Source organism: Corythoichthys intestinalis, chromosome 21, assembly GCF_030265065.1.
Source record: "Corythoichthys intestinalis isolate RoL2023-P3 chromosome 21, ASM3026506v1, whole genome shotgun sequence".
NCBI classification, from domain to species: domain Eukaryota; kingdom Metazoa; phylum Chordata; class Actinopteri; order Syngnathiformes; family Syngnathidae; genus Corythoichthys; species Corythoichthys intestinalis.
In genome coordinates, this window is record NC_080415.1 from 35883207 (window position 1) to 35942299 (window position 59093).

Here is a 59093-nt window from a genome sequence, read left to right on the forward strand (position 1 = left end):
AATTCAAAACGATATGTTTGGCGTAAAAGCAACACAGCTCATCACCCTGAACACACCATCCCCACTGTCAAACATGGTGGTGGCAGCATCATGGTTTGGGCCTGCTTTTCTTCAGCAGGGACAGGGAAGATGGTTAAAATTGACGGGAAGATGGATGCAGCCATTCTGGAAGAAAACCTGTTGGTATCTGCACAAGACCTGAGACTGGGACGGAGATTTATCTACCAACAGGACAATGATCCAAAACAAAGCCAAATCTACAATGGAATGGTTCAAAAATAAAGGTATCCAGGTGTTAGAATGGCCAAGTCAAAGTCCAGACCTGAATCCAATCGATAATCTGTGGAAAGAGCTGAAGACTGCTGTTCACAAACACTCTCCATCCAACCTCACTGAGCTGGACCTGTTTTGCAAGGAAGAATGGGCAAGAATGTCAGTCTCTCGATGTGCAAAACTGATAGAAACATACCCCAAGCGACTTGCAGCTGTAATTGGAGCAAAAGGTGGCGCTACAAAGTATTAACGCAAGGGGGCCGAATAATATTGCACGCCCCACTTTTCAGTTTATTTGTTAAAAAAGTTTAAATTATCCAATAAATTTTGTTCCACTTCACGATTGTGTCCCACTTGTTGTTGATTCTTGACAAAAAATTAAAATTTTATATCTTTATGTTTGAAGCCTGAAATGTGGCGAAAGGTTGCAAGGTTCAAGGAGGCCGAATACTTTTGCAAGGCACTGTATATGCCCGCCCACTCAAAGCAATGGCATTTTTCTTTTGTTCAAAAAGGCACAAAAATGAATTCAACATATTTAATTTAAATATGTGATTAAAACAGTAAATTAAAGCCGACATTACGCCATATTTGCTGTTTTTAATGTTTAGTAGAACCGCTGCTGCGCACGCCTTCACCTTGTACAGACGCACTCTCTGAATGTGCGTCTTTAGTTGTATGGGGGACGGGAAACTGATAAGCATATGCTTCATCCCGTCCGCCTTTGTCTTCTTCTTCGGTTCCTTCGGGCAAATCATATCACATTTTGTAATTGTCAATGATTGTCAATGATACCGATGATGATGACAATAAAATTTCATTCATTCATTCATTCAATGTGAGGTGTACGAGTGCTGACGTTATCGGCGCGGTCTCGCGCCACGGGAGCTTTTGATATTCATGCGATGCAAGCCCCCTCAATCCCCCGCCATCGAATTCTTCAACTTTGGAGGCAGGATTCAGAATTTTTCTTCTTCGCCGACACCATATGCACGCAAGGCGATTCCGCTACTCAGTTACTGCGTCTTTGTGTCGCAGAGTCGCCATGTAAACTGCCCCTAAAGCTGGGAAGTAGATGACCTGTGTGAGGTTGGCCCCCTATCAGACGCAAATTTTGAGAAAAATGACATCATTCGTTTGTGCTTGTTTGTGCTGGAAAAAAAAATATTTGTGCTGCTGTTGTTTTTGACATATTAACAATTCTTTATAGGTCAATCTGAGGTCAACCACCCCCCATTTTGATGAAAAATGGTAAAGAATGGTGTCAGTGGTTTGTACTCGGTTGTGCTGGTTTGTGCTGTAAAAATGTTCATTTGTGCTGCTATCGTTTTGGAAATACTAAGATGTTAATTTCGAGTGATGACGTCACGCAGCCCCCCATTTATTGCAAAATGGACCCGAAATGGTGCCATTCGTTCATGCTACGTTTGTGCTGTAAAACATTTTGTTTGTGCTGCTATTGTTTTATACATATTGATATATTAATTTGACTTGATGTTGATTGCAGGATCTCTATCGCGGCTGACGAAGCGTAACAACTCTCCCAATAACAGAGGGGTGTCCCAAAAACTAGCGCAAACATAGCACAAACAAATGGCACCCCTTCGGGTCCATTTTGCGGTAAATGGGGGGCTACAAGTCACATCATCACTCAATATCTAAAGCCTTCCATTTACTTAACTGATCCCGAAGTTGTGCCAAATTTGGAAAAATTTACGGTTCCCCGGGAATTTGCCAAAAACTTCCCCATTCATTTTTAATGGGAAATATCCCATTCACTTTCAATGGGATTTCCAGTAGATTCTACATTGCATTGTTGCCATTGATGGCCATTTATGTCAAATCTATTGATGCTAATGGAGTTGAATTCTATCAACGCCTATGTAACTCAATGCCATTGACGGCAATGGACGTCCAAAATTTTTCCCATTCATTTTCGATGGGAAAAACAAAAAATTCCCCAAATCAACAGGAAATGACCAGATATCAATAGGATATGTCCCCCAAACTTCCCCGATTCCATTGACGCTTATGAAGGGTGCTGCCATTGACGGCCATAGACGTCCATATTTCCCATTTATTTCTAATGGGATTTACTGTGTTTATTGCCACTGACGGACGTTATTCCATTCTATTGGCCCCAATGTACTTGGATTCCAATGACGTCTATGTAAGTTGATGCCATTGACTGCCATGGACGTCCCAAAAATTTCCCATTTATTTTCAATGGCAAAAAAAAAAAAAAAAATGTCCCAAAATAAACAGAAAACGACAAGATATTAATCGGACGTCTCCCCCGAACTCCCTCGATTCTATTGACGCTTATGGAGGGTGTTGCCATTGACGGTCATGGACGTCCAAATTTCCCATTCATTCCAATGGCATTTACTTTGTTTAATGCCATTGACAGGCATGTTTGTCCATTCTAATGATAGCCCTGAGCGGGGCTACGATCTGTATCTCCACACGGCAAAGACCAGAAGTAATTTCTCCAGAAATTGCAGTTTCTAGTTAGTCATAGTATTTGTTAACACTTTATTTGACAGTAGTGTATAAGACTGTCATAAACCATCATAATTATGACATGACACTGCCATGAGCATTTATGAATGCTTATGAAATATGTCATTTTGTGTCATCCGGCAAATTATCTCAATTTTGAATGGATGTAAAGATCCGAGCCGGACACAAATAGAGGTAGTGACATAATTTGCCGGATGACTCTTAATAACGTCTGTCATAAGCATTCATTAATGCCCATGATCGTCTCTTCTTTGAAAATTTTGGACCGAAACCACAAAATCATTCAAATATTTTTGCTGTATACAAATGTGTGTCTGTGTAGATGTCAGCTTAAAAGTTTTTCTCCAGCTCGAGCTCTCTCTATCTGACCAGCCCTCACTCTCCCCTCCAATAACACACAGCAAGACTGATAGACAGATATATTTACACTGGTATCATGGGAGGAAGAAGTCATCAGCCAAACTCTGTCCAGCCTCCCGCTTCTACAAGCAGGACTATAGTGCAACCCCCAGGCCGACTAGCCCCTCCCCGAGCAGGGCATATCTCTGCGCACGCCGCCTGACTCAGAACTTAGAGCTCTCAGCTTAGATGGGACCAAAGCCACATCAAGACTCACACACTTCCACATCAACCCTTCGGGGGAAGAGAAGGGGAGCGCTCGGAGATCTGCTTGCTAGTGTAAACACTGGCGGTTAAGACTGACACAAGACTCTTATTTCCGTCCTGTTCTTTGAATTTCTGCAAGAGTTGTTGATTAAATTGGCAGTCTTCTCCAACTCATCTCAGTTTCGGGGTCCACAATCTACCAAGAAGGGCCCAGAAGTGTGCATGACTGTATGCTGCAGCTTTTGAACCCTGGAACTGTACTATAAAGCATTATGACTCTTCTGGGCTCTGAACACTCCATACTGATACGAAGCAAGTTTAGATCAGGTAAGGACTTGATGGTTTTACACATCTATTATATACTTTCAGACTCGAGACAGTTTTCTGAAATCATGCTTTTACAAGCAATTTGACAATAAACAATTGATATTTACAAGTAATAATGCAGTTACGCTCTTTGCCCGTCTTCAAGAACGAGATATGTTGAGACTTATCGGTTGCTCCTTAGCTCAGTGCTTAGCGACAGGTGCTTGTAATATAGCCAGAGCATGGAAGGATACAGCGACTCAAAAGGTCCTCAAGCTCCTGGTTGAGCTCCAAAACCTGCTCCTATGTAATTCTAACGTCATTGTTACAAACTGTGACATTCAAGAGTGATGTTTCAGATAGGTTGGCGCACTTGTTGCACGTCAACTGCTGAGAGAAGCCAGCGCCTTTGACACTCAGACTGATAAGGTGGATTAGACCGTTGCAAGGTTGGAGGTTATCTTAATAAGGTTGAACTGGAAGCTAATGGTGCATATATGTGTGCAAGTGTACCTGGTCTAATCAGAAAAACTGGAAGAGCAGATGTAAACGGCCGCTTAACCCATTGCAGCTTTTGCATCCTTCCATCTAATAACGTTACACGTCTTGCGCATTTGTAAATATTGAAAAAGTTATCATCCGCCACTGAAAACAATACAACAAAACTTAAAAACTAACTTCTGAATTGGCAAGTGAGCTCCTGAAATGGGACGTTCTCATTCCTGGGCACCAAAATTGTGGGTTTATAAAATTACGCAGCCTCGCAGAGAAGTGGAAATTGTGGTTTTTTTTGCCCCTTGTACATATTGTAATTTCAAATAATAGTGGGTAAGCAGTAAAGAAGATGAATGGATGGATCTAAGCATGTTTTTGTGCAGTAGATTTTGTATACAGAATGTGTGCGTGCAACACTGCCCCCTCCTTGAGGAAAATGCAATTGACGATGGGAGAGATTAAAACTCAAAGCGCTCCGTTCATAAATAAACAAACAAATAAAAAAGGCTTTAAGTTGAGAAATCAGCCATGCAATTTTCAGTTAGCCACAAACTAGCCACAACAAACGTTCTTGTTCCTATTACATTTCTCAAAAATGTAACTGCATTGCAGGAGTGGCAGACTAAATGAGGCTTTTCCTTTTGTGTTGTTTAGAGTAGATTGGCAGGGTGGGAAATGACCCACGATGCTCAAGGGAACACGGGTGGGTTCTAGACGAAATGCTGTGTGTTTCTCCCGAAACACTCAGAAGCTGCTTTAATTTGTCACAGATGTCGAGACTGTCTTCATTCGCATAAAAGTCAATTTACTCCTGATCAGATTGGAGGGATAGTCAAAATAGATTCATTTTGACGAGACAATTCATGAGTTTTAAATTGTACGTGACATAAAATGACTTGTAAATTTGATTGCTAGCGATTGCTGCATTCAGGTTTCGATTTATAAATGTTTTTGTTTAAAATGTAGATCACATTTTAAGAAGAACAACGATTTGTTGATCATTTTACAACCCACTTGGACATTATCAAAGCCATGTGAACTGTCGCCGCATGGTTGGATTTAAAAGAACAGATAAAGATCTTACTTAAGTGCTCCCCACGGACGAACCCATGTTTTGTGTGTAAGTGTGAGTGCGCTAACTGCCTGCATGGTTCTCATGTCGATTTGATTAGCAACTGAAACGTGGAGTGGCAAACGTGTCAGGAAAATCACTCTGATACAGGGTTTAGTTCTGTAGATTTTGTCGCCAAGACCCGCATCACCTGAGCTAGTACCCGAATTTTCGGACTATAAGTCGCATCTGACTATAAGCCGCCACTGATCAAATCTGACACGAAAACATTAATAGATAAGTTGCACTGGACTATAAATCGCAGCTGTCCTCACTGTATTATGGGATATTTATACGAAAAGATGTTAACTGGTCACACTTTATTTGACAGCAGCATCATACGACTGTCATAAGACCAAATTAACCACCATTAACCAATTGGCTGCAAAGCTTCATTGCTTCAAGAAGCTTCGGACAACCTCTGCTGCCACCTGCTGTCAACACTGTTGTCGTCCAACATGCCCCTAGCATGCATTGCAGCGCTACAGATGCAATTAATCAAAATTCATGTTCTGTGCTAATTACTTTTTCAGTTACTGTCCCAGTTGTTTCGTTAATTGCTAGTTATGGTATTTGGTAACACTTTATTTGACAGTCGGCCGTTTTACTGGATTTTGACTGATTTTGCATGGCCCACAGAAAATGTTGTTCCATTGCTATATAATAAAGATGTTCGGGTCCGATCACGTCACTTTCAAAGTATCGGAATCAGCAAAAAAAAATATCGGACATGCCTTTTTTTAATATATATATATTTTTCAATCAAAATGTTTTCTAATTGTATTTAACGTTACAGACGTAATATGTTACACTCATCCAGAGTCTTTAGTTTAGGCTTAAAGTAGGGTAATCAAATTTATCCCATTAACGGCGGTAATTTTTTAAAAAATGTATCACGTTAAAATATTTAACGCAATTAACGCATGCGCTGCACGACCCACTCACGCATTGTCGCGTTCAATCTGTAATGGCGCCGTTTTACCTATATAAAGAGCTAAAAGGCAGCGTAAAATGAGTAGAGTGAATTTTGGCAGCCTTTGGAGCTGTTTTTTAATTGGCTAGAGCCTTACAATCCCTCTCCCTACGATTAGAAATATCGTGGGAAGCAATGTGGGGAAGAGGGGTAGTAATTGATCTTTTTCTTAACACCCTATGTTATTTCCCAACACAGAGAAGATATATCAATTGGTACCACTACGCACAGTCATGGTTCCACTTCCCATCATGCATTTGGGCAGAACAGTTAAATGGCTACAGTATCATTTACTGAAAGCTCAACAAATACACTAGATGGCAATATTTAGTCACAATATACAAAGTCACATTTATCCTTTCAGAATTACAAGTCTTTCTATCTGTGGATCCCTCTCACAGAAAGAATGTTAATAATATAAATGCCATCTTGAGGATTTATTGTCATAATAAACAAATACAGTACTTATGTACTGTATGTTGAATGTATATATTCGTCCGAGTTGTATTCATTTTTTTCTTAATGCATTGCCAAAATGTATATGATCGGGAAAAATTATCGGGAATGATTGGAATTGAATCGGAAGCAAAAAAAAAGCAATCGGATCGGGAAATATCGGGATCGGCAGATACTCAAACTAAAACGATCGGGATCGGACCAGGAGCAAAAAAACATGATCGGAACAACCCTACTATATAAACATGGAACCCACCAAAAGAAAGATTAGACTCTCCTCCTTTAGCAGGATAAATGTTTTCCTTTTACAAAATAACAGAAACAACAAGACAAATAGAGCTTTTGATAGCAAAGTAACAATTTATTTACACATAACTAACTGAGAGATGACGCTGCTGTGGCTGCGACAGCCGGGTAAAGTTTTCCCTCATTGCCACCTGTCTCATAAAGATGGATTTTTTTAAGTCTCTGTGGGGTCTGCTCAGCGGCATTGTCCGCTGCACTGGTGGTCCCGGTCGTTCTGCTCGGTCGTCCAGCGCCTCGCATCCCGGGCGTCCTCTAGGTTGTTATGCTCGGTCGACCGCCGCCTGGCATCCTGGACGCCATCCGTTCGTTGCCGTTAAATCGGGTTGCAGGTCTTACCAAATGCGCTACTGCCCTCCAGAGGCCAGTTTTATTGCTTTAAAATGGATTTTCAGCTTTGTGCTTTGGAGCTAAATTGAATCAGAACCCAGAGATGTGTCTTGGGAAAAAAAAATGTAAAAAAAATTTTTAAACGTAAAACACGTATAAATAGGTCTTTGGGACACTGAAACAGTTAAAAGTAGAACGTATATATACGTTTTTGGGAGCCAATGAGTTAATTATCAATAATGAATAATTATGACATGACACTGTCATGAGCATGGATGAATTCTTTTAACGAATGTCATTTAGTGTTATCCGGAAAATTATCTCACTTTTGAATGGCTATAAAAGACCCGAGCTGAACATAAATGGCATCTGTCATATGCATTCACATAATGCCCATGAAAGTGTCATGTCATAATTATGATGTTCTTATGACAGTCTTATGATGCAGCTGTCAAATAAAGTGTTACCTATTAACCCAAATAAATCAACATATAAGCCGCACTGGACTATAAGGAAAAAAGTAGCGGCTTATAGTCTGAAAGTAATCAGGTTGTTAATACTGTATCTGTATGAAGCAGATTTGATCTGTATTTACCAGGGTTGTCCCAACCACAATTTTTTTGTACCCGAGATCAAGTCCAAATCACCTGAATTTGAAGATCTGTCGAATCCAAATCTAAAATATTCCCATATTGTAAACATTATCACTATTGTACAACGATATCATGTTAGCTTCTCACGACAGCTAGCAAAAATAATGCATTAGCTTATGCTAAATTTAGTTTTCGATTCATTCCGCACATTTCAAAGTTGCTCGCTCAATCCAACCGGCCGTCGCTCACTACCTCGACTCCCTCTCTTTAGGTGGCGCCTCGCTCGGCAATTTATTAAAAATGTTCACATTACGTCCGTCCTTTGTGACCACACAATGGCCTCTGGGATATGTAGTTTTTGGTTGTGCTTTCCGTTTTGAAAAACGACAATAAATGATGGAAATATGTACATTCAAACGCTGCAAGGACCAAGTGTTTATGTGTATTCATGAGTGCAATAAAACTATAAAACTCAAATGACATTAGTTCCAAATTGACTTCAAGTATGGGTTGGATTGCATGTATGGGTTTTATAGTACACTGTGACGAAATGGTGGGCCAAAAATATGGGCCCCTTTGCATTATTTTGCTTAGGGCCCCCAAATGGCCTGGGCCGGCCCTGCATGGACGTGTCGCCGCCGTCACGTTAGACCTCGTGATGTCCTCTGGTCAAAATGACCTGCCATTGTGTTTTGTTTTGGAGCGTATTTACACATATAGAGGCGAAGGATAAGATGTGGTTCAAGCAATATGAAGTTTGGTGTTTAAATTGCTTGCGGAGGACAAAGAATGTTCCGTAATTTTTGCACTATAGGGCTTACCTGACTATAAGCCGCCACCCACCAAATTTGGCACGAAAACGACATTTGGCTACAAGAAGCTTCATTTAGCCATCACTGCTCCCTTGGGGGAGACTGTCAACCTCTGCTGCTGACACAGTTGTTGTCCAACATGCCTGCTAGCATGCATTGCAGCGCTACAGATGTAGATAACAATCATGTTCTGTGCTAATTCTTTCTTCAGTTACTGTTCCATATGTTTCATTAAGACCCAGATAGTGTTATTCTGTTTTTTTTTTTTTTTTAAATGCGATTTCTTCGGCGCGCCGTACAGCCCGAACAGTTTGACCAATCGGCACCGTTAGAATATCGAAACGACCAGAATTTTCACGCCACGCAGGGATTTTTTTGAACAACCCCGAAAATTTAAAAAAAAAATTTTTTAAACAAATTTTAAAAATGTAGCTAGTCCTACAATTTTTGACCAAACCACATAAATTGGACAACAACAATTCCGGGACAGTGAGGCACATAAAAATCGTATGCAGAATTTGGAAAAAATTTACGGTTCCCCGTAATTTTTTTCCCAAAAACTTTCCCATTCATTTTTAATAGGATGCAACGTTGGTTCAAATTTCCCATTCACTTCCAATTGAATTTCCACTGGAATTTACATTGCATTGATGCCACTGACGACCATGTATGTCGAATCTACTGATACCAATATACTTGGATTCCATTGACGCTTATGGATGTCAATGCAATTGACAACCATGGACGTCCAAATTTCCCTTTCATTTTAATGGCATTTACTTTGTTTAATGCCATTGATGGCCATGTGTGTTGATTCTATTGATGCCAGTGTACTTGGATTCCATTGACGCAAATGTAAGTCGATACCATTGACTGCCATGGACGTCTAAATTTCCCTATTCATTTTCAATGGCAAAAAAACAAATGTCCTCAAACCAACAGGAAATGACCAGATATCAATAGGACGTGTCCCACATGTTCCCAAATGACCTAATTTGACTAGGACACGCCCTTCAAATGCTTCCAAATGACCTGATATGAGTAGGACACGCCCCCCAAAAGTCCCCAAATGACCTGATATGAGCAGTACAAGTCCCCCAAATGACCTAATATGACCAACACTCACCCCCCAAATGTCCCCAAATCAACAGGATTATATTGACCTCGAAATGTCCCCAAACATACCTGGGCGGGGCTAAGATCTGTATCTCCACAAAACAAAGACCCAGAGTAATTTCTCCAGAAATTGCAGTTTCTAGTTGCTAGTTATGGTATTTGGTAACACTTTATTTGACAGTGGCGCCATAAGACTGTCATTAGACAATTGTAATTATGACATGACACTGTTATGAGCATTAATCAATGCTTATAACAGATGTCATTTAGTGTTATCTGGCAAATTATCTCACTTTTGAATGGTTGTAAAAGATCCAAGCTGGACATAAATGGAGTTAGTAACATCATTTGCCGGATGACACTTAATGAAATCTGTCATAAGCATTCAGTAATGCCCATGATAGTGTCATGTCATAATTATGACGGTGTTATGATGCCGCTGTCAAATAAAGTGTTACCTATTAACCCAAATAAATCAACAAATAAGCCGTACTGGACTATAAACCACAGGATTTAAAATGAAGGGGAAAAAAGTAGCGACTTATACTCTAGTATACAGAAAATGAGGGCAACAGGAGGGTTAAGGGGTTAAATAATTTTTAGTTATAAAAAAAAAAAAACATTACCCACCTGATTGCGAGCCTCTAAAAATGACGTGACTAGGCCAGATTTAAGATCACACGATCATTTACATTTTACCACAAACTCTGTAAAATGAGCATTTTATATGCTTTACCACAACAAAACCTACATGCTGTTTACCAAGGTATATTATGACAATTAATGAAAGGACACTCAAAGTTTCTTGTTGCGTTTCTTCAAGTAGTAGCAGTTGTATTGTCAATTACATTGTGAAATGTATTCTTAAATTCCACACAAAATATAGCAGTAGTGCTGGTTCTGTGTTCCTTTATCAATATTAGAGCTGAAACGAATACTCGAGCAACTCGAGTTTAGAAACTGATCCGAGTAATTTTATTCACCTCGAGGAATCGTTTAATTTTGCCAGCTCTAAGCATCACGTTTTGCCCGGACTACTTTCAATGCGGGACAAAGCGCTGACGTCACGTGTGTAGAGGAAGAAGCAATAAAAAAAATTTAAAAAAAACATACTGCAGCCGACAGCCAACGTTGCTAAAAACTACGCCCGCATGATGCTAGTGCGGAAGCAGGCAGTGTCCGATGAGTCTCAGATATCGCATGCATTTAGGACTAGATGCGAAATGACAGACTCGGCCGCGTCTGGGCAGCGTTAGTAAACAGCCGCCATCTTTAAGCAGTAGACTTCTCATCGCTAATAAATATAACGTTACTGTCACTCGCTCACGTAGACGTAACATTAGCCCTTCGGAGGGCTAGGTTTCTATTGATTATGACCACTGTCGATGCGTGGCTAAAGTGTCTTACATACAGGCTTTAACATAACATAGCGTTGTGGAGTGATGAGGGTGTAAAATAAAACTTAATAATACTAACTATCAATTTCAGCTCAGTAGTCATTGCTGGATAAAACACCAAGTAGCACTGGTCCCTAATGTGCGCCAATACAGCAGGTATCATACATTTATTTTGAACACTGCAAAAACTCAAAATCCTATCAGTACTTACAGTTTAGACTAACTTAAAACTTAACTAGAACTTAAAAATAGCTTGACACAAATTGAAATTAAATTGAAACACGTGGGAAAAATGTAGCTTTCAAGTGATGTGAGTTATCAAGCGTAATTACATTTTTAGGTAAGAAATATGTTGTTTTTTTTTTTTTATAAGATCTAGAAGTTTTTTGAGTGAAAGCAGTGATTTTTTTTCTAGTCACATCTGAGATGCAATTGTTGGCTGTTTTCAACAATGTACATCGAAAAAAAAACATTGATTGACTGAAAATGGTTCAATATTGGATTAAATGTCTTTTTTCTCATGTATATTTTTAAATTAATCACGTTAAAATATCTGACGCAATTAACGCACAAATGCCCCGCTCAATCAGATTAAAATGACAGCACAGTGAAATGTGTAATTGTTGTGTTTTTCGGAGTTTTGTCGCCCTCTGCTGGCGCTTGGGTGCGACTGATTTTATAGGCGTCAGCCCCCATGAGCATTGTGTAAGTAATTATTGGTATCAACAATGGCGGGCTACTAGTTTATTTTTTGATTGAAAATTTTACAAATTTTATTAAAACGAAAACATTAAGAGGGGTTTTAATATAAAATTTCTATAACTCGTACTAACATTTATCTTTTAAGAACTACAAGTCTTTCTATCCATGGATCGCTTTAACAGAATGTTAATAATGGTAATGCCATCTTGTTGATTTATTGTTATAATAAAGAAATACAGTACTTATGTACCGTATGTTGAATGTATATATCCATCTTGTGTCTTATCTTTCCATTCCAACAATAATTTACAGAAAAATATGGCATATTTTATAGATGTTTTGAATTGCGATTAATTGCGATTAATTACGATTAACACCCCTAGTATATTTAGAATTGCTCTTTACCTTTAAAAAAAAAAAAAAAAAAAAACATTTATCCGATTACTCGATTACTAGAATATTCGATAGCTGCAGCCCTAATCAATATAAGATCCTGCTGTTGATTTTGCCAATAGATTAAATTCTAAAAGATTGACTTTTCAACATACTAACGAACCAAGGCTCACTTTTACAAATCTGTCAAGCTGCCCCTAATGCATCATGATAAGATTGGTGAGTATACATAAACGGAAATTCACTTTATGCAGAAGGTATTGGTTTAAAATAAACATTAACTCTCTATTTAGGAATACCTGTTTATCAGAAGTCATAGTTGTGCTCATACATCTTTCCTGAGCACATTTCTGTCAGAGCTCGAGGGGAATTTCAGGGAATTAATGCAAAAAATGCAGCCTGTCTCATTAGCAATTTAAAGGTTCCCCATAGTTATACTTAACCGCTTTCATTCTTTCACGGTGCCTTTCGTAAATCACAATATCACCAAAGTGCCATGTTTAATGATCGCCACTTTACCTGAGTCAACCAAGCGATGTGACAACGTATTTACCCAATAAGTCTGAAATGTTGTTAAAACGGCATCGCATTTGTGAAAACAAATGTCTTGAGAGAAGAAGGAATCCAACGGTTGAAAGTCCCTTCTCTATAACAATGAGGATATCATGGCAGCTGGCGGGCGTCTCGCGAAGAATTATGAACTTTGATAGTAAGAGTTAAAATCGTGGACGATGTGGAGGGTTTTCAGACAGAAAACACCTGTTTTGGTCCTTTGGCGAGCAGGACAAAAACCGGCCTATTTCCGTTACATGTACATTCCGCAAACTGCATCCTCTCTGCAATGATGTGACTAACAGGTCATGACCTCCATCACTGTAAACTAAAGCAGATGTCAGATGAAGGCAAAGCGCCTTGTGTTACATAACGGAGGTGCTTTATACCTGAAAACACAGACCGCATTACAAATTCTGAACGGCGCCGAATGTAAACCACCTGAAAGGCGGAAAAATTCATACTTGTGTAGTACGTCCAGGATGTCAGAAGACCTTCAGATAGCAGCTGGGAGGGAAAAGCAGAGTGAAAACAAGAAAAAGCAGGATAGCCACCGAAAAAAGTCGACCGACAGACACGGGGGAGTCTTGATGTTTATGACCCCGTACTCCCACGTAGACTTTTCTTCTGCAATTTGACGTACACACATCGAGCATGCTGGAGTGTGCGCGCACCCCAAGGACCACACACTGCTGTACAGATCTGTTTAAAGCCAGGAGCAGTGTTTATCACTGCCGACATCCTGCTCGCAAAAATATTTGTGAGCAAACCGCTTTGTTTTTTTTTGTCCTCGTTTTGAACAAGCATGCTTATACCGTATTTTTCGGATTATAAGTCGCACCTGAGTATAAGTCACACCAGCCAAAAAATGTGCAATGAAGAAGAAAAAATGCATATGGCGTAAAACACTAAGGTGACTTGAAGTTCCGCTCCGAGACCCCCAATTTAGCCAACTTTCAAAATTGTCCGATATGCATGTGTGATACATCATTGGAAAGCTTAAAATCTCAATTTTCTGGGGGAAGAAAAAATTTGAGCAGGAGGACATTTTTAAAAAGGAAATATTTTTAAACAGCAAATCCCTATCTGTAGGTGAGAGCACGCGAGAACAGAATTACAGACGCCATGACTTTAACGAGCTATTATCGCGTACCTACTTTGTTTCGATCCAAAAACTCCATGTAACATGTATCACCGAGTGTCAAGACACAGCTGTGAATGGCCACTGCCGGATTTGGGGGGAATTTTAAGGGTGAAACATGGTAATATAATAAGGGCCGCGATGCAGAAATCACAGACATCAAGGAGTGGTCGAGATTTTCTTTTTCATATATTTACCCTTTTAAACGTTTTTTTTTTTTTTCAATTTTTCTTTGTTTGGATCAATTATTTATCATCTAAATTATTGGGGAAAATGCGACAGTAATGAAAAAAATACAATTAAGAGATTGTTATGCGATAGATAGATATATATGACTTTTTTACAGACGCCAATTTTTTCATTGTGACATAATTTGTTTAAAAGATTAAAATATGCGAGTGAATAATTTAATTTTTTTTTTTTTTATTTTTTTATTTTTTTAACTAAATATTAGACATCAATGAACAATTCTAAGCTAAAAATGAAAGCCATTTCAATTAATAGATACCATTACTTCTTTTTATGGCTAGGTTGAAACCAAAACGGTTGCGCGACGTCTGTAAATGGGGGTTTTCAGGGTAAAACTGACAAATTAAAAATAGTTCAGGGGCTGATCGCGCCATGAATCTGCTATGCCAGCATATAGACACATTGTTCTATCAAACACAACAGTTGTTTTGGCTTAAAATACAGCAGTTTATTTTCAATAGAGGTGCAAGAGCAGAAACTGCTTTTTCAGCCTTGTCTGTGTTTTCCGCCATATATAAGTCGCACCAGAGTATACAGTGCTTTGCAGCTTGTAATCTGAAAAATACAAGTTTCTTTTCGGTGCCATTTTATTGAGCCCTTCTCTACGGTGGCCGAGAGGTGTCAGGCAAACTGCAAAGTCCAAACACTTTGCAAATAGAAAAAAGTACGAACCTCAAATGCAAACGCTATGCAAAAGAAAAAAATTGTGATGCACGATAATTAGAGATGTCCCGATCGATCGCGTCATTTTCAAAGTATCGAAATCGGCAAAAAAATATCGGCCATGCCTTTTTTTAATATATATATATTTTTTTTTTATTAAATCGTTTTCTAATTGTATTTAACGTTACAAACTTAATATGTTACACTCATCCAGAGTCTTTAGTTTAGGCTTAAGGTAGAGTTATCAAATTTATCCCGATAACGGCGGTAATTAATTTTTTAAAAAATGTATCACGTTAAAATTTTTAACGCAATTAATGCATGCGCACTAGCAGCAGCCTCGTATTCGTTCCAAAAATCTTTGTGATGCAGTTTTAAATGGCTGCTGGGTTAGTGGTGTTCAATGAGGACGCTTTCTTTACGCCTCGTGGAACTTCTGCAGTGCATTTTTTGTAGATGGCGAGAGCGTCATTTATTTCATTTCACATACGGGAAAATCAACGCACGCTAGTGAGAGCGCCTCAGCACTGATAACACCGCCTCCTCTATGACGCCGTACTCCTCAACCCCTCCTCCCACAGGCGCTGAAGCGCCTGTGGGAGGAGGGGTTGAGCAGACGGCGGTGGAGAAGTCGAGAAAACTGCTTGGTTGCGCACATTTGGAGGCTAAATCAAGTATATAATTATCGGATTGCATTAGCGGTTGATTTTTTTTTTTTAAATCTATATTATCTGTGTGACGTCATAATTGCCATTATCGGCCGATAATTATCAGTAACCGATATTATCGTGTATCTTTAGAAAAAAAGTAGAAATGCAAACTGCCACAACACGATCCCCAATTCCTAAGGCACGATTGTAAATTGGCAAAAGCACGAACCCCAGTTGCCACAACACGACAGCAAATAGCTCGCAGCACGAATGCAAAAGGCTCCCAAGACAATTGCAAAGACGATGACCCAGAAGTTAAAAAAAAAAAAAAAGAGACAGTTTGTATATTGCTACATGTGCTTTGTGACCATCTCTACGGTCCTCCGTAAAGTTGCCCCCCCATCAGACGCAAATTTATATAAAAATGATGTCAATCGTTTGTGCTGCAATGGTTTTGTAGATACAGTATTATGCTTTTATTGAGATATTCAAGTGGTAACGTCACTCATAGCTTTTTCCTAGCTTAGCTCCCGCAGCTAATGGAGTGTACAAACTCTCTCAATAACAGAGGTGTCCTTTACGGAAGTCCGTAGAGATGGTCACAAAGCACATGTAGCAATATACAAACTGTCTTTTTTTTTTTTTTTTTTTTTTAAACTTCTGGGTCATCGTCTTTGCAATTGTCTTGGGAGCCTTTTGCATTCGTGCTGCGAGCGTTTTGCTGTCTTGTTGTGGCAATTGGGATTCGTGCTTTTGCCAATTTGCAATCGCGCTTTAGGAATTGGGGATCATGTTGTGGCAGTTTACATTCGAGCTTTTTTTTCTTTTGTAAAGCGTTTGGACTTTGCAGTTCGCCTGACACCTCTCGGCCACCGTACTTCTCAGTTGTTTTTCTATGTCACCTCCAATGTTGAAACACAGGCCTTGAGCGCACTCTTGCGGTTTAGTGTGAAAATTACATCAGCAATATTTGATTCGAAGCTTTTTTCTAATCGAATTACTCGAGTTAATCGATTAATTGTTGCAGCACTGGTAATTATTCTATCTTGCCTGCTTTTTGTTTTTAACTGTCCCTTTCTGTCTACGTACGTCATTTATGCCTGTTCTATTGCTCTTTGCCGTTTGTCTGCCTGACTCTGTCACCATCCTTTTCCTCCCTCAACCTTCAGTGCTACAGTTAAGACTTCAACAGAGGAGGACACGAGAGCAGCCGGCAAACCAAGGCATCATGCCTCGTGAGTAACACCCTGCAACACAGCTGCAGACAGACACGCGCAAACATATTTTTGAAGGTATCCCATACACTATAGGCATTTTATTTGGGAACTGAATCTTTTAGGGCTCAGTTAAAGTCTTTAGACTGAATATTTTGTGAATATATAATCATAATATGATTCATATTATCATATTCATTCAAATAATATTATCATATTAACTCATATTATAGGTGGGGTTGAGGAAAGTGCTTAATTTGCTATTGACCCAAATTAGCATTGCTAAACCTTTGCGGAGACCTGTTCTCAAATATTTGTTTGGTACTGTCAACGTCAAGTAAGCTGGGCAATATGAAGCACCATGCTTTTAGATACCCTTGAGTCAGAAGACAAGCCTGTGACAGAGCGCATTGGAATGCTTTCATGTGGAAGACGCAGTCAATTTCAGTGTGATAGGCCACATTTACAAAGACGATACCTGTTTACAACACGACGTCTGAGTCGTGCAATACAGTACGAATGCAGAGGCAGCAGCGCGAAGCAAAAGATGCCGATCTATCGACTTAAATGTCACCTTGAACATAGTGATGAGGACATGTAGGCCTGACTGGATTGAAAGTGCACTTAAATCTTAGCCATCAACCAGATGAATGGTCTCTCCTGCTCTCCAGATCAGGGCTGCGCAGTAATACTTAAGCAAACTTGTTTAGTATTGACTGCCAACAAACGAAAGGCCCATCTATCCAATCTATTGGATTGTCAACACTTGATATTCATCATTTCTCCAGTTAACACTGATAGACTATATAATTATACACACTACAGGATGAGGAAAAAGTAAATACATATTTCTAACCACTCATTTTTACAAGATATGAACATAAGAAATAGGGTTGAAGCTATCGATTATCTAAGTAATCGATTAATCAATCCATCAGTTAGTTCGAATAATCGAGTAATCAGATTGCGAACATTTAATGCGTTGCGGAATACATTTTAAGATATGTAAAACAAACAAATGAGAGTTTTTGCAACAATATTTTGGCTTGCTAAAATTACACTTTCAAAAGAGCATTAAATGCAAACACAAGATAAAATGTGTTTTTTTCAAAGTATGCAGAATTGCACTTTCATTTAAAAATAAATTACCTGAACTTAGTCTCAAACGGTACAAAAAAATAAATGAGTATCGGAGTACAACAAAACAACAATCAGCAACTTGCATAGCAAAAATCTGCTAGACGCTAAAACGCTAAATATTTTTTCCAATGCTCTTAGCAAATCGTTCAAACACAAATTACTAGAGATGTCCCGATCGATCGGGATGCCGATCTATCGGGTCCCATCACGTCATTTTCAAAGTATCGGAATCGGCAAAAAATTATCGGACATGCCTTTTATATATATATATATATATATTTTTTTTTTATTAAATCGTTTTCTAATTTTATTTAACGTTACAGACAAAATGTCTTACACTCATCCAGAGTCTTTAGTTTAGGCTTAAGGTAGGGTGATCAAATTTATCCAGTAAACGGTGGTAATTAATTTTTTTTTTAAATTTAGCACATTAAAATATTTCACGCAATTAACGCATGCGCTGCACGACCCACTCACACATTGTCGCGTTCAATCTGTAATGGCGCCGTTTTACATATATATAGAGCTAAAAGGCGGCGTAAGATGAGTAGAGTGAATTTTGGCAGCCTTTGGAGCCTTTTTTTAATTGGCTAAAGCCTTACAATCCCTCTCCCTACGATTAGAAATATCGTGGGAAGCAATGTGGGGAAGAAAGGTAGTAATTGATCTTTTTCTTAACACCCTATGTTATTTCCCAACGCAGAGAAGATATATCAATTGGTACCACTACGCACAGTCATGGCTGCACTTCCCATCATGCATTTGGGCAGAACAGTTAAATGGCTACAGTATCATTTACTGAAAGCTCAACAAATACACTAGATGGCAATATTTAGTCACAATATACAAAGTCACATTTATCCTTTCAGAATTACAAGTCTTTCTATCCGTGGATCCCTCTCACAGAAAGAATGTTAATAATGTAAATGCCATCTTGAGGATTTATTGTCATAATAAAGAAATACAGTACTTATGTACTGTATGTTGAATGTATATATTCGTCCGAGTTTTATTCATTTTTTTCTTAATGCATTGCCAAAATGTGTATGATCGGGAAAAATTACCGGGAATGATTGGAATTGAATCGGGAGCAAAAAAAAAAAAAAAAAAGCAATCGGATCGGGAAATATCGGGATCGGCAGATACTCAAACTAAAACAATCGGGAACGGATCGGGAGCAAAAAAACATGATCGGAACAACCCTACAAATTACCGCAAAAAACTGCTAAATATACCTCTAATCTAAATTAAGAATGCATAAACAAACATATTAGCTCAAACAAAAACTTATCTTATGTTGGTCTTAACAGGACGCAATAATGTTGAGGTCAGGGAATTCTGCCGGCCATACGAGATGCTCAACTTCATTAGAATGTTCCTCATGCCATTCTTGAACAATTATGTTCAATTATTATGATGCCAAACTGTTAGGCATTTCCATTATTTTGTCCAACCCCTGTAAGTCACACCTGAGTTGTCGTTAGTCCAACGTTGGATCGCTGCATGTGTCGCTGTGACCGACTGCGAATAACTGAAGCGGATTGTGGGACAGTCCCCTACTTGAAAGAGTGGCGTGGTGAAGGTGGAATCTGACCCGTCAATATCATTATGAAGTCTATGCATATGTGCTGTATGTATTCTTTTGATAGCAGTTAGCTTAAAGCAGCCATTAGCAGTAGGGTTGTTCCGATCATGTTATTTTGCTCCCGATCCGATCCCGATCGTTTTAGTTTGAGTATTTGCCGATCCCGATATTTCCCGATCTGATTGCTTTTTTTTTTGCTCCCGATTCAATTCCAATCATTCCCGATAATTTTTCCCGATCATATACATTTTGGCAATGCATTAAGAAAAAAATGAATAAAACTCGGACGAATATATACATTCAACATACAGTACAAAAGTACTGTATTTGTTTATTATGACAATAAATCCTCAAGATGGCATTTGCATTATTAACATTCTTTCTGTGAGAGGGATCCACGGATAGAAAGACTTGTAATTCTGAAAGGATAAATGTGACTTTGTATATTGTGACTAAATATTGCCATCTAGTGTATTTGTTGAGCTTTCAATAAATGATACTGTAGCCATTTAACTGTTCTGCCCAAATGCATGATGGGAGGTGCACCCATGACTGTGCGTAGTGGTACCAATTGATATATCTTCTCTGCTTTGGGAAATAACATAGGGTGTTAAGAAAAAGATCAATTACTACCTTTCCTCCCAACATTGTTTCCCACGATATTTCTAATCATAGGGAGAGGGATTGTAAGGCTTTAGCCAATTAAAAAAATGCTTCAAAGGCTGCCAAAATTCACTCTACTCATTTTACGCTGCCTTTTAGCTCTATATATAGGTAAAATGGCACCAGCCAAAACTAAAGACTCTGGATGAGTGTAAGGCATTTTGTCTATAACATTAAATACAAATAGAAGACGATTTAATTAAAAAATAAATATATATTAAATAAAGACATGTCCGATATATATATATTAATATATATATATGTATATATATATTATTATTATAAAATGATGTGATCGGACCCGATCGATCGGGACATCTTTAATTAGCAGTGTTGTTAACAACAGCGTTAGTGTATAACAGTGTTACAAACTGTGTTATTTTTGTCAGTAGTGAGTAATCTAATTAATTACTTTACCCATCTTTGCAACGCCGTTACCGTTACTGACGATGTGAAGGTGCGCGTTACTACAATTTGGTTGAATGACAAGCAAGATGTCTGACACAGAGCGGGAGGGCGGATGAGGGTTGTGACGCCGTTGCAAATGCGATGCTTGGTGGCTCGGAGCGTTAGCATAGGATTTGCGTTCTCGCTCGCATTAGCATTTAGCGTGGCAAACGTTATGAACCCTCAGGCAATTTTTTTTTTTTTACATATAATTTGTGGGTACAGGTATTTGACAATAATGGACTGTTTTCCTGTTATGTATACATTATCATCACCAAGTGGGTGTTGTCCTTGTAGATGCTACAATATTACAATATATATTTTTTTTTCTTTTACTTTTCTTGAATGATGCATCCATAAACCTTGTCATTTTTTAATGTTTTTATTCATTTATTTTTTTAATCAAAAGAACTAAAGCAAATATAGGAGAGGGAAGAGATTCAGAGCCTCAATTGCATATTGTGTGTGTGACAGTACTAGGGCTGCAGCTATCGATTATTTCAGTAGTCAATTAATCGATAAACCATTTGTTCGAATAATCGAGTAATCGGATAGGGAACATGAAAAATTAAATTACCTGAGCTGAGCCTCAAACGGTATAAACAAATAAATAAATGAGGACCATGTACAACAAAAGAACAATTGGCTAACTTACATCGCAAAAGTCCGCTAGTTTAAAATGCTATTAAATGCAAACTTTTTTACAGTGCTCTTAAATGGTCCAACACATATTCCCACAAAAATAGGCTAAATATACCAATAAACTAAATTACGACTGCATTAAAAAAAACATTAGCTCAAACAAAATTTAGCTTAGGTTGCTCTTAACAGGGAGCACCTGGATTCAGCCATGTGAATTGAGGCAGACTAGAAGGCAGTGTATCCACCCAAATAAAAAAACAAACTAAATGCAAACACTTTCAAAATAAACCATTAAAACGACACTTTAATTAAATGAATACTCGAGGCAGCAAAATTTAATTCGAATATTTTTTTCTAATCAAATACTCGAGTTAATCGATTAATCGTTGCAGCACTAGACAGTACACACAAGTCACAATACCGTACGTACCTCGGTAAGGGGGTCACGGTTTGGTGCGGGTTCAGTACAACAGGAAAAACAAAAAGGCTTTTTTCTCGCAGCATTTGAAAGTTAACGGTTGTATACCATTACACTCTTATATAGGTGAAATTTTAAAAAATGTAAAAAGGGTGACCTGTTTTTTTTTTTTTTTTTTTTTTTTTTTGGTGGGGAGGGTGAAAAAGACACTGGCCATTAGTGAGTTTGTATTAGATTTGCCTGAGGAATCCTCATGAAGTGGGCTCGACCTTCAGGGAAATGATTTGTTAATGATATCTTTGGCACAGTTTTGGGTCCCCAGATAAACTGTTGGTAAGTGTGCAAGTGAACAGAATCCAGGAGTCTGGCGCTGTCCTATCAGGTCCTAGGAGTCTGTCAAAGATAAGGTAGCGAGCGGAAATGCATTTCGTTTCAACTGGCTGTTCAGACAAGTACAGTCAGGTGATTTTATTTTGTCATTGTGTACAAGTCTTGAAGTTAATCCGTTTTGATTTCGGATGCAAGTTTTGAGAGAAATGCATGCTTTCCTACTTCTTTCAACTTGATAGGCATGGCACAGGGTCTTTGTATATACGTAGTATGACCAAGGGAACATCTGAGGTTTCAAGTATTCATCTAAACCTGTCAGTTCTGAGTAGCATAGTATACAACCTAATATTTCCTGCTAAAAATAATAAGGGCATAGCTGCAGGTTTAGTGAGCAACTTCTTGCACGGTCCCCGTCATGTCTTTGTCCTGACCACCATCTTTAAGCCTCTGTAGATTGAATTATTCCTGCCTAATGCACCATATGTCCTACCTCTTAGTGTTGTGTTTACGTTGGACAAACATAGTCAAAAGGTATATGTATTACAATAGCTTTAAAGTGCGTCACGTGCTTTACCTCGACTGCCGAATGTTTGAAACGGCGTAAGCCGGCTTCAAACTCACTGGATCGTGTTACATTCTACCTATGTGGGCCAGTTTTGCAGTTGTTGAGCAAGATTTTAGGCAGTTTGGTTACACAGTTTAAACACTGTTAAAACTCTGTGATATTAAATCAGGCCCGGCAGAGACAGGAGAGGTGTTCGGGACAGCAGGACAGACTCCAGAGCTATAAACAGATGATGATGTCATCGTGATGGTTGGCAGCAAATGGCTTTTCAATGTGACAACTTACTCTTGTAGGAAGAGTAGTTTATACCTAGGCTGGATCATTTGTGTATATCTATATACTAGAGTTGTCCAATAATGACTTTTTAACTGATAACTGATATCCCGATATTGTCCAACTCCAAAAATCCGATACTGATATCAAACGGATAGATAAATGCGGTCCTGGACTTCACATATTATGGGTAATTGTATTGTGAAGCCCCACTGGAGGCTTTAATAATGGTAATGCTGACATAACAAATCCCAAACATATTAGTTTGGAGACATCTAATGGTCAATAAGCATAACCGCTGTGCTAAGCTGTGACCAGCCCTTGTACAAAGAGTTCTACATTGACTTTGAAGGCAACATGCATATTGGCTCAAAACAGATCATGAAAAAACAATGTCGATATTATCAGATATAATTTTAAAATGATTTTCTCGGCCGATATTATCAGCTATCTGATACAACTGTACTATCCAGTTAGTGTCTGGGTTACAACGTCCCCGATTTACATGATTTCGACTTTACGACGCCGAAGTCTTGTCTGCCATTTTGTCTCCAGTCGCGTAAACAGTACCTTAATGTACCTCACAGTATCTTATTTTTTTTTACTTTATTAATATGACGTGGTTTGTCATCACTAAACGTGAAAATGTGAATTGTGGTATTTGAAACTTTTTACTTCTTTCACTTTTGACAATTTGTAAAGCTGTAACACATAAATGTAGGCTACACTCACCTTCAAAATGACACACATTTTAACAAAAAAAAAAACAACTGATGTAAAACAATTGGTGTTCAAACGTACGACTAGTCTGATCAACAGAGGTGGGTAGAGTAACCAAAAGTTATACTCAAGTAAGAGTAGAGTTACTTCCAGGTAATATGACTCAAGTAAAAGTAAGTCATCCAAAAATTTACTCAAGTAAAAAAACATTAATTGAAAAGAATACTCAAGTAATAAGTAAAATTGTGAGTAATTGCTTAAAATATGAAGTTTTGTTAAATAATGGTATATGTTTTTTCTCAGGACAACGTCATCTATATGAACTGTTATTATTACACTGTACTATAACCTATTAGATAACCACCTTAGGCCAAAAGGTGACACAAAAATCAAGAACAATACTTGAAACATCATCTGTACTTTAATCTTAAAACGTTAGTAACCGTTTTATCTTAGCCTTATTGAGGTTACAACATCAACCATTAGTTTTTTGGGACAACATTACCATGCAGATACAGAATTTTGAACCACATTTGGAATTGTTTCGTTTCCTTTCCCCCTCCTTCATGCACTGCCGAGTGATCAAATTTGCCTGAAATTAAATATAGTGTAAATTTCTTGTGTGAAAAAAAAAACAAGAAATATACTGTATATACTAGTATATCACCCATCCAAAAAGAATGAGCACCCCCTAGTGGACAAAAGACATTGATACCTTTGATTGGTATAGTGGAGCATGTGGTTACTGTTGCGACATCTGAAAATGAGAAGAGCCTCAGTCCGCATCTCACCCAAAAATAAAATCAATATGTAGAATAAAGAAAAATGTAACGACTCTTTAGTGTAGCCAATGTAGCGGCGTAAGAGTAGCATTTTTTCACAAATCTACTCAAGTAAAAAATATTGCATTGTAAAACTACTCTTCAAAGTATTTTTCTCCACAAGTTACACAAGTAAATGTAACACATTACTATCCACCTCTGCTGATCATAGAAAATTAAATTAGCCTCACTTGCCTAACAAAGGTCCTGCTACCTTAAATGCTACAAACGATAACGTATTTACAATTCTCATAGCTGCTATGACATGGCAAATCGCACACAACTCCACATACTGCCATTGCGAATACCCAATGCTGCCATTATCCTCCATCACTTAACGAAATACAATAAAGTACTTTCATACAAACAGTCATTTTGATATCTAGGGGGTCTTTAGGGGTACTTAACGGGTACCACAGATATAAAAGACGTGTAATTCTTGAAAGATAAATGTTAGTATGAGTCATAATAATTTGATAATCAAACCCCTCTTAATGTTTTCATTTTAATAAAACTTGTCAAATTAGTTTAACTCGTAAGTCGCCATTGTTGTTGATGACGCAATGCACTCGGGGCGGTGACGTCACTCGGCGGCGCTGCCGGGTTACCACAATGTCACTCTTTAGCTACATAAACATGTCGCCAAATCTGCCCTTCCAATTTGAACCCGGCGGAAAAGTGATGAGCAGGACAGCACTATCCATATTTCACAAAACGAGCAGCAAAAGCATTTAAATGAAGATGTCCAGCGGGATTCAAACCGTGTGACGTTAGAGTCATGATTTTCCTGATAAAGAAAACCCAATCAACATGTGTTGTCTGTTTCCGTGCGGTAAAACCTGAAAGGGAAACGCAACTGAAAAGAAAGTGCAGGTGGCTTGACCAAAGAATTAGAAAACGTGGCTCAAGTCAATATCTTGGCAAGCCGCCTAGGATCGGTTTAAAGCACTGCTGATGAGATGGAATTGGATGTAGGTACGACTCTGTGACAAAACAATCTGACAAGCAGCAGAATCTGACAAAATCATGCCAGTCTTCATACTAGCTTCGCTTGCTAGCTAGCACAGCTATTCTCCCAGTCCAGTCCAACCGTGTCATCACCCCCAGCGTGCAATGTGCATGTAAAACATGGCGCCCTCCGCAGTTCAAAACATGTACTAAATTTTATAGATTAGCATAGGAACGGAACTCGTTCGTAACCCGGGGAACTAGCTGTATACTGTTTAACGTGAAGTGAGTTTTTTTTTTTTCATATCTGAATTACGGATGCGAACTAAGCTGATGTAACACAAGTTTTCGTTTGACTTTTGAAGTATATTTTCTTAGAAAAAGCCAAATACTTTGGGTCACGTCTCTGTAGACAAAACACAGAGAAACTGAGAAAATAAATCATTGAATCTGGTATTGGTACAGATAATCCTGAGGTACAAAATCATGTTTTAAATATAATGCAATACTTTTTCATTAGATATTAATAATCTTACCTGGGTTGTCCAGCACAAACCTCCATATCCTTCATTTACTTTTGGCACCTACTCCACTGATACGGCCCTTCAGAATTTGGACTCAAATTGGGTTTGACCAAATAAGTTCTGTTGCTCTTTCTCACACTCAGATAATAAAAATGATTTGGTACGCTTGCCTCACTTGTGGTTAATCGCTCTTGCGAGTGCTCCAGCAAGATTTGCCCTGGGAGTGATTATTTGTACTAGCTTTAACGGAGATTTTGGTAGGTTGAAAATCTCACCTGCCGCAGCCGTTTAATTACAGCCAGTTCATTTATTTGTCTAGTAAGTCAACGTATCTCCGGCTGTACATGGCGCTAGGCCACCGGACAGGGAATATGGGGAGAGGATAAAAACATGATGTACTGTACGTCAAATCACTTGTGGATTCCCTCAATTTTTTTAATACAACAAACTATGCACTTTCGAAAGGGGATATGAAACTTATGTAATTACTTAGGGGATGTCATATATTGCAGGTTGACTGCATTATGACTGCTTAAACATCATTAAAATGCTACATTAGCTGGCAATGAAAAGTTTGGTACCTTTTCAGGGGTTTGATTTCGTATGATCTAATCGAATTTGATCAAAACGCAAAATATTGATTAATATCATCTTTTAGATCAATACTTCTCAAATAGTGGGGCGCAGGGCGATGCCGGGTGTGGTGCATATGACCTCGGGGAACGTACATTTATTAGTCAGTGGGTGGCAGTGGCGCTTTTTTCAGAGATGGAATAGTATTTTCGACCAAACAAGAGCACACAGCAAAGAGCACTGGAGATATGTCGAGCTAAGACGATAAAATATGACAAAGCATAAAGTGGTATGAAAAAGTATCTGAACCATTTGGAATTTCTCACGTTTCTGCATAAAATCACCATCAAATGTGATCTAATCTTTGTCAAAATGACACAGATAAAACAAAAAAACAAAAAAAAAACTTCCTGCATATGACCTGTGCACCATGTCATATCCCTGCTATGTTGTATTATAAACAGTGATATGAAAAAGTATCTGGACCTTTTAGAGTTTCTCAAATTTCTGCATAAAATCCCCATCAAATGTGATCTGATCTTTGCAAAATCACACAGATGAAAAACGGTCTGCTTTAACTAAAAACCAAAAATGTATAGGTTACCATATTTTAATGAGGATAGTATGCAACCAATGACAGAAGGGGGAAAAATAAGCAAGTGAACAATCACATTTAATATTTTGTGCCCCTCCTCCCTTTTTTGGCAGCCAGAACTTAAACCAGATGCTTGCTGTAGCTGCAGATCAGTATGGCACATCGATCAGGACTAATCTTGACCCATTCTTCTCTACAAAACTACTGTAGTCCAGTCAGATAACTGGGATGTCTGGCTTGAATGAGGGTTCAAGTCTGGACTTTGACTTGGCCACTCCAGAATGTGTATTTTGTTCTTCTGAAACCATTCTGAAGTTGATTTACTTCTGTGTTTTGGATCATTGTCTTGTTGCAGCATACATCCTCTTTTTAGCTTCAACTCTCTGGCAGACGTCCTCAGGTTTTTCCTGCAAAACATCCTGATAAACCTTTGAATTGATTGTTCCATTAATGATTGCAAGTTGTCCAGGCCCTGAAGCAGCAAAACAGCCCCAAATCATGATGCTCCCTCCACACCGCTTCACGGTGGGGATGAGGTATTGATGTTGGTGAGCTGTTCCATTTTTCCTCCACACATGACGTTGTGTGTACTCCCAAACAAGTCAATTTTGGTTTCATCAGTCCACAAAATATTTTGCCATAACTTCTGTGGAGTATCCAAGTGCCTTTTAGTGAACATTAAATGTTGTTTAGACAGCAGTGGCTTCCTCCGTGGAGTCCACCCATGAGCACCATTCTTGGCCATAGTTTTACATATAGTTGATGTGTGCACATACATATTGGGCTGCACTAGTGATTTCTGTAAGTCTTTAGCAGACACTCTAGGGTTCTTTTTTACCTCTATGAGTATTCTGCGCTGAACACTTGACGTCATCTTTGGTGGACGGCCACTCCTTGGGGGAGAAGCAAGAGTGCCATACTCTCTCCATTTGTAGACAACTTCTCTGACAGTCAATTGATGAACATACAGAATTTTAGAGGTGGTTTTGTATCCTTTCCCAGCTTTATACAAATCAACAATCCTTGATCTCAGGTATTCAGACAGCTCTTTTGACCGAGCCATGATGCACATCAGACAATGCTTCTCATCAAGACAATTCTTACCAGGTGTGTGTTTTATAGTGGGCATGGCAGCTTTAAACCACTCATTAGTGATTGGGCACACACCTGGCTTAAATTGTTTGGTAAAAATTGGTTTCAATTGCTCTTTAAGTCTCATTAGGCAGAGGGTTCACTTACTTATTTCCCCCCCCTTCTGTTATTGTTTGCATGCTATCCTCATTAAAATATGAAAACCTATAAATGGTTGGTTTGGTTAAAGCAGTCAGTTTCATTTTTGGGCCAAAAAAGAAAAGGTCAAAGATAAGCAGGCACCTTAGCACAATGTCACTTACAGCTACAAATCAAGTCAGAAACCTTGGCGTAATTATTGACTCAGACCTAAAATTTGATAGCCATCTAAAGTCAGTCACTAAATCTGCTTATTACCACCTAAAAAATGTAGCCAGAATTAAGGGGCTTCTGACTCAAGACATGGAAAAACTTATGCATGCCTTCATTTTCAGCAGATTGGACTATGTCAACGGCATATTTACAGGTCTTGATAAAAAAAAATCAGTCAGGAAGCTGCAGCTAGTACAGAATGCTGCAGCCAGAGTCCTCACAAATACAAGGAAACTGGACCACATTACACCGGTTTTGAAATCGTTACACTGGCTTCCAGTGAGTCAAAGGATAGACTATAAAATATTACTGCTCGTCTACAAAACACTTAATGGCCTTGGACCAAAATACATGCTTGATTTGTTAGAATCGTATGAAACATCTAGACCCCTAAGGTCGTCTGGAACCAGTCTCCTGTATAGTCCAAGAACAAGAACCAAGCAGGGTGAGGCAGCATTTAGTTATTATGCTCCTCACCTCTGGAACAAGTTACCTGAAGGTCTGAAGTATGCTCAAACTGTTAGCTCTTTTAAATCAGGGCTAAAAACGCTTTTGTTTAGCACTGCATATCCATAACAGTCTATATATTTCATTTTATTTGCTTTCTATTCTTATCTCCATTGCGGATTTCAATTATTAGCAGTAGTAGTAATATTTGTTTTATTTTTTATATGTTTATTTTTTATTCTATTCGTGATTAAATGCGATTTTTATGAATAATTTTATGTCCTATTTCGATTATTTATTTATTTTTTTTACGTTCTATTAATTTTAATGTGATTTTTATGATCTTCATGTGATGTAAAGCACTTTGAATTGCCTTGTGTTGAATTGTGCTATATAAATAAATTTGCCTTGCCTTGCCTTTTTTCATCTGTGTGATTTTGACAAAGATCAGATCATGTTTGATAATGATTTTATGCAGAAATGTGAGGAATTCCAAAAGGTTCCGATACTTTTTCATACCACTGAATGACCGCTAGAGTAGACTTTAGCTTCCCTTATTCCCCTCTGAAAACTGTAAATAGATGGATAGACTTTGTGTTTGTTTTTTTTTTTTTTTTTGCTTTGTCTTTGCTTCGTTTCTCAGAAAAGTTGGATTATTTTTCTCAGTTGGCAATACAGAAGTGTGTGCTCTTCAATTGCATTTGACTATGTTTTTTCAGTAAATCTCCACTCCAGTGCCAGAGTGCATTGGGTGTCATGTTGTTGATGCTGTGACCCTGCTGTGTGCTCCCCAGACTCAACCTCAGTCGGGTCCTCAGTGGAGGACCAAGTGAGGTTAAAGCGAGGCCGCCTCGCAGAGAAGCTCAGTGAGAAACTGGCCCTCAGACCGGGGCCCCTCGATCTGCTCCAAAAGAAAATAATTCCTCTAGACTCTACCCTCAACACAACAGGTATCAGCAGAGAGATGCTCCACCGTAGTGTATTAATACACCTGCATCTCAAACTGCGTAGATTAGAATTTTCACATCACGTTGTTGAATTAGAAGGGAGGGGCTGTTGCATGCTTGTTCCCCCGAATTATACCTAAACCATAGGCGGAGTTTGACTTTTGGGTCGGGGGGGGGCACAACATGTTGATGACCCCAAAATGCAGTGTCAGCAATAAAATTAACTTACAAGAATATTTATAATAATAAGCTGATAATGAGCATTTTTTTGTTTCCCATCATTCTTGAGGGGAATTCTAAACCAGGCTGCTTAGGACTAGAGCTGTCCCGACTAGTCGACATAGTCGACGTCATCGATGACGTAAATCCGTCGACGAGCACAACATCCCGTCGACGGTTAATGAAGGGTTAAAAAAAATATATGTGTGGAAAGTTCAGAATGTCGGATGCTATGTATGCAAGCGGGGAAAGCGGCACAAAGCCAAAAAATGCGCACCAGAGTGTCCAAAACATTGACTTATTTCAAAGAAACAAAGGAGGGTGTACTCTTCTGTCCTGTCTCTTCCATGCCAAACTTGGCTGCTCATCGGTCGTGAATAAACACCTTAAGCGCCGTCACCGAGTTTGTAATTTTTTTTTTTTTTTTCATTTTTTGTACACCAGAGGGTGCTGTCGCCTTACTAAATAATGATGTTTCATTGACAATGGGGCCTATAAGTGCTATTAGTATTGTTCTTAATGCTAATTGAAAGGTTTATTTCATGTTATGGTTTATTTTATGGTATAGAAAATTATATAAGGTTAAAAGGTCATAAATATATACAGTATATACAGTGATTGCACTCAAGGGAGAGATTGTCAATGATAAGGTAATAAGGTAAAGGCAATTCATATAGGCAATTCATTGAAATATAAATAAGGTTTCAAAGGAAAAAGGTGAAAAGTTTTTGTTAATTTCTAATTGTGTTGTTTTATTTGTGTGCACCGTAGCTCTTACAGTGTGTTTACATCAAGGATGGAATAAAAGTTGTAAACCATCAGTTTAAGAGACCATCTTTCCAATCGGGATGCTACACTAGTTAATTCTATCAGCATTTGAACTAATTGTTTATCTGTGATTTATTATTGTTATTTACGTGTTTATTTGTACTTTAATAAATAATTTAAGTGTTCCAATATATTTTTTGTGAATTGATAAGCGTCAACAAAAATTTCATTGCTAAATTAGTAAAAAAAAAAATTTTTAATTTTTTAAAAATTATTAGATCAGTCGACTAATCGTAAAAATAGAGGTTTGATCACTGTTTATTGGGGAGGTTCAAGTGCTTGGGGATCCCTCTTAGAACACCTCTGTGCTCTAATCTACAATTCCAGGAACCGCTCTTGATGTAGCATCGTACACAAAGTCGTTTCATGCACTGTTTGTCTTGTCTTGTGATCTCCTCCATGTTTTGCGCTCTCGCTATATCTTTGCTGACAGTGTAATGTTGTGTATGTTTTCTATGGTGGTTTGAGATTCTGTTTGCCTTGATCATTCAGTAAACATACTGCGTAAAGAAAGATGGAGTCAACTGGTTTACAATACGGCTGCAGAAGGATTGAGGGCTTTATTGGGATGAGCAGCAGCTGTATTTAGGCGCACCCATTTTCTTTAGAAGTGTGTTTTCAAGCACATGTGTGTTTTCTGGGGAACAGTGGCAGTTGGCTGTATGTGTATGTTTGTAACTACCTCTCCTTTTGACACTTGTTTGAGCATTTACAACCTCGCATTGCTCCACAAAGCCACCTACAAAGGTTTCGAATAGAACAGTGGAAATGTCCAAAGCTTGCAGACGTCACATAATTATGCTGTCACAGTCTCTATAGCATCTGATGAACAGTTTCATCAAGAGGTTATTTATTTAATTTATGAAGTTTTGCATGTTTGTGTGTTGCAGAGGGTTAATGGGTTTCATGAGCTCAGTGCAGTGATTGAAACCAGAGATCTGTTCTTGGTTGTCACATGTTTGGATGCAAAAAGACAATCTTATATCACTCACACATACACACCAATCTACACCACTGCTCTCTCTCAGATAGGCACTCTCGGTTCCTCCTATCACAACTCAAGCTCTTGTCAGTGCAGCCAACCAGGATGCGAAGTGGCTATGTCAGTGTTTCACCAGAGCAGCGTAACACCTCCGCACTGAGTGCGTACCAGGTGTCAGTGAGTCATGCAAGTCAAGTGTCGCACATTACAAGCCCATGAGCTACGACACAACGTACATATATGTTTCAGATTTGGTTGTTTAAGCCATGCTTTTTTTTATTAAAGGCCACAAAATATAAGGTTAACCATTATTGAAGCCAGATTTTTTCAACACTTTCTGCCCTTCAACTGGTTGGCAACCAGTTCAGCATGTACTCTTGCCCATTGGTTTACTGTAATAACTCCATCATAGCACTTCCACGACTCTGGTCGGGATTAGCAACACAAATGATGAGTGAACGAGCAAACGTGTTTGATTTTCGTCAGAGTCAATTGTAAGAATTTGGCCAGAGTATGCATGATTTTGAGACACAGCGAGAACCAAAAGTGGCATTTGGTATGTGGCAAAAAGGATTTTGCCATGTGGGATTTTTTTTTTTTTTTCCATGTGGCAAAAAGGATTTTGCTATTTGGCTTTTTTTTTTTTTTGGGGGGGGGGGGGTCCATTTTGCCACATAAAAAAAAAAAAAAAAAAAAAAAAAAAGCCAAATACAAAATTCATTTTGCCACATACCCCCCAAAAATGCCACATGGTAAAATTTATTTTTCCATATGGCAAAAAAAAAAAAAAAAAAGCAAAATCAATTTTGCCTCATGGCTAGAAAAAAATGCCACATGGCGAAATCCATTTTGCCTCATGGCTAAAAAATGCCACATGGCTAAAATCAGTTTAGCCACATGGTAAAAAAATACCACATGGCTAAGAAAATGCCACTTGGCAAAAATCTATTTTGCCCCATGGCTAGAAAAAAATGCCACATGGCAAAACATGGCAAAATTAATTTTGCCACATGGCAAAAATGCCACATGGTTGAAAGAAAAAAAAAAACATATGGCAAAAAAATGCCACATGGCAAAATTCATTTTGCCAAATGCCAAAATCAATTTTGCCACATTGCAAAAAAAAAAAAAAAAAAAATGCCACATGGCAAAATCCATTCTGCCACATGGCAAATACCACTTTTAGTTCTCGGCCCTGCTGAGAGGGGTGATGGTGTTTCAAATGAATGTAGATTTGTTGTGTTGGCCCCCTTTGTTGAAACAACCTCCAAACAAACAAGCAGACTAGTTCATCCTTTTTGGTTGCCTCGCCATTTTCATTTGGTTTAAAATCAAATTATTCCAATACCGGGGCTGTGGTGTTTGGCTTGGAAATCAGGATTTCCAGTCCCTTTTCGTCTTCCCCACTCTGCTCGCTTATTGCTGTGCGCCGACTGTGCACTCGGCCCCACCTCCCTCCATTGAATGATGGTCACTCAAATTCAAAGGTATTAAATGAACATACCCACAAGTCAACAAAACAGTGAGTCCTCATCACAGCATATTGCTTAGCTGGTTACAAGGAAGCCAAACTTATTACAGCAAGTCTCCCGCACAACTGCCGCATGCCCGGCGATAAATTGCAGGGGATAAAATTACGCCTTCATTTTTATTTACCGTGCGATAAATGGACTTATTGTATATCGCGACAGGCTTAATTGTACTAGGTTCTGAGTTAGCCAGTAGATGGCAGGATTTAGCCTGTTATAGCACAGTAGTACTTGTACTAGATTCTGAGTTAGCCAGTAGACGGTAGGATTTAGCCTGTTATAGCACAGTAGTACTTGTTCAATGTTTGTGTATATATTTCAGTGAAGGATATATGAAGCCGAATGACAACATTCAACCAAACAGTATATTGTCACTCTCTAACCATGTAGGCCTACTGTATTTTTTAGACTGAAAGGCACATTTAATTCCTTTATTTTTCCTGAAAATTGACTGTGCGCCTTATGTAGTCATTCTGGTTGTGCTTGATGACTTGGAATTGATTTTTTCGGTGCATAATTGTGTTGTACGGTTTTACCAAAGTGCTCAAAGCACACATTCATCACTTATTAAACCAATAAATATTTTTTTTTAAATGTAATAATCATATTAATAAATAAGACATTGGTAACAATGTTAAAGATGAACAAATGACAAATGTAGTGCATCGATGAACCAATATGCCTTATAGTCCAAAAAATACAGGGTTGATTGGTCTTGGTGTAATAGTCTGATGGAGGTTTTTTTTAATGTACAGTACTGTATATTCTAGGGTTGTTCCGATCATGTTTTTTTTTGCTCCCGATCCGATCGTTTTAGTTTGAGTATCTGCCGAGCCCGATATTTCCAGATCCGATTGCTTTATTTTTTTTTTTGCTCCCGATTCAATTCCAATCATTCCCGATAATTTTTCCCGATCATATACATTTTGGCAATGCATTAAGAAAAAAATGAATAAAATCGGACGAATATATACATTCAACATACAGTACATAAGTACTGTATTTGTTTATAATGACAATAAATCCTCAAGATGGCATTTACATTATTAACATTCTTTCTGTGAGAGGGATCCACAGATAGAAAGACTTGTAATTCTTAAAGGATAACTGTGACTTTGTATATTGTGACTAAATATTGCCATCTAGTGTATTTGTTGAGCTTTCAGTAAATGATACTGCAGCCATTCAACCCAAATGCATGATGGGAAGTGCAACCATGACTGTGCATAGGGGCACCAATTGATATATCTTCTCTGCGTTGGGAAAAAACATAGAGTGTTAAGAAAATGATCAACTACTACCTTTCTTCCCCACATTGCCTCCCACGTTATTTTCAATTGCTGAGAAAGGTATTGTGAGGTTTTAGCCACATATAAATGGCCCCAAAGGCTGTCAAAATTCTCTCTACTCATTAAACGCTGCCTTTTAGCGCTACCTATAGGTAAAACGGCGTCTTTATAGATTGAAATCGACAATGCGTGAGTGGGTCGTGCAGAGCATGCGTCAATTACTTAACGTGATTAATTTTTAAAAATTAATTACCGCCGTTAACGCAATAAATTTGATAGCCCTACTTTAAGACAAAACTACTCTGGATGAGTGTAAGACATTTTGTCGGTAACGTTAAATACAATTAGAAAAACGATTTAAATAAAAAATATACTGTATATACAGTATATATTAAAAAACCGCATGTCAGATATTTTTTTGCCGATTCCGACACTTTGAAAATGACGTGATCGGACCCGATCGAATGGCATCCAGATCGATCGGGACATCTTTAGTATTTTCTTAGCTTCATCTTAGTTTTCTTTGCCTTACCAGAATTTGGGGTCAACACATCGTTTTATTCTCGATACCTGACAGAATAAGTCTTACGTTATTGCTCTTTATCTTGATCATCTTTGGTCATGCTCAAAACTCTCTTACAGTAAATCATGGCAAGTTCCCCAAGCAAGAGGACTCTTATGCCTTTGAGGAGGACAGCAGCAGTGAAAGTTTGTCTCCTGAACAACACCACAGCGATGAGTCTCAGAGTTCAGCATGCCCTCCGTCCGAGATGATCGGCAGTTTGCCCTCCTCGTCTTCCTCACCTGCGCTCGCCAGCACTCAGCAGGTACAGGCAATCTTAGTCTTAAAAACATGACATTAAAGTTTCCATTTCCAGCTTCAAGTTTCTAACCAGTTGACAGTTACCCCGCTCGGTTCTTTCATCTTTGCTTATTCTGTCCCCTTGTGGCATGAAAGTAAACTACATCCCACTTAGTATTATGCTCTCTGGTGTGGCAAGCTTTAAACATTAATCCTAAAAAAAAAAAAACATTCACCACCTTGCATATCTGTCAAAAATAACTCAACATGTATTTTGTTCGTGAACAGGAGGGCACAACCAGAGAGCCATCTGACCAAAGCCAGGATGAAGTTTGCAACAACCACGCGACACCCCCAATACCAGTCCCTGCTATTGTCAAGGTTGGCGCAGAATTACAGACATGCTCTAATATTTTTACAGTTATATAAATATTTTGCATGTCCTTCACTTTTCCAACCAGTCTAAGACATCAGACAAGAACCGCCATAAGAAGCCCAAAGATGTGAAGCCCAAAGTGAAAAAGCTGAAATACCACCAGTATATCCCGCCAGACCAGAAGGCCGATAAGTCGCCTCCACCTATGGACTCTGCCTATGCCCGACTCCTCCAGCAGCAGCAGCTCTTCCTGCAGCTGCAGATCTTAAGCCAACAGAAACACGCTCAAAATCACTCCCAGTCGCAGCAACATACACACTCTCTACAGATGCAAGGCCAGGCTCAGCAGCGACAACGTGGCTTCAGTTACCAGCCACACCCACCAGCACAGATGCAGAAGTAAGGGAATAATAATTTTTTAAAACAGTTTCAACCAGTGTTGTTTTTAATTTTCGTCTTAGTCTTTTGGACGACAATACTTCTTAGTAGTCTTGTAGTCATCGCAAAATGTGTTTCGTCTCGTTTTGGTCAACGCTTACGAAAAATGTTTTCGTCTGTAACATTTAAAGATTTTACTCCAAAAATAAATCAATAAAGGTTTCCAACTATTTTGAATTAACATTGACAGACAAGCACATATTGCTGCGTCTATCCACAAGGACAATGCTAACATGGTTAAAATAAACACTCAGCAAGAAAACAGTATATTATTTTCAACTCGAAACTGCATTTTCTGGAGGAATTACTCTACGGCTTTGCTGTGTGAAGATACAGATCCAGGTTGGTTTGGGACATTTCAGGGACAATATCAGGTCACTTCCTGTTGATTTGGGGTCATTTGGGGGGCGTGTCCTAGCCATATCAGGTCATTTGGGGACATTTGAAGGGCGTGTTGAAAATTTGGACGTCCATGGCCGTCAATGGCATTGACTTACATTTGCGTCAATGGAATCCATATAAGTTGGCATCAATAGAATAAACAAACTTGGCAGTCATTGGCATTAAACAAAATAAATGCCTTTGAAAATGAATGGGAAATTTGGACGTCCATGGCTGTCAATGGCATCGACTTACATTTGTGTCAATGGAATCCAAGTACTTTGGCATCAATAGAATCCACAAACATGGCTGTCAATGGAATGAAAGTGAATGCCAATGAAAATGAATGGGAAATTTGGATGTCCATGGCCGTCAATGGCATCGACTTACATTTGCGTCAATGGAATCTAAGTAAATTGGCATCAATAGAATCAACAAACATGGCTGTCAATGACATGAAAGTAAATGTCAATGAAAATGAATGGGAAATTTGGACGTCCATGGCCGTCAATGGCATCGACTTAAATTTGCGTCAATTGAATCCAAGTACGTTGGCATCAATAGATTCGACATACATGGCCGTCAATGGCATCAACACAATGTAAATTCCATTGAAAGTGAATGGGAAATTTGAAAGTTGCACCCCATTAAAAATGAATGGGAACATTTTTGGCAAATTTCCAGGGAACCGTAATTTTTTTCCAAATTCTGTATGATGATGCCCAAATTATGTGATTTGGTCAAAAAATGTAGTACTAGATACATTTTGAAACTTTTTATTTTTTAATTTTTAATTTTTTTTTTTTTTCGAAAAATCGGCGGTTACGGGCGAACGGGTAAAAAAAATTGACTGGAGACAAAATGGCAGACGAGATTGCGGCGTCAAAAAGACGAAATCATGTAAGTCAGGTATATCGTAACCAGGGGACCACCTGTACTGTAAACAGCCCCAATAGAATAATGTTCTGGAAGCTAACGTGGGAACACGTATGCCATGGGGAAATGTTTTACCATCAACGGGGAGATACTACTTGCAATGCGTGCAAAGTAGGCATTTCGCGTGGTGGAAATTACAGAAATATGTTTAGGGCAAAGTATATTATATATTTGTATTATATAGAGAGCCAAAAAACAAAACCGATATCTGATCGGGACTCGGTATCCTCACTGGAAGTCCCGGGTTTTTTTTTTTTTTTTTGCTATAAAGAAAGACCAGAAAGATGTCAAATTACCTCGATACCAAACTGACTACTTGGCTTTGTCAAACAATAGACCACTCAAACAAGCAATCCAGCAGACGACCCCCCCTACACTCCTGTGGAGTCGCTGCCTAGGTGTGAAGGGAGGGGGTTCACTATGGATAGCTGCAATTAGCATCTTGAATATAAGAGACGGGTGGACTTCTTGGTGGGTCTTGTAAAGGAATTGGCTCACTCTCATGTGGGCACAAAGAAGGCGCAGAAGGAAAAATTGCTTCGTCAACACCCTCCAACACCTAGCCCCGGGAAAAGGGTGAAGTGTCATATGTCACCACATAAAAAATGGCTTTGTTTTTTATTACACCGTCCCTTGTACGTAGGCAGCTTTTGGAAGATGTAAAAAGGTTGTCCGCCCGATTGCCTGCCTAAGCGGTCCACAGCCCTGCCCTGCAAACACTCAAGATGCTAATTGGAGCAATCCAACCCTGTGGTTTTGCGAGTGTGAAGGGGAATGACTAATGAAGACCTCAATGCGCACAAAAGATATGCCGATTAGGGTCAGATGACCCTTCTCTGGATACAAAATTGATGTGTATCAACTGATCCAACCTTGGTAGTTGTAGTGTTTTAAAATCAGGTGACTTTGACTCGGGTTCAAAAATATGCGATCGGGACATCCCTAGTTTGTGGAATGAACTTTTTTCTCCTTCAGGTATTACAAGTTTTTTTTTTCCAATAACCAAGTCAACAATACAGTATCAAGTTATTTATTGTGCTGTTCTTATTATGTAATGTGCGCAAATCCTTCATTCTAGAGGTTCCAGTGAGCAGTTGTCTGGCTGTACCCCCAGTGGTCCATCCAACTCTGGCGACAGCAACTCTTCCTCACCAATCAAGACCACATATCCCAACCAAAGCACCATCTCCTCAGTAAAACCTGGACCTCTTCCAGCCAACCTGGATGACCTTAAAGTAAGTGCTCCTGCTCAGACCCGTCAACATACCAAAGGCTTCGCCCCCCTGCTCACTCACACCACATCTTTTAAATTGTACAACTTACTTCCAACTATACTTTAAAACCCTAAACCCTGTGCTCTCCCACCCTCTTAAGACTAATTTCTGGTGATGGGCCTGCTACTGCTTTTTCTTTGTTATTTTTAAATGACAACTAGATATTCAATCATAAATATTTTACTTTACAAGGTTTCCGAGCTCCGGCAGCATCTTCGCATCCGTGGAATGCCTGTGTCAGGTACCAAGACGGCTCTCATCGAGCGACTCCGACCCTTCAGGGACTCCAATTCGGGCTCATCGCCTTCAGGCTCTTCCGATATCACCACAGTGACCTTCCCAGTTACGCCTTCTTACCAATCTCCGTCGTCTTCCAGCACCTTGTCCCAGGGAGGTTATTACCCCTATCCCAGCACCTCTTCCACCCCACCAATCTCACCAGCGTCCTCTGAGCATTCCCTTAGCGGCTCCCTCCCAGACAGTTTCAGCGATGTGCCCATGTCCTCTCCGCCACAGTTCGCGCTGCAAGCCTCTCCAGGACGGCTCGGAGCAGATGACACCTTGGGAGGGGTTGGATCGCGAGCGGGAGAAGGTGGAGGAATGGAAGGGATGGATACAGAAAAAGACAAAATGCTGGTAGAAAAGCAAAAGGTGATTGAAGAGCTGACATGGAAGCTACACCAGGAGCAAAGACAGGTGAGCACTGCTACACTCAACTTCAAGTACTTTTTTTAACTGCACAGGAGACAGAACATTAGTTGAGAACTGGGTTTGGTATCATAAGAAATACAAAATTGGAGCTTTTTTTTTTTCATACAGTATATGTGTATCATACTGGTGGCCCTTCACATAAACTAGTAGAGTTTGTGACCAGGGGAGGACTGGGGGGGCCGGAGTTTCCCGGGAGTTATTGAAAGACCGGCCCACTTCATGGATGGTGTTGGATGCCATCCAGCCAGAAACAAAGAGAGGTCCACTACTTATATTCAGTAACCCTGGCCAGAACTTCTTCAGAATTGTGGATTTACAGTACCACAAAAATGACAACTCTCACCCGTAACCTGATCAAATAATGCATGTAGGACTTTTAATTCAAATTTTCAAAATTTTGGTACAGTGAAAAATGCATTGTTTTGAGTATGGGAGTAGTCAGAGAGGTCCACTTCTAATATTCACCAACCTTAGCCAGTGCATATTCAGAATTGTGGATTTACAGTGCCACAAAAATGAGAACTATAGCCAGATTAAAGTCAACATTTAGGACATTTAATTCAAATTTTCTAATAAAAATGCATTTTGAGTCTGGGAGTAGTCAGAGGTCCAATTTTAATATTCACCATCCTTATCCTGAACATATTCAGATTTTTTGGATTTACAGTACCACAAAAATTAGAGCTGTAACATGATCGAAATTCACATGCAGGACTTTTAATTCATTTTCCCAAATTTTGGTACTGTAAAAATGAAGTTTTGAGTGTGGGAGTAGTCAGAGAGGTCCACTACCGTCCACCGTAACCTGATCAAATAATGCATGGAGGACTTTTAATTCAAATTTTCAAAATTTTGGTACAGTGAAAAATGCATTGTCTTGAGTATGGGAGTAGTCAGAGAGGTCTACTACTAATATTGACCAACCTTACCCAGTACATATTCAGAATAGTGGATTTACACTACCACAAAAATGAGAACTGTAACATGATCAAAATTCACATGCAGGACTTTTAATTCATTTTTCAAATTTTGGTAACGTAAAAATGCAGTTTTGAGTGTGGGAGTAGTCAGAGAGGTCCACTACTAATATTGACCAACCTTACCCAGTACATATTCAGAATTGTGGATTTACAGTGCCACAAAAATGAGAACTGTAACCAGATCAAAGTCCACATTTAGGACATTTAATTCAAATTTTCTAAATACTGGTAAAGCAAAAATGCAGTTTTGAATCTGGGAGTAATCAGTGAGGTCCACTACTAATATTCACCAACCTTAGCCTGTACATATTCAGAATTGTGGATTTACAGTACCACAAAAATCAGAACTGTAACCAGATCGAAGTCCACATTTAGGACATTTAATTCAAAATTTCTAAATACTGGTAAAGTAAAAATGTAGTTTGAGTCTCAGAGTAGTCAGAGAGGTCCACTTCTAATATTCACCATCCTTGTTCTGAACTTATTCAGAATTGTGGATTTACAGCACCACATAAATGAGAACAAAGATCAAAGTCCACATTTAGGGCTTTTAATTCAAATTTTCTAAATACTGGTAAAGTAAAAATGCAGTTTTGAGTCTCGGAGTAGTCAGAGAGGTCCACTTCTAATATTCACCATCCTTGTCCTGAACATATTCAGAATTGTGGATTTACAGTGCCACAAAAATGAGAACTGTAACCAGATCAAAGTCCACATTTGGGGCATTTAATTCGAAATTTCTAAATACTGATAAAGTAAAAATGCAGTTTTGAGACTGGGAGTAGTCAGAGAGGTCCACTACTACTATTCACCAACCTTAGCTAGCACTTATTCAGATTTTTGCATTTACACTGCAACAAAAATGAGAACTGTATCGGTATCCCCGTATGCCAGTCCGCCCTTGTTTGTGACCCCTGGTGTCCAGTATAATGTACTTGTAGTCAGTAAAATGTTCATTCCTATGCCTTTTCTTGTCAGGTTGAGGAACTAAAGATGCAGCTACACAAGAGAAAACGCTGCTATGGAGGGACACAAGGCACTATCGTCCCATCTCCGTCCCACAATCTCGCCATGCACAATCAGACTCCAGCAATGATGGGCCATCATCCCTACGAGGTGAACATCAAACAAGAGCCAATGTCACTGTCTTCAAGCTGCCCGCTCTCCTCTCCCAAACATATCAAGAGCTCTCCTGGGAACTGCATGGAGGACATGGGACACTGCAACACCATGCTCCCTAATATGGGGGGCGATTGCGGGCCACAGTGTATGAAGCCAGCCCCTTCCTCCGGCAGCCCATCCACCATGACGGCTTTCCTCAGCCCGCAGTGCTCACCGCAGGACTCGCCCATCGGGAAGCCTGCCGGAAGCCCCCAGCCGTCGTCTCCTAGCAACCCTTACATACTATCAACTCCGGTAGGGAGGGATGGCTGTGGTCCCCCCAACCACTGCAGTACCGGAGGATGCATTATGCAGGTACGATGCGTTTTGGTTGTAGCATTGATGGGTAGGACAGTGACCTGGGGCGTTCAAGGGCAACTCAACCTTTATACGGTATACTGTAGGTTTTAGGATCTTAACATGCTGACCGATGTGGCTTAGCCCAACTTGAGCTGTTGTGCAGTGTATTGTATTGTATTGTATATACATTTTTTTTTTTTTCATGAATGTCCAGTTAGAGGTTGACCGATATATCGTATTTTTTAAAAAGTGCTTCATTGTTTGAACCATAACATCACAACTTTACATACATTTACACACCTCTAACATCGATCCCGCTGTCTCACTACAGGTACATCATAAGAATGGCTCTCAGGCTGTCAACTGTTCCTACCCTGCAGACCAAAGAGGCCTTCAGGGAGTTTATTCCAATACATCTGATTATAGCCTTAATCACAATGGATCAGCCAAGCTTGGCAACCCAAATATGCAACCAAAGGTAAAGGCTGATTAGATGGATTTCTGTTCAGCTGTTGTTCTGTTGTCTATGTCATCCTAATATGCCCACAACTAAATGAAGTAAAAACTTAAACTGAACTCTGTGAAGTTGGCCCCCATCAGATGCAAATTTCCAGAAAAATATATCACTTGTTTGTACTAGGTTTGTGCTCATTTGTGCTGGAAAAAAAAATGTTGTTTGTGATGCTATTATCATTTTTGAGATATTGAAAATTATTTTAAGGTCAATCTGAGGTCACCCAGCCCCCCATTTTGTTCAAAAATGGCTAAAAATATTGTCAATCATTTGTGCTACGTTTGGGCTGTTAAAAAATTGTTTGTGCTATCATTTTTGAGATATTGAAGTATTAATTTTGATTGTTGACATCGTGCAGCCCCCCATTTATTGCAAAATGACCCGAAATGGTGCCATTCGTTTGTGCTAGGATTGTGCTGTAAAAAGGTTCGTTTGTGCTGCTATCGTTTATAGATGTTGAGGTATTAATTTCGAGTGATGACGTCAACTGCAGCACATCCGTCGCGGCTGACAAGGCCTAGTAACTCAATTACAGATGGGTGCCCCAACAACTAGCGCAAACGTAGCACAAACGAATGGCAACGCTTCGGGTCCATTTTGCAGTAAATGGGGGTCTGGGATTATGTCATCACTCGAAATTATCATCTCAAGCACCCCATTTACTGCAAAATGGACCCGAAGCGGTGCAATTTGTATGTGCTACAATATCGCGAGTTGTCTGTTATTGAGAGAGTTGCTACCCTTCGTCAGTCACGACGGAGATGCTGCGATTGACGTCATCACTCGAAATTAATATATCAATATCTATAAAACGGTTGAAGCACAACTGAAAATTTTTACAGCACAAACGAGCACAAATCTAGCACAAACAAATGGCACCAATTTGGGTCCAATCTTCAAAAAAGGGGGGGTGCAAGTGACACCATTACTCGAATATACAGCGATCCCTCGTTTTTTGCGGTTAATAGGGACCAGAACCCGCTGTAATAAGTGAAAAACTGCGAAGTAGCGCACCCCCCCCCCCCCCCCCAATTTTTTTTTTCTTTTGTGTGTGTTCAATATATTTATTTAGATTTGGCATTGGAAAGAGATACATACTGTATAAGACTTTTTTTTTTTTTTTTTTTTTACTTTTTTCCCCAAAGTATAATAAAACAAAAAAAAAAACCTTTTACGCATATATTTTATAAATTGTTCATACCACTTAGTTTTAAAGAATAATAAAGTAAAAAAGTCCATGTATTTATTAAATGCTTCATTGAGTGAGTCCACTCAAATCCGCTCAAGCTACTCACTGACACACGGAGTTGCCATAGCAACTGTTTAACAATTTAATCGATGATCGACGCATGCGGCGCTTTGAAGCTTCGGCTTCCAAGCATCTATGCTAAGATCAAATGTCTGTCAATGATCGTTAACTTTAATAAGCAACTTCATTTACTTTTTGTAATTGAAAAATATCCACGATGGACTGAGATCGCAAAGTTTGAAACGCAAAGTAGCGAAGGATTACTGCATCTCAAAAAACGATAGCAGCACAAACGGAATTTTTACAGCACAAACGTAGCACAAACGAATGACAGAATTGATCCAATGAGTCTGATGAGGGGCCAACTTCACAGAGGTCTTAAATTGTTCTGCCAAACTTTAACCTGTTAAATGGCTTTTGTCTTTTCCAAGTAAAAATCAACACCATGATTCACATTCAACATTTATGTGTTACAGCAGCTGACCCGAAGTCAGCAGATGGACGAACTTTTGGATGTCCTCATAGAAAGCGGAGGTAATGTCAACTTTATGATATATACAGAAAAAAAAAAAAAAACACATGCATTCGGTACAGTACACATGCACGAACTCATGCAATCCAATCAACCAAATATCAAAAATGTGTTAATAATGCTCAATAGTCAAGAAGGCTAGTAGTCAAAGTCTACCTAGTAAAGTGCAGAAAAATTCCACACCAATGTTTATTTGGAATATTTGGATTCGTGTCACACTTGTTTTAATATGTTCATTTGATGTGAAGCAGTTAAGCCCATGTTATTCTTCCTTAATAAATATGCGGGCCTGCTTGCGGAAAAATGCAATAACTGTAACTGCCGCCGAGCAACTGTTAGCATGTTTACGTTTGATCAATTCTCATGAAACGACGACATGGAAAATCAATTTCCTTTTGCAGTCTCGCCTAATATTGTTGTCTTGTTATTTAGAAGATAAAGGCAGAATTTCTGGTGTAGCTTTCGTGGATCTAATTAGAATATTCAGGGGAGCCCAAAGAGAAGGCTAGTGTGCGTAGCTGTTAAATATTCTTAGGAATCAAAATCTCTCGTCCTACTAATAATAGGTGGCATATATTTAGTCATACTGGCATCTCTAACGATGTTTATCCTTGTACATTGTCTGACACAGACAGACATATAGCCTACCCTGCTACTAGGCGACTGGTTTCACTGCTAGTTTCGTGGTAGTTTGATGGCCAGTTTAACACTGATCTGCATCTTTGCTTTTCTATAATTCTCGTATACAGTGATATGAAAATGTATCTGAACCTTTTGGAATTTCTCACATTTCTGCAGAAAATTAGCATCAAATGTGATCTGATCTTTGTCAAAATCACACAGATAATACAGTGTCTGCTGTAACTAAAACCACCCAAACATTTATAGGTTTTCATATTTTAATGAGGATAGCATGCAGACAATGACAGAAGGGAGAAAATAACATAAGTGTACCGTCTGCCTAAGGAGACTTAAAGAGCAAGTGAAAGCAATTTTTACCCAAAAATTTAAGTCAGGTGTGTTCCCAATCACTGATGAGTGGTTTAAAGCTGCCCTGACCACTATGAAACACACACACAGGAAGAATTGTCTTGATCAGAAGCATTGTCTGATGTGCATCATGGCTCGGTCAAAAGAGCTGTCTAAAGACCTGCAAACAAGGATTGTTCATTTGTATAAAGCTGGGAAAGAATCCATCTTTAAAACCATCTCTAAAAGTCTGGATGTTCATCCATTGACAGAGAAGTTGTCTACAAATGGCGAGAGTATGGCAGTGTTGCTTCTCTCCCAAGGAATGGCCATCTACCAAAGATGACGCCAAAAGTTCAGCGCAGAATACTCAGGGAGGTAAAAATGAACCCTAGAGTCTGCAAAAGACTTACAGAAATCACAATCAATATTAAATGTGATGGTTCACTTACTTTCCTGCCCCCCTTCTATCATTGTTTGCATGCTATCCTCATTAAAATATGAAAACCTATAAATGTTTTGGGTGGTTTTAGTAAAAGCAGACACTGTTTTTTGATCTGTGTGAGTTTGACAAAGATATAATCACATTTGATGGTGATTTTATGCAGTAATGTGAGACATTCCAAAAGGTTCAGACACTTTTTCATAGCACTAAGTGCTGCAACGACTAATCAATTAACTTGAGTAATTCCAATAGAAAAAAAGCTTCGAATTTTGCTACTTCCAGGATTTGTTTAATTAGAGTGGCATTGTAATGGTTAGTTTTTAGAGTGTTAGCATTTAATGGTCTTGATTTGGGTGGATCGACTATCCTCTATTGGTAACAGTGAATCTGACATAACTCATCTAACATGGAAGCATCCAGCTGCTCCCTGTTAAGACCAACATAAGGTAATAAGTTTTTGAGCTAATATGATTGTTTATGCATTTGTAATTTGGTTTAGTAGTATATTTAGCAGTCTTTAAAAAAAAATGTTCAGAGCATCTTAAAAAAAAAAAAAAAAAAAACATTTCATAGCATTTAAGCTAGCAGACTTTTGCTATGGAAGTTAGCAAATTGTTTTTTTGTTGTACTTCGATCCCCATTTATTATGTTTTAATATCAGTTTTTTTGATTATTAAATGCATTTATTGCTCTTGTCAAATGAAACTACATTTCTGCATATTTTGGGGGAAAAAAATTCGGAATTTTATTTTGTATTAGCATTTAATGCTCTTTTAATTAGCAAGCCTTTGCATTACCTCTCCTAAAATAAATATTGAATATTAATAGGGCTGTCAAAATTATCGTGTTAACGAGCGGTAATTAATTTTTTAAATTAATCCCGTTAAAATATTTGACGCAATTAACGCACAAATGCCCTTCTCAAACAGATTAAAATGACAGTACAGTGAAAGGTGTACTTGTGTTTTTTGGAGTTTTGCCGCCCTCTGCTGGCGTTGGGGTGCAACTGATTTTATAGGCTTAAGCACCCATGAGCATTGTTTAAGTAATTATTGACATCAACAATGGCGGGCTACTAGTTTATTTTTTTGATTGAAAATTTTTACAAATTTTATTAAAACGAAAACATGAAGAGGGTTTTTAATATAAAATTCCTATAACTTGTACTAAAATTTATCTTTTAAGAACTATAAGTCTTTCTATCCATGGATCGCTTTAACAGAACATTAATAATGATAGTGCCATCTTATTGATTTTTTGTTATAATAAAGAAATACAGTCCTTATGTACCGTATGATGAATGTATATATCCATCTTGTGTCTTATCTTTCCATTCCAACAATAATTTACAGAAAAATATGGCATATTTTATCGATGGTTTGAATTGCGATTAATTGCGATTAATTACAATAAATTTTTTAGCTGTAATTAACTCGATTAAAAAATTTAATTGTTTGACACCCCTAATTATTAATGTTCCTAATCCGATGACTTGATTATTCAAAGTAATTGATAGATTAATCGATAGCTGCAGCCCAGCTGCTGATTTGGCTCAGATCGCCCCAAATAGTCCTGAACTGACTTTTTTTAATCACGCGAAACAAAGCACTCAAAAAAACCTGTCAAGTGAGGACACATGCTAATTGTTTGTACCTAGACTTTTCTACATTTTGGTAAGAAAAGCATCAACCTGATACGATACTCCCTCATCTTCTCTTTCTCTTCAAGAGATGCCAGCTAACGCCAGAGAAGAGAGGGAGAGGTCCTCTGTAACCAAAGTCTTGCCTCACATTACTGTGTTCCCAGGGTACCCCAGCCTACTCGTCCCAAGGCTCCACCGCCACTACGAGCACCAATCGCCCACACAGCTTCATTACGACCATCTGGAGACTCTGCTGGGCCCAATGAGCAGGGGAGGCGAGACAACCTCTCTTAAGATGACCACCGACGACGGGCGCCAAGAAGATGAAGGAAACGGCGACGGATACAACAGCCCCCACCACCAGTGCCATCCTCATCATTCCCAACAGGACAAAGTCGGGGCCAACATCACGCCTCTTTCCCCGCTGAACAAAGTGTCTTCTGTCCCTGAGGTTCAGGGGATGGTTAGCATGGCTTTCAGTGAAACCCCATGGGAGACGATGGAGTGGCTGGACCTGACGCCACCCACCTCCACCGCCGCCTTCAATGTTCCGACACCGATTGTGCCCAGCATTTTCAATGCAGAGTTCTTAGATGTCAACGACATAAACTTAAACTCTTCGATGGACCTTCATCTGGAGCACTGGTGAAAACAAATCTGTTACCAAGCTAATATGGAGGATGTATTTCATTCTGTCAGTTTTGGTCCTCCACAAGCTAAAGTCAAGACACCAGCTTTTAACAAACTGCACGGATCACATGCGTTAACCAATGAATTTTCAGAGAAAATAACTCAGAAAAGCCAACCCCCAGCATTCATAATACCCATTTATTAAATATTGAAAGGTACAGCATCACTATTTTGTGTTAATAACTATCTTTGAATGTAAATATGAACAAAACTCACTGTGCACCTTTAGTTTAATTGAGTTGAACAGTATTTGATACACTTTGCGTGATCATATAAAAGGCAATGGAGGCTAAAAGGTCTATGAAGCCATTTTCATGTTTTTGTGGAGGAGGAAAAAGAGGACCAAGATGATTGATATTTTTTTGCCCAGCAACCATGACTGAAAAAAAAGATTAAATTGAATACCAATCTCATACACAAGAAAAACAAATCAGTAAAAATCCCAATTGTGAAAGATGAGTGGATTGACTTATTTTGGGCTTTACAAAAACCTCTAAATGGGGTTTTGCAGACTTTTAAAAAATATATATATATACAGTGCCCTCCATAATTATTGGCACCCCTGAAAAAGATGTGTTTTTTAGCTTCTAATCTATATATATATATATATATATATATATATACATATATATATTAATACAAATAATATGGGACCTTAATGGAAAAAAGAGAAAAATCCAACTTTTAATACAAAACCCAACCCTCACACAAAAATACACACGGTCCCAGGCTTCAACTGGGACCGTGTGCTTTGGTCAGATGAGACCAAGTTTGAGCTTTTTGGCAACAAACACTCTAAGTGGGTCTGGCGTGCCACGAAAGATGCGCATGCTGAAAAGCACCTCATACCCACTGTGAAGTATGGGGGTGGGTCAGTGATGCTGTGGGGCTGTTTCGCTTCCAAAGGCCCTGGGAACCTTGTTAGGGTGCATGGCATCATGAATGCTTTGAAATATCAGGACATTTTAAATCAAAATCTGTTGCCCTCTGTCCGAAAGCTGAAGATGGGTCATCACTGGGTCTTTCAGCAAGACAATGACCCTAAACATATGGCCAAATCTACACAGAAATGGTTCACCAGACACAAAATCAAGCTCCTCCCATGGCCATCTCAGTCCCCAGACCGTGTTTTGTTGGCAAAAGGGGGTTGTACAAAGTATTAACACCAGGGGTGCTAATAATTGTGACACACATTATTTGATGTCAAATATTTTTTTCTTTATGTGGGATTTTTTCCTCACTGAATGAATGCACTTGTATTGAAGGTTGGATTTTTCTCTTTTTTTCCATTAAGGTCCCATACTATTTGAATAAAAAAATATATACTGTATATTAGAAGCTAAAAAACACATCTTTTTCAGGGGTGCCAATAATTATGGATGGCACTGTATATAAATATCCATGAGTATTGAATCCTGGAACTCTTAAATTTTTTCCATTCCCGTAATTTTCACGCTATAAGGCCCACCTGACTATAAGCCCTTCAAATTTGGCATGAAAACGACATTTGTTCATAGATAAGCCGCACTGGACTGTAAGCCGCAGCTATCCTCAATGTATTATGGGATATTTACAGCAAAAGATATTAACCGGTAACATTTTATGTGACAGCGGCAGCATACGACTGTCATAAGACCAAATGAACCATCATGAACCACCATTCATTGGTTCAAGAAGCTTCATTTGGCCATCACTGCTCCCTTGGGGGAGACAGTCAATCTCTGCTGCCACCTGATGCACCAACCGAAACTCGGCGTTAGAACGCAGCGCGTGTTTGAGTTTAACACAGTGAAAGCTAACTCAACGTTCTGCCTGGGTCGGCCCCCTACGGGGAGGTGTGGCGCAATGTCTGTAGGAGCTGTCTCGTCAACTGATAGTGAAGTCTATGGATGTACATTAGACGTGCTGAGATCCACATTGTAATATATACTTAATGTACAATTCCGAGCAGTTCTTGAACGCAAAACATACAATTACCTCGCTCACCCGCACGCGACCAACAACTTTCCTTGTGACGCACACATGATGGCAGTCATGGATAAGTTTTTAAAAAGGACAACTTGGAAAACCCAAATTGAGCCCTGGTCTAGATGAAGACAGAGCTCAAAAGCAAGGCAATCCAGTGAAAGCTACGCTTAATTCGGATTTACTTTCACCGGGAATTAGACGAAACCTACTCCACGATGTTTCACGTTTCATCAAATGTCACACTGAGAAAGTATAAAAATTGAAAAATTATATTATAATGAAATTAGGGCTGTCAAATTTATCGCGTGATTAATTTTTAAAATTAATCACGTTAAAATATTTGACGCAATTAACGCATGGACGGAATGACCCGTTCACGCGTTGCCTCAGACAGTCTACAATGACGCCGTTTTAACACATTGAGCGCAAAAAGGCAGAGAAATGCGAGTGGACAGAGGCGCTCATTGGACTGCGCCTTTTATTGGAAGCTTTGACAGCCACAACCAATAGTCATGGTTGCCCAACTTCCCATCGTGCATTTGGGCGGAGCAAGAGACAGTCTTTTTCTTAACACGCTTAATTGACCACAACACAGAACATACTGAATACCATTTGCAGCCACCACTGACAGTCATGGTTACTCAACTTTCCGTCGTGCATTTGGGCAGAGCAGGTGAGGATCTATTTCTTTACACGCCTAATTGAACACGACGCGGAACATACTGTATATCATTTGGAGCCACCACTGACAGTCATGGTTGCCCAACTTCCCATCATGCATTTGGGCGGAGCATGAGACAATCTTTTTCTTAATACGCCTAATCGAACACAACGCAGAACATACTGTATACCATTTGCAGCCACCACTGACAGTCATGGTTGCCCAACTTCCCATCATGCATTTGGGCGGAGCATGAGACAATTTTTTTCTTAATACGCCTAATCGAACACAACGCAGAACATACTGTATACCATTTGCAGCCACCACTGACAGTCATGGTTGCCCAACTTCCCATCATGCATTTGGGCGGAACAGTTAAGTCGCTACAGTACAGTATCATTTAGTGAAAGCACAACAAAAATAATGGGCCTATCTCTTAAAAAAAATAATGTTCACAAAAAGAAAAGCGCTCAATGCAAAGAGAACTGGCATTCCCAATCAAATAGCTATGCAAAATACACATAAATGTTAATGCCATCTTGTGGATTTATTGTTATAATAAACAAATACAGTACGTATGTACAGTATGTTGAATGTTTATGTCCGTCTTGTGTCTTATCTTTCCATTCCATCAACAATTTACAGAAAAATGTGGCATATTTTAGAGATGGTTTGAATTGTGATTAATTACGATTAATTAATTTTTAAGCTGTGATTAACTCGATTAAAAATTTTAATCGTTTGACAGCCCTAAATTAAATACGCTGTACAGAAAGTCATTTTTAGTTTGTGGTGTGCCTCAAGATTTTTTCCAATGTAAAAATGTGCCGTGACTCAGAAAAGGTTGGAAAACACTGGCCTATTTGAAAACGGTTTTCATATCTAGGGTCTACTGCATTATAAGGCGCAATAGTAGTAGTTGTTGGGGTTGCATTATCCACTAGATGAAACTGCGTTAAAGAAAATGTCATGCCATGATTAACTAATATTGATCCATATATAAGGCAAAGGCGCACTATCGGCTTTTGAGAAAATTTAAAGCTTTTAGGTGCACTTTATAGTGCGGAAAATACGGTAATCTCCATTTTTCTAACAAATAATGTCTGAAAATGTCCACCCCTTAAAACTCCAGGCAAGTCAGTTATTTATTTGCTATTACAACATTTGTACTTTTACATGTATTTCTACTGACATTCCTTTCTATATAGAATGCCGCTTGTATAGAAACTCCAGTGCTTGGACCACAGATGTTTGTCTTTGAAAATGTGTTGCAAGCTGAAAACACTTCCAAATGAATCCATTTTCTTAAAACGTGTGCCTCATGAATTGTCCAGTACTAGCACTTGTGAGAAATAAATGTAATATATGTGTACCTGTATACAGAATTCAATGTAAATACTGCCTTTTAACTCACCACAGCTGGCCTTCCTAAAAGTAGCTGCCCCAATTAGATGTTTCACTTTGTTGCACATGTAAGTACTACTTTTTGACAGCTCTCTACTTTGTTGTGGGGAGGTTATCATGCGAGATGCAACTAGTTAGTGTCAGACAACTATTGCTTTGTACCCACAATAAAATCAGTGACACTCAACATTTTTGGCTTGTATTTCATGTTTGCTTGCTTCATCGGCAGGCAGCAACCACTTGGTAAATCCATTTGCAACCTCATTTACATACTTTTTATCGCATATTAACTTTGCAATTTTTTTTTTTTTTTTTGAAAGGCGTTTGGCCACACAACCAAAACTGCTTGACAGAACGTCACTGTTCAAATATCAAAATGACCGGAATTTTCGCTCGAAGCAGGGAATTTTTCGAACGACCCCCCAAAGATTTTTTTTGAAAAAAATATTTTTCAAAACGCTACTTTTCCTACAATTATTGACCAAATTGCATAAATTACACATTAAAAAAATTAAGGGGCAAAAAAGTTGTATACAGAATTTACATTCCCCCCCAAAATTTGCTAAAAACTGCCCCATTCATTTCTAATGGGATGCCATTGACAGCCATGTATGCCCAAATTTCCAATTCATTTTCAATGGCAGGAAAACATAGGTTCTTGTGATTTTTTACCATTTACCATTGCAGCCCACTGACATTTTGTGGCATGATTTCAACAGGACGTGTCCCCGAAGTGTCCCCAAATCAACAGGAAGTGACCCGATATCAACAGGACGTGTCCCCCACATGTCCCTAAATTAAGAGAAAAAGACCTGTTATCAACAGGACCTGTCTGTGAAATGTCCTCAAATCAACAGGAAGTAACTACGATTCAATTTTTCCTTTCAAATATTTTTATTCATTTTTAATGTACATAGAACCACAATAAACAACAACATAATTATGAACAAAATATTATTACAAATGAAAAACAGAAGCGTAAAGAAAATCAAAACAACCCCTCCCACCCACAACCCCAACTGTCCTGACTAGTTATATAATTCAGGCACACCATGCATACCAATGATAGGTTATTAGCAGTGCATCACAGACAATCAAAGCTGTTGTATTTATGTCCATATACATATATATTCGATAACCTCTAGAAAGGGAAAATTAAATATAATAATAGTAATATTTATACACGTCTCAAGAGCCGTCTCCCCACATCTAAGCATAACTCATGGCTTTGTTAAAGTATTGTGAAAATAGGTCAAAAAAGGATCCCATGTCAAATGAAACTTTCTCCTTGACCTGGTCATAGAAAAGCGCAGCATTTCTAACTTGAGACAAGACATTAGATCGCGAAGCCACTGGTCAAGCGTGGGCAGAGCAGCACCTTTCCATCTTAGCAAAATTGTGCGTCTAGCCAAGAGCAGTGCAAAAGTGATCATACGGTGTTCTGTAGATGACAAATGACCATACTACGATTCAATTTTTGAAAGACGATCGTGACTTTAATGAGATATTATCACGTACTTGCTTCGATCCAAAAACTCCATGTAGCATGTATCACCGGGTGTCAAGACACAGCTGTGAATGGCCACAGCTGGATTTTTTGGAGATTTTATGTGTGAAACATGGTAATATAACGAGGGTCGCGATGCAGAAATCGCAGACATCAAGGAGTAATCGAGATTTTCATTTTCATATATTTACCCTTTTAAACATTTTTTTCCATTTTTCTTTGTTTGGATCGATTATTTATCATCTAAAATATTGGGGAAAATGCGACAGTAACGAAAAAAATACAATTAAGCGTTAGTTATGAGGTAGATACAGTATCTGTGACTTTTTTACCGACGCCAATTTTTGCATCGTGACGTAATTTGTTTAAAAGTTTAAAATATGCGAGTGAATCAATTTTAAAAGTTTATTTTTAAACTAAATATTAGACATCAATTAATGATTCTAAGCTAAAAATGACATTTTGAATAATATAATTACTGATAGAGGTGCACGATATCCATTTTTTGAAACCGATACCAATAACTTCATGCTCCTCAAGGCCGATACTGATGAGATAACCGATAATATATATATTAGGGCTGTCAAACGATTAAAATTTTTAATCGAGTTAATTACAGCTTAAAAATTAATTAATCGTAATTAATCGCAATTAATCGCAATTCAAACCATCTATAAAATATGCCATATTTTTCTGTAAATTATATATTTTCTGTAAAATAAATTGTTGGAATGGAAAGATAAGACACAAGATGGATATATACAGTACATTCAACATACGGTACATAAGGACTGTAGTGGGCATTTCACTCTACTGTCATTTAAATCTGTCTATGCTGTCCTCACTCCGAAGCGTCTACTTTTTCCAAAGCTAGACAGCTAGTGAACGACGCCTTAATAATCAGACTTCTTCCTTTTTCATCTGGTTTATTAATAAAATAGCCTCAAACCATTGTCCTCTTTAGACCGTCAAAAAACTACCAAAAAAAAGTACACAAGCATTGCATTAGCAACAACGTTAGCTTAGCATGCTATACAGGTTCACGAAACACAAACGAAAAGCGTCTCATACAAAAAATAGAACATTTCGCTTACTAACATAATATGTACATTCTTTACAACAACCATACTTACGGACAAATCTTGCCCAAGGATCATATAAGCACAACATTATCAGCCCGAGACGTCGTGCAGCCATATGAACTGGCAAGAAAAAAAATAAACCATGTCGCAAAGCGACCACAAGAGTTCGCTGTTGTGCTGCAGCACAAAAAGCCTTGCTGTAAAACTTACCAAAAGGCAGAATACTGTCTGAGCGGGACATGTGCGTTAATTGCGTCAAATATTTTAACGTGATTAATTTAAAAAATTAATTACCGCGCGTTAACGCGATAATTTTGAAAGCCCTAATATATATATGATTTATATTCACGTGAGTTTCTGAACACCTATAAGTCAAAAATAATAGTGGTGAATTCAGCATATATTTGCCTTTAACCTAACCAGAATTTTTATGATGACATGAACATTTTTATGATGAACTAAAACAAAGAAGTTTTTATTTTTTCAAATAAACATAATTTGAGTCAATCACAATAAATTAGGGCGGCACGGTGGCTGAGTGGTTAGCACATCTGCCTCACAGTTCTGAGATCAAGGGTTCAATCCCGGGCTTCGGCCATCCTGTGTGGAGTTTGCATGTTCTCCCCGTGCCTGCGTGGGTTTCCTCCGGGCACTCCGGTTTCCTCCCACATCCCAAAAACATGCATGGTAGGCTGATTGAACACTCTAAATTGCCCATAGGTGTGAGTGTGTGCTTGAATGGTTGTGTGTCTCCTTGTGCCCTGCGATTGGCTGGCAACCAATTCAGGGTGTCCCCTGCCTACTGCCCGAAGTTAGCTGGGATAGGCTCCAGCACCTCCGCGACCCTCGTGAGGAATAAGCGGCATGGAAAATGAATGAATGAATGAACAATAAATTAGTCGATGTCATTGAAAATGTGGTCCCTGAACAATGAGCACTGAACTAAAACAAACCCAACAGGTATTGTGCTTTGTCATCAGATAAAAACATTTGGTGCAACAGGAGAAGAGAGTTTTGTGACCCATGAAACAACTTTCCTAACCTGGCAATTATAGACCCTACCCACCGACGTCACAAAATCACGTGCTCGCTGTATGGTTCCGCCCCCTTGTCCGTCATTTTGTGTCTGTATTATCAATGGTCTCAATTGATCGAGCAATTTATAAAGCATTTCATGGAAGACCCGGTGCTTTCGGATGCCGTAAACTCACTTGATGCGTTGCATAAAAGGCGTTATGTGGAAAAGCTTCAGTTTATCCATTCGCCAGATCCATATTTGATGCCTAAATCGATGTTTTTCGACCCGCTGTCTCCGCCGTATTTGCCTGACATCTGCTAGCTACCCTGATATGTACAACTATCTTGTCCACACAAAATCAGCCTATTCTCACGAAAGTTTGAAAAACTTTAAGAGCTTGGAGTCTTATAAATACTTAGTTGCTGGTTGGGTGAAACAGGTCCTCGTCCACGAAAATTCGGCAGGAATCTATCTTGTGCTTGGAAAGGTGAGTTACGAAATTTTCAATTCAAAATCTTTTGTTATTGCCAACATCCACTGTCAAGTCTAATGTATTTCATGTCGTTTGTCAATGGAGTTAGGGCTTTTAATGTTTATATGGTTTAGCGATAGCAATCTCACTACATACATACGTGTATGTTGTCGGCGATTAGCCTAGCAATGATCTTAATTGTGGTTGTCAGCCCAAAACCCTCTAAATATATATTAAATGCATCTTACCAGATATAAAATGACTACTACATAATCTGTGGTAATCGTTTGGAGCCCAGTTTTCTCGTCGAATTGCAGCAGCCTATCTCGTTCTCTTCTCTCCGGGTCTCTCGGAATCCGGTAGAACTTCAAGTCTCTCCGTCTTCTCCGTCTATCTTCTCTGTACCTAACACTGTAAACTGCAAACATTTGCTAAATGCCATAGTAAGGTTTATCACTCAGTGATGGAAAAATACAGCCTCAAGAACAGTAACAAAACTTTGCATACTGGCAAAACAGGAGTGGAAACAAACGCACACATCCCAATCCACAGACACCGTGGCAAAAACATTATACAGTATGTTATCGGGAATATAAATAATGTTATTGGATTTATTGGGATGACGTCATAATTCCTATTATTGGACCGATAATTATCGAACCGATAATTATCCTGCACCTCTAATTACGGAGCCTATTTTTATGGCTGGGTTGAAACAAAAGCGGTTGCGCGACGTCTGTAAACAGGGGTATCCAGGGTAAGACGGACAAATTAAAAATAGTTCGGAGGCTTAATGCGCCGTGAATCTGCTATGGCAACATAGACATATTGTTCTATCAAACACAACAGTTGTTTTGGCTTAAAATACAGCAGTTTATTTTAAACAGGGGTGCAAGAGCAAAACTGCTTTTTCAGTCTTGTCTGTGTTTTCCGCCATATGTATATTATCATTTTATGTGTCTACAAAGGCAAACATGGAAACGATGTGCATATAATTTACGTGAACTAGTTGTTGTATTATTGTAGTTTTTGAATTTCGTATTGTTCAATTAAAAAGAAATGTTTGTACACACGTTAAATTGGGAATTCATGTCAGCGCTGATCATTACATACCCAAATTAAACGTTGGCCGTCTGAATGAATGGTGCTCCTGTGTGATGATGCTGGAAAGGAGTTTCAGAAAACCGGTACCGCGCCAATGAGCAGTCGGCAATTCCAAACATTTGCCCAGTCCGTTGCTCCCAAACGAAAACGTGAATCCACAACGCTGCGTTCAGGTCCATGACTTCCTCATAAATTGTAATCCACAACATAACAGTTTTGGACCTATTTTGTGGCCTACCAAGGCCAAGTACTAGTTGCTTAGCGCCAATGCACTTGAACACGAATAAGCAGCGAGTCCAATTCCTCCGATCCATGTTTGTTTAAATTTAACGAATTGCAGGTGACGCTTTAAACTTGAACTAAAAACAATGAACAAAATGAAAAAAAAAAGACAGACTCACAAATCATATGCACTCCAGTGTTACATACACAAGGGCAGTCAAAAAACTTTTTTTTTTGGCTTCCTCACTCGAAACACCTGAACAGTGAACACCTGTCTTGATTGACAGTAAGCTATTTAGCGATGGGACTGACTCCAGGTCAGCGGAAAAACACTATTTACTGCCCCCTAGTGGCAAATAACAAATCAAGAATATTGCTCATACATAAACAGTATTTAAGCACTAATAAAAGAACAGTGGTGGATGAAGTACTCACTTTTTTACTGAAGTATAAATACAGATAAAGGTGCAGAAGATTACTTAAGTAAAACTACAAGTATCTAAGAAAAAAATACTCGAGTAAAAGTACAAAAGGACTTGTTTTTAAAATTTACTTTACAAGTAAATAGTAAATTTTCACCCGATAAAAAAAAAAAAAAAAAGTAACATCCATATACAGTGGGGCAAATAAGTATTTAGTCAACCACTAATTGTGCAAGTTCTCCCACTTGAAAATATTAGAGAGGCCTCTGTCAACATGGGTAAACCTCAACCATGAGAGACAGAATGTGGAAAAACCCAGAAAATCACAGTTTGATTTTTAAAGAATTTATTTGCAAATGAATGTAGAAAATAAGTATTTGGTCAATATCAAAAGTTCATCTCAATACTTTGTTATGTACCCTTTATTGGCAATAACGGAGCCCAAACATTTTCTGTCACTCTTCACAAGCTTTTTACACACTGTTGCTGGTATTTTGACCCATTCCTCCATGCAGATCTCCTCTAGAACAGTGATGTTTTGGGGTGTCCAAATGTCCTTTTGCAAACATTAAACAGGCAACAATGTTTTTCAGACAGCAGTAGCTTCCTCAGTGGAGTCCTCCCATGAACACCATTCTTGGCCATAGTTTTACATATAGTTGATGTATGCACAGAGATATTGGACAGTGCCAGTGATTTCGGTAAGTCTTTAGCAGGCACTCTAGGGTTCTTTTTTACCTGAGTATTCTGCGCTGAACTCTTGGCATCATCTTTGGTGGACGGCCACTCCTTGGGAGAGAAGCAGCAGTGGCAAACTCTATCCATTTGTAAACAACTTCTCTAACTGTCGATTGATGAACATTCTACTTTTAGAGATGGTTTTGTATCCTTCCCCAGCTCTATACAAATCAACAATCCTTGATTGCAGGTCTTTAGACAGCTCGATGACCGAGTCATGATGCACATCAGACAATGCTTCTCATCAAGACAATTCTTACCAGGTGTGTGTTTTATAGTGGGCAGGGCAGCTTTAAACCACACATCAGT

The 59093-nt window shown here is 38.8% G+C and overlaps 1 protein-coding gene across 5 annotated transcripts; it reads left to right on the forward strand.

The window, feature by feature from the left end:
- Positions 1–3331: 3331 nt before the first annotated feature.
- Positions 3332–52392, forward strand: myocd (myocardin). Of its 5 annotated transcripts, none has more exons than XM_057825791.1 (12): positions 3332–3729; positions 16814–16879; positions 29787–29942; positions 35429–35613; positions 35877–35969; positions 36050–36363; positions 38798–38954; positions 39186–39689; positions 41663–42160; positions 42477–42623; positions 44385–44442; positions 47583–52392. In XM_057825791.1, the coding sequence occupies exons 1-12, from the start codon at positions 3675–3677 to the stop codon at positions 48143–48145; spliced, it is 2796 nt and encodes a 931-aa protein (XP_057681774.1). In that variant the 5' UTR covers positions 3332–3674; the 3' UTR covers positions 48146–52392. The 5 variants fall into 5 exon arrangements, with proteins under 5 accessions (XP_057681774.1, XP_057681775.1, XP_057681777.1 ...); XM_057825794.1 differs by having other exon boundaries at positions 3333–3729; positions 47661–52392; XM_057825792.1 differs by lacking the exon at positions 16814–16879.
- Positions 52393–59093: the final 6701 nt, after the last annotated feature.

Excerpts from the sequence above, each read along its gene's own strand:
- myocd (XM_057825791.1), top strand. The coding sequence starts at position 3,675 with ATGACTCTTCTGGGCTCTGAACACTCCATACTGATACGAAGCAAGTTT. Across the intron at positions 36,364-38,797 it reads CCACCAGCACAGATGCAGAA|AGGTTCCAGTGAGCAGTTGT; the intron begins GTAAGGGAATAA and ends CCTTCATTCTAG. Across the intron at positions 38,955-39,185 it reads CCAACCTGGATGACCTTAAA|GTTTCCGAGCTCCGGCAGCA; the intron begins GTAAGTGCTCCT and ends TTACTTTACAAG.